Below are 72089 nucleotides of genomic sequence, written 5' to 3'. Positions count from 1 at the left end.
TGTCAATGTGGCCTTGCAGCTGTTGCAAAACTACAACTCCCATATATTAAATATTTTACCATTTTTTTGCTTCAAAATTTTTTTTCCCTATTTTCCTCCTCTAAAACCTGTGCGTCTTATAGTCCGAAAAATTCGGTAATAAGCCAATACATCCTATATGTACAAACAGCGCATTTCTAATAATGGAACATAGAGTCAAAGCAGAATAGAAGGATCATTTAACTCTACTCAAAATGTGGTATCCCAGAGGATGCAGGTGTTATAGTAGGACCTAATGGGAGCAGTAATCCCTTTGATAGCTGAGCTGTTGTAATTGTCACGGTAGCTGTAATGGTGGTCCAGACTGTGAGGCACCTCTCATAGGACACACAGCAAGTCAATTTTCAAAAGAAGGATAGCAAAAGACACAGTCCTTTGTTAACCAAAAGTTTCTTTACTGAGGACTCTGATATAGTGCAGCAGTACCTCACAGTGATACAGTCTCATGTACAATACAGCAGGTGCATGTGAGGAGGATTCCCTGGTAAGCTGACAGGTAATGGCTGATGCTGACACAACTTTCCTCAGATTTGGTAGTTTAGAGTATTGAGGAGACACAGTCCAGATTATAGCTACAGAAGAGGGATCTTCACCGGTTGGCTCCCAGCGGGTGACTAATTTGGGGAGTATGTAGTTACTCATGGTTCCTGGGCTGCGGTATCCGGACACACACCTAAAAGATACATGGCCTGGAAACCACGGAGCACTGGACATGACCGGAGGCCTTCTTTAGGTCCAGGAATGGAGAAAGGCTCCTTTATAGCTGCTCCTTTCTGTCAGGTTCTCTCCTTCTTGGAGGCAGTAGAAATATGGCTGTTATCCCCTGTGTATGGACTGGTGAATGGTCCTAGGAGACTCTGTATCTTACATGGGCTGTGAGAGTCACCATGTAGCTCCTAGGTTTGGCGGGAATAATCTGAAGGTTGGCCTAGCAGCAGGTGCTGTGACCTCACACACTACTCTCTTCAGAACATGGCTGCTCTGCTTTCCTTTCCTCTGCCAAGAGGAAGGCGGGGCTAAGGTCTCCACCCACAGCTTGCTAGAAGCTTCTCTGCAGAAAGCTTGTGCTGTGTATGGAGTGATTGGGATCCTACCATCACATGCACCAACATAGAGTGAACCATAGGTGGAAGCAGAGTAGTAAATGGCAACAAACACAATATACGCACACAGGAAATACAGATTATACAATAGATAGTGATACCCAGTATTGGCACATTGTGAGAAACATTACATACTATACAACAATTACTCCTATAATGGCAGGAAGTAGTGTACTGGGACACTACAAATGGTAAGTGTCTTATCAGAGAGTGACTAAAAAAACACATCCATTGTATATACAATGTATATAAGATGCAAGCTTGAATAATGAGCTAATATATCAATAAAAAACACATATGAGATGTATATAAGATGCAAGCCTAAAAAAGTCATCTAACGCATCGAAACCGCATCCTATCTATATAGACAACATATTGGAAATTGATGGAGATGTAGCCAATACAACAAATAAATAAGTGAAAAAAATCACCAATGTATAATGAAAAACAGGTTAAAGAGGACCTTTCACCACTTTTGGGCACATGCAGTGTTATATTTTGCCAGAAAGCCGACAGTGCGCTGAGTTCAGCGCACTGTCGGCTTTCCCGATCTGTGCCCGGTGTAAAGAGCTTATGGTGCCGGTACCGTAGTGCTTACACAGTGTTTACACAAGAAAATCCATTGGCCAACAACATGATTAGGGGTAATGTTAACTCTCAATTAAATGTCACCTGCTTAACCCAGGAAGAAGTGCAGCGCCGCCTGCAAAACACTAAAATAGAGAAATCGCCCGGTCCAGATGGCATACACCCCCGAGTTCTGAGGGAATTAAGCATGGTCCTAGATAGACCCTTGTATCTAATATTTAAGGATTCAGTAATGACTGGGTCTGTTCCACAGGATTGGCGAATAGCAAATGTGGTGCCAATTTTCAAAAAGGGGTGTAAAAGGGAACCTGGAAACTATAGGCCAGTAAGTTTAACTTCTGTGGTGGGAAAGATATTTGAGGGCTTTCTAAGAGATGCTATCCTGGAGTAGCTCAATGTAAATAATCTTATAACACCAAATCAGCATGGGTTTATGAGGAATCGGTCCTGTCAGACTAATCTGATTGGCTTCTATGAGGAGGTAAGTTCAAGACTGGACATGGGTAATGCAGTAGACGTGGTGTACCTGGACATGGGTAATGCAGTAGACGTGGTTATCTGGACATGGGTAATGCAGTAGACGTGGTGTATCTGGACATGGGTAATGCAGTAGACGTGGTGTACCTGGACTTTTCAAAGGCTTTTGATACTGTTCCACATAAACGGTTGGTATGCAAAATGAGAATGTTGGGGCTGGGGGAAAACATATGCATTTGGGTTAGCAACTGACTCACTGATAGGAAACAGAGGGTACTTGTTAATGGTAAATATTTAGACAGGGTCACAGTCACCAGTGGGGTGCCACAGGGGGTCAGTACTGGGTCCTCTCTTGTTTAATATCTTTATTAATGACCTGGTAGAGGGTTTACAAAGCAGGGTGTCTATATTTGCAGATGATACTAAACTTTGTAGGGTAATCAATAATGAGGAGGATAGTAGAATATTACAAGGGGATCTAAGGAAACTGGAAGCATGGGCAGAGACTTGGCAAATGAAGTTTAATGTTGACAAATGTAAGGTAATGCACTTTGGTCGACATAATAAAATGTATGACTATGTACTTAATAGTAAATTACTGGGTAAGACTGTCAATGAAAAAGACTTAGGGATTTTGGTGGACAGCAAGCTTACCTTTAGGGACCAGTGCCAGGCAACTGCTGCCAAGGCAAATAAAATTATGGGATGCATCAAAAGAGGTCTAGATTCTCATGACAAGGACATAGTTATGCCTCTATACAAATCACAACCAAAATGATTAGGGGAATGGGTGGACTGGAGTACAACGATAGATTAAGAAACTTGGGGTTATTCAGTTTAGAGAAAAGACGTCTACGGGGAGATCTAATAACAATGTACAAATACATGAAGGGACAATACAAAGAACTTTCTAAGGATATTTTTACTCCCAGGCCAGTGACAGTAACAAGAGGACACCCTCTACGTCTGGAGGAAAGAAGGTTTCACCAGAAACATAGAAGGGGATTCTTCACAGTAAGAACAATGAGGTTCTGGAACTCTCTGCCCCAGGAAGTGGTGATGGCGGATTCATTAAACAAGTTCAAAGAGGGCCTGGATTCCTTTCTTGAAGAGAAAAATATAACAGGTTATGGACTCTAGATTTTAAGGACACGTTGATCCAGGGTTTTTATACTCACTGACAGATTTGGAGTCGGGAAGGAATTTTTCCCCCTGAAATAGGGCAATTGGCATGAGCCTCATGGGTTTTTTTGCCTTCCCCTGGATCAACACTGTAGGGATTGTAGGGTTATAGGTTGGACTTGATGGACTAATGTCTTTATCCAACCTTATCAACTATGTAACTATGACTGTAGGAGGATTATACTTTGTGGGAGCACATGGAAAGATGATTGGGAATGGGTGGAGTCAACGTAGAAGTGGGTGGGGCTAAATTTGCCGTGGCGCGGCCCTCTAGCATAGTTTCAATTTCTTATGCGGCCCCATGGGAAAATTAATTGCCCACCCCTGATCTAACAGATCTGTCCCTGATATATCCATTGTAGTCTCAGGACTTACTATAACTCCTAGGCAGCAGGCCCGCTGCCTCGGGGTCATGTTTGACGCAGACCTTTCCTTCACCCCTCATGTTGAATCACTCGCACGTTCATGTCACCTCCACCTCAAAAATATCTCCAGAATACGCCCTTTCCTCACCAGAGATACACTAAAGACACTTATTATCTCTCTGATTCATTCTCGCCTTGACTACTATAACTCCTTACTAATCGGTCTTCCCCTCACTAAACTCTCCCCTCTACAATCTATTCTGAATGCAGCAGCCAGGCTCATCTATCAGTCTAGACGCTACAGCGATGCCTCTGGTCTGTGCCAGTCACTACATTGGCTGCCTATTCATTATTGAATAAAATATAAAGTTATCACCCTCATTCACAAGGCTCTCCATAATGCCGCACCTCCATACATTTCTTCCCTCATCTCTGTCTACCGCCCAACCCGTGTTCTCCGTTCACTCAATGACCTAACACTTACATCCTCTATTATCAGAACCTCCCACGCTCATATACAAGACTTCTCCCGAGCTGCACCATTCCTCTGGAATGCTCTACCCCGGACAATCAGATTAACTCCCAATTTCTACAGTATCAAACGCAAACTAAAGACACATCTTTTCAGACAAGCCTATCACAATTTCTAACGTAAACCCCTCCATACTATAATTATAATCCCCAAAATGTAACCCTCCTCTGTCCCCGCTCCCACATTTCCCCACATGATATGATGTCATCTCATGCTAACTTTATAGGTCCAAGCTCCATCCCCATGTTAAAGGACACCACTAGTGATGGCTCATAAAGTTTTATGTTTGTGTAATGACAGTAACCTCTATTACAAAAGTGTCTGACCTCTGCATAAGCAATACCGCCCCTGCTACCTCTTGTGTCACCCCCTCTACCTCATAGATTGTAAGCTCTTGCAAGCAGGGCCCTCAGTCCCATTGTGTGAAATGACTTTCTTTGTAATGTATCTTTCTGTCTGTATTTGAACCCTACAAATTGTACAGCGCTGCAGAATATGTTGGCGCTATAGAAATAAAATTTATTATTATAACCGTCATTTTTTCACCTCTGATGAAAATTTGAATAAGAAGTGATCAAAACAATAGACATTCCTCACAATAGTATAACTGAAACCTACACCTGGGCCCGAAAAAAAGACGCCCTATACCTCCCCGTAAATGGAAGTATAAAAGAGTTATGGGGGTCAAAATATGGCAACTTTTCTAAAAAAAATAAATAAATTTTGCACAGTCTTAGAATTTTGTTAGGGGTTAAAATCTAAATAAAACCATATACATTTGGTATCCCCAGAATCGTACAGAAACATAGAATATAGATGCCATTTCATTTTGGCTTCAGAGTGAACGCCATAAAAAAAGAAGCCCATAAGAAAGTCGCATAAATGCACTTTTTCTTCAAATCCCCCCCCCCATTCTGAATTTTTCCAGCTTCCCATTACATTGTATAGAATAATAAATGGTAGCATCATGAAGGATTTGTCCAACAAACATTTAGCCCTCATATACTGTAGCTCTGAGAAGGGAAAAATAAAAAAGTTATGGGGTTTGGAGGGGGGGGGGGGGGGAGTCAAAACCGTAGAGCTAAAATTGAAAAATTCCTCTGGCAGGAAGGGATTAACTCACCGTGACATGACAGCTTTCCTGAGACCCTGAAAGGCATTTCTTTAAGTATCTGTTATTGAATGATTATGGAGCTAGAAGATTATTTAGGTATTCAATGTCTCAATATACACCATTGTCTGGTATATTATCCAATTTTCCAGGCACTCTAAAATTTTAAGTAGGTAACAGGCCCTATTTACATATCGATCCCTGCTCATGCTCATGGCCGCCTGCGCTTCCCCTTCTGTGGAAACGGAGGCAGCTGTGATCAGGAGCGGGGCTCGGTAAGTGAGGCTGTGGGCCCACGAACCCCAGCACACACTGCTATCATTATGCTCTGTGGTCTTTTCAAAGCAGTGGTGAGGGAACATAAAAAACACTGTTTTTTACCTCTGTTGGGCTCCGGCGTCCTTATGCATTACGACGCAGGCCTGGCTCTCATAACGTCTGGTCCAACATTGAAGATGGCTGAAAGTAGCGGGGAGTGCGCTGGAGCCCAGGAGAGGTAAGTAACAGTGTTTTTTATGTTTGTATCATCCCCTGGGTTTTCGATCATTATACTCTGGGGTCTGAAAAGAGTGTATGCAGGGACCACTATGGAGAATAATAGTGTATGCAGAAGCCACTATGGGGCATAATAGTGTGTGCAGGAGTGCGGTTTGGGAAGTGGGGGGGGGGGAGGGGGAAACCCATGTCAAATGTTCACCTTCGGGCCCAGCCATTCCTAGTTACGTCACTGTGTGACATGTATGTCTATTGAAAAAAACGGATGGTAAGCAGAGGATACAATCTCTTAGTTCAACCATACACTGTGCTGACCCTTACTTTTATTCATTTTAAATGCTCCAAAAATTATCCTTTTTGGGGAAAGGTGCTTGCTCGTAACACACATGATAACTTGTAAGTGCTACAGATTTGTAAGGCCATGTTCACATGGGGCACGGGACCGTGGATTTTGGTTCTGATTTTGACACATCAGAATAGGACCAAAATGCGTCTGCTATGACTGTAGCGGCTTAAGACAGTCGTGGCCTCCCATACCGGAGTAGTCCTAAATGAATGGGCCCAGTCCGGAGAGTGCTGCCGCGAGGCGGACGTGGTGGCTGAATCACCCCTGGAATCCGCCTGAAGAAAGGGCAACTCGCTTCTTTTTTCCGCTAGCGGGAACAAACCGCTAGCGGGAAAAAGAACGCTAGCGGTCTGCATAGACCTCTATTGTGAGGTGGCGGATTTTCAGGAGGATTTACTCCCTCTTGCCCCGTGTGAATGAGCCCTTAGACAAAGTGACTGTGTGAGCCTAGTTGAAAAGTGATGAAGAAGTGGATTTTAAAAAACAAACAAACAACAAAATCAGCACTCTATGCGAGCAGAATGCTACACCAACATTGCATTGGTACTGGAAGAAGCAGGTATTTGTTTTATTTTCTTATTATTATTCAAACTATAGAATTTCATGACAAATTTATGGCATACTATCAGCGTGCATTGCACTTGAAAAGTAAAGTGGTTAAGAATTAACTTCATAAAAAAGCCACTAAAAATTGTCCCTTTAGGGCTAGTTTACACGGGCACAGAAGGGGCAGATTATGGTGCGGAATCCACGTCATAATCTGCCCCCTCACATTGGTGGTCTATGGAGACTGCTGGGCGTTCTTTTTTCAACATGCAACATGCCGCTAGCAGGAAAAAAAGTGAGATGCCCTTTCTTCAGACGGATTCGAGCCGCGGCGTCCACCTCACGGAGGCAACCTCCAGAGTTGACCCATTCATTTGAGCCTACTCCGGAGGGAGAAGCCGCGACAGTCGTGGCAGACGGATTTTGGCCCGAGAGTGACGCGGCTCCGGCATCACTCTCGGTGCCAAAATCTGCACTTCGGCTCCCCGTGTGAACTAAAGATTATAGAAGCAGATACAGCACAATTACAAGATTTGAAGCAAAGTGTGCTTAGGCGTAGATTTCTCTTTACTGGACACACATTCCTTTGGATGATGACTGACCTGGGTGTGGAGGAGAAGCAGAAGTAGCTGATAATGATGATGACCATATGCTGGGTGTGTATGTGACCTGTCTAAAACGACAATCATGGGGAGGAATAATAGTGGCAGTATCGGACTGTGATGTCTAAGGCCCATCAGTGGAATTGATTCTAAGGACCTACTGCCCACAGCTAGGACTCAGATGTACTGAGACAGCGCAACTACATGTAATAACTAGAGATGAGCAAGTAGTATTCGATCAAGTAGGTATTCGATCGAATACTACGGTATTCGAAATATTCATACTTGATCGAACACTACTAGCTATTCGCAGTAAATATTCGATTCAGAACCAGCGTTGATTGGCCGAATGCTATGCAGTGTATAGCATTCGGAAAATCAACGTTGGTTCTGAAGCAGGCTCGTCCTTGCTAGGAGCTGTCAGCTTGCTGTTACGAGGAAGCTGACTTTTTCTCATAGGAATGAATTGACCAGCGTTGATAGGCCAGTGTACAGCATTCGGCCAATCAACGCTGGTTCTGCCGGAGGCTCATCTGTGAGGAGGCGGAGTCTAAGATCGGACCACAAAGGAGACTGCTGCCTCCGGCAGAACCAGCGTTGATTGGCTGAATGCTGTACTCTGGTCAATCAATGCTGGTAAATTCATTCCTATGAGAAAAAGTCAGCTCCCTCGTAACAGCAGGCTGCCAGCTCTCTCGACTAACAGACGAACCTGCGGCAAATCAACGCTGGTTCTGCAGCAGGCTCGTCCTTGTTAGTTGGAAGAGAGCTGGCAGCTTGCTGTTACGAGGGAGCTTACTTTTTCTCATAGGAATGAATTGACCAGTGTTGATTGGCCAGTGTACAGCATTCGGCATATCAACCCTGGTTCTGGATCAGGCTTGTCCTTGCTAGTCAGGAGAGCTGGCAGCTTGCTGTTACGAGGAAGCTGACTTTTTCTCATAGGAATAAATTGGCCAGTGTACAGCATTCGGCCAATCAACGCTGGTTCTGCCGGAGGCTCGTCTGTGAGGAGGCGGAGTCTAAGATCGGACCACAACAGTCTCCATTGTGGTCCGATCATAGACTCTGCCTCCTCACAGACGAGCCTCCCGCAGAACCAGCGTTGATTGATTCAGGGCAGATCCAGGGAGTAAGAAGAGGCGTCTGGATCTGTCCTGATACGCGGAGTCCAGTGATACTATATCATGCTTATTCGTTTGTGTGGCTGTTAATAAGCCACACACCTGGAACGGCCTCTGTCCACGTCTTCTTCTGGCGCTGGCATCAAACCTCTACGCATGCGCAGTCGGCTCTACCGTCGGGCCTCAGGCAGAGCTGACTGCACATGCCCGTGGCCATTTTTTGCATAATTATCTTGTGATGATATTGTGTACTATAAATGGTGGGAAATTTTTAGTTTTTGCAATTTTGCAACGAGGAACATTTTTTCTGAAATTGTTCCACAATTTTTAGATGCAATTTTACACAGATTGTTGACCATCTTTGCTTTTGACTCTGCCTACCTAACATGTTTTTTTTCTTTTTTTTAGTCATGTGACTAGTTGCGAATTGACCCTCCAGCTATCTTTTTCCAGTGACACTTTTCCAGTTTTTTATAACCCTGACTCAACTGATTTTTTTTTTTTTTTTATCATTAAAGTTTATTGAAGGTTTTTCAAAAAAAATTTACAACAAAGGGAAGAGGGGCGATGGGGGGGGGGGGGGGGAGTCCAGGAACAACAATCCAGGCCAGTAGAGGGGAGACAGGAGGACAGAGTCAAAATGTACAAAAGTGTAGAACAGAAAAATATCAATTAACAATATCGATAAACACAAAGAGGTGGGTACACAAAGATGAAAACAGACAACATCCTCACAGGGGTACAGAGGGAAAGAGGGACCGAGTCCCAGAGCAGCCAAGTCTGATGGTGATGCCCCTCATCCGGGCGAAGTTGAGCCATCAAATTTTCCATGGTACGGAGATGGAGAAATTCCTTCAGCCAGGAGAGGAGTGTGGGAGGGGTCTGAAACTTCCAGAGTCTGGGGATAACCAACCTAGCAGCAACCAGCACGAACCTGTCTCAACTTTTTTGAGACGTGTTGCTGCCATCAATTTCTAAATTAATGTTTGCATATGAAATAAAAAAATGTCTAACTTTCCACTTCTGATATGTGTTTGATGTTTTATTGTGAGTAAAATAAGGTTATATGAGATTTCCAAATCATTGCATTTTTGTTTTCTTTACATTTTAAACAGCATACCAACTTTTATAGAACTGTGGTTGTTCTTTTGCTAAATCCATTCTTGTCTTTCTCAAAAACCTGCAAAAAATTAGCAACAAACAAAATTTTCCATAGAATGAGCACAGATAGACTATAACAGCAGACAACCACTACAAGTGCCAGTGTTACCCATGGGGAAAAAAATGTTCTGTGGGCAAATTAGCACCTAAAATTGGATAATTGAGCAATAAGGAGAACATTATCTAGTCAAATGGATCCAGATTTCTGATACTCCATGCAGATGGGAGGATCAGAATTTAGCGTAAGCAGTATGAGTATTGGTATGGAGAATGTATGCATGCAGGGTTCCTCTGTCCGCTTGAGAAGTCGGACATCTTCTCTTGCGGACAGGGAAGGACGGGCACGGAGTGCAAAAGAACGCACCCGATGCCCATTCAAGTGAATGACAGGTGTCACGGACACAGCTAGTGTCCACTCCTAGTGTCCGTGACAGATTTTGAGCGGACACTAGGAGCGGACACTACATGTCGGACACCGACGGTAGTGTGAACGCTCCCTTAGTCTTTCATGTCGGCAGCGCCGCACCTCCCATGAGGCGACCGCTTCAGGCGGCGCTATGCCGGGGCCCCGGGGGAGGGCGGCATTTTTGCTGACTTAAGCCAGTCCAGGACAAGCTGTCCTGGACTGGCTTAGCGTCACCATCTCGGCAGCCCGGCACAGGAAGCGAGCGATGGATTGGGGCGGCCCTGTGGACGCAGCGTTGCTCCAGTGGCCGTCCCTCACGCTTAGCAGAGAGCAGGTCCTCTCTCTGCCTACTAACGACGCTCGCTCCGCTTGGCACCGCCCCCCTCCGCTCGGAGGGGTGGGGTGGGGGGGGGCGGCTTTCTGACGTCTGCCTCAGGAGGCACAAACCCTGCCCCTGCATGTGGGTAGAGCAATCCTTATCTCCACAATGACTACAGGTAATAATATAATAATACATTTTATTTATATAGCGCCAACATATTCCGCAGCGCTGTACAATTTATAGGGTTCAGATACAGACATACATAACAAAGAACGTCATTTCACACAATGGGACTGAGGGCCCTGCTCAAAAGAGCTTACAATCTATGAGGTAGAGGGGGTGACACAAGAGGTAGCAGGGGCGGCATTGCTTATACAGTGTTCAGACAATTTTGTGCATTAGGAATTGTGATAGGCTTGTCTGAAAAGATGCGTCTTTAGTTTGCGTTTGAAACTGTAGAAGTTGGGAGTTAATCTTATTGTCCGGGGTAGAGCATTCCAGAGAAGTGGTGCAGCTCGGGAAAAGTCTTGTATACGAGCGTGGGAGGTTCTGATAATAGAGGATGTAAGTGTTAGGTCATTGAGTGAGCGGAGAGCACGGGTTGGGCGGTAGACAGAGATGAGGGAAGAAATGTAGGGAGGTGCGGCATTATGGAGAGCCTTGTGAATGAGGGTGATAACTTTATATTTTATTCAATAATGAATAGGCAGCCAATGTAGTGACTGGCACAGACCAGAGGCATCGCTGTAGCGTCTAGCCTGATAGATGAGCCTGGCTGCTGCATTCAGAATAGATTGTAGAGGAGAGAGTTTAGTGAGGGGAAGACCGATTAGTAAGGAATTACAGTAGTCAAGGCGAGAATGAATCAGAGAGACAATAAGTGTCTTTAGTGTATCTCTGGTAAGGAAAGGGCGTATTCTGGAGATGTTTTTGAGGTGGAGGTGACATGAACGTGCGAGTGATTCAATATGAGGGGTGAAGGAAAGGTCTGCGTCAAATATGACCCCAAGGCAGCGGGCATGCTGCCTAGGAGTTATAGTAAGGCCTGAGACTGCAATGGATATATCAGGGACAGATCTGTTAGATGGTGGAAACAGTAGTAGTTCAGTCTTAGAGAGATTTAGTTTCAGATAGAGCGAGGACATGATATTAGAGACAGCAGAGAGACAGTCACTGGTGTTCTGTATGAGTGCAGGGGTGATGTCACGGGAAGATGTGTATAATTGGGTGTCATCAGCATAAAGATGGTACCTGAAGCCAAATCTGGCGATGGTTTGTCCAATGGGGGCTGTGTAGAGAGAAAAGAGCAGGGGGCCGAGGACCGAGCCCTGAGGAACCTCAACAGCAAGGGAAAGAGGGGAGGAAACAGAGCCCGCAAATGATACACTGAAAGTGCGGTCTGAGAGATAAGAGGAGAACCAGGAGAGCGCAGTGTCATTGAGGCCGACTGAGCGGAGCATAGTGAGGAGAAGTTGATGGTCAACAGTGTCAAAAGCTGCAGAGAGGTCCAGAAGAATAAGAAGAGAGAAGTCACCATTGGATTTAGCCTTTAGTAGATCATTAGAGACTTTTGTGAGAGCTGTTTCAGTAGAGTGCAGAGCGCGGAAACCAGATTGTAAGGGGTCAAGCAGAGAGTTAGCAGAGAGATAACGGATTAACCGAGAATAAACCAGGCGTTCCAAAAGTTTAGAGATAAAGGGGAGGTTAGAGACGGGTCGATAGTTAGCAGCACAGGATGGGTCCAGGGAGGGTTTTTTCAGTAGCGGGATTATAACAGCATGCTTGAAGGAGGATGGGAAGATTCCAGAAGAGAGAGAGAGGTTAAATATTTTAGTAAGGTAAGTAGTGACAGCAGGGGACAGAGATTGGAGAAGGTGTGAGGGGAAGGGGTCACTACTGCAGGTTGTGGGGCGAGATGAAGAAAGTAGCTGGGAGACTTCCTCTTCTGTGACAGGTTCAAAAGATGAGAATGGACAGTCTAAAGTGCGGCTGGTGAGGGGATCAGTACTATCGTAGGTGTGGGAGTCAATGCCACCTGGGGCTTGGGCAGTAATTTCCTGACGGATCTTATCAATTTTATCATGGAAATACATGGCCAGGTCATCAGCACTAAGGTCTGTGAATGGCGTCTGCACCTTGGGTGTGAGTAAGGAGTGAAAGGTTTCAAAAAGCCTTTTAGGGTTGCTGGAGAGAGAAGAGATGAGGGCGGTGAAATAGTCTTGTTTGGCGAGGTAAAGGGCAGAGCTATATGTTTTAAGCATAAACTACAGGTACATTATCTTCATTTTTTTCTTTGAGGCTACTGCTTCACTATGTTCAGTCTATATACTATTGATTTGAAATCTACTTTTTTTGTATTTATTGTTGCTCCTGTTTATCCTGCCACCTAGGTTTAAACAGTATATGCATTCTATGCTATTTCAATATGGTAATGTTTACTGCGTGTCAGGATAGAAACAGGATACATTTCAATTATTATTATTAGGTGACCTATGACCAGCTAGTGTATTACATTTATGCTGACATGCATTGCTATATATCCTCATTTTATATTATGTGAAGTTTTTTTCTTGGGAGATTTACCTACTTTATGTCCTTAAGGTGTTATTAGTGGTTCAGTGTCATCTGCTCTGCTGCTCATGATTTTTTTTTTTTAATATTCATCAATAAATTAATATTTTATATAAATAATATAACTATTGTGGCATTTTTGGGGGGCTTTTCGATCTTTTTTTGTGCTGTTATATATATATTATGGCCCATGCCATAATTATCTCAGAGGTTATTTGTTGGTTTAAGGGGCTCATTACCCCCAAGACGTATAAGTGATTACTGTACTCATGCTTCACACATAGGCTTTTTTTTTTTTTTCTTTAAACATATCCTGAACAAAAGCTAAGTTTCATTATTGAAGCTGTTCTGACTTTCTGTGTACCGCATTTTTAGATGAGCTTCATCTCCAACCGGGAGATTCTTTCCGAGCATCAGAAGCCAGCATCCAAGACCTATGAGAGGACCATTACATGCAAGGGCGATATTTTTGTTTTTCTTTTTAAACATGGATTATCTGAGGTGGCTGCTCCACAGTTCCAGGTGAGGAGATGGTCACTCTATTGCTGAGCCCAGGGCCAAGTAACTTCAATTGGCCTGGATATGAGGTGGCAAGCAGCTGAAAGACAGGGGCCATCGGCAATGGTCTAGCAAGATTCCTGTGGCTTTGGTGCAAGCATTGGTCAATATATTGTTCCCCACCCCTGCTGCTAGTGCTTCATGCTGTAAATGTTCCAGGGCTCCTGCCAGGCAGCCAAGGTAATGAGGCAAGTGCACACTGCTGTCATGGACTAGTCTACCATCCACTTATGAATATACCTGTGTGTGCCAGTCCCAGCTTCTGATTGTGCTGCCTTTGCTTGCCTTGTAGTTTACAGGAACCGACCGCTGCACAGCTCTTAGTCCGCCCAATTCAAGCCAGGTGATCTCCTTCCGTTGCGCATCCTCTGACCCCCTACCATTATGAGTACTTACATAACACAGGCTGCGCTTCTCTCCTGCTCCCGTGTGGCTGCATCTGCCTGGGAAAGTCTGCAGGTGTTAGCCTCTGCTGGCCTGGGATGAGATTTTTTTTTTAATTTAGAATAAATCTAATGCCTGTGAGCCAGGCCCCCTCCCCCTGCAGGCCTGGGCACACCCTCTGCTGCCACAACCATTATGCTACTGGCCACCGGAGAAAGGGTCTAGCAAAGGAGGGGGGGGGGGTCAAGGGAGTGAAAAATACTCACCTCTTCACTAAACCTGCACTGAAAGTGGGATTACTGGCACTCCAGCTGAAGCTACAGACCAGTAAGGGGACTGGGTAACTGGCAGTGAGGAGAGATGCCCTTTGTAAGGATATCCTGGCTGCCTGGATCCTAGCAGCCACAGGGAATAGAACTAATGCGGAACACACACTCCCTCCCTCTAACCTGAAAGAGGAAAGAAAACACTAAAATAATAAAAAGCAGAAGACCTGCTAGCAGATCATGTCTGACTCCTATGGACACTAGGCTAAAATTGTCTTCTCTGTGGAGAGGGTATAGCCCACTTAGGCAAAGCCAACACTTTCTTATATTCCTAGTGTCAGCCTCCTAGTGGCAGGGCCTATACTAATGGTACCGAGTCCCCCAATGTTATTAATGATAAAGTTGTTTGTGGTTTGTTTTGTTTTTTTTAATATAAACAAAAAACAAAACACAACAACCCACAACTCTGCAAAGCTTTTGACACTTCCCAGAGTGTGGAGACAGTATCCCAATGACCCCACCAGAATTATCATAGGTCATTCCATGAATTAAGAAATAAGCAACGTGGGAAATAGCGTACATTTCTGTCTCGCAGGCACAGGGCCTGGTGAGGGAATACCCCTCATCATACATAAGGTGCACCCTGCGCTGTCTCTGGGGCTATAAAGACAGGTGCAAATAATGCCAGTCTTTAACAATCTGCCACAGTATATTTATCTGAAGATCCAGCTAGGTATGAAGAAATATGCAGAGATTCTGATTTCAGTAGTAGATTAACACCAGTTGAAATAAAAAAGTTGAATCTGCCAATCTCTTTCCAAGTGCCCAGAGTCGACCCCATGGATGTGAATTCTTGTCCTCTACTTCCTCTGGAATTGATGCAAGATCTTGTACTGGTAAAGTTTCCAAAGAGCTCAAAGTTCCAGAGCCAGAGGAGGACGTCTGGCTGGATGAGTGAGGAGCACTAGAAGAAGAGCTGGAGGTGCCTTGAGATGGCTGGGACTCGCCCATTGTCTCTCGGGACATGGAAAATCTCAGAACAGCCGCATAAACAGGAAGATACAACGCTCCTCTTTTGCCGCCATACAAAGTCCCAAAGTACATAATCTGCAGATAAATATCTCATGTGTATGGACAGGTTGTTTTGTTTTTTTGACTAGCTAATTTAATACCCAAATATAGTGATATATACTCACCAGCCACTTTATTAGGTACACCATGCTAGTAACAGGTTGGACCCCCTTTTGCCTTCAGAACTGCCTCAATTCTTCGTGGCATAGATTCAACAAGGTGCTGGAAGCATTCCTCAGAGATTTTGGTCCATATTGACATGATGGCATCACACAGTTGCCGCAGATTTGTCGGCTGCACATCCATGATGCGAATCTCCCGTTCCACCACATCCCAAAGATGCTATATTGGATTGAGATCTGGTGACTGTGGAGGCCATTGGAGTACAGTGAACTCATTGTCATGTTCAAGAAACCAGTCTGAGATGATTCCAGCTTTATGACATGGCGCATTATCCTGCTGAAAGTAGCCATCAGATGTTGGGTACATTGTGGTCATAAAGGGATGGACATGGTCAGCAACAATACTCAGGTAGGCTTTGGCGTTGCAACGATGCTCAATTGGTACCAAGGGGCCCATAGAGTGCCAAGAAAATATTCCCCACACCATGACACCACCACCACCAGCCTGAACCGTTGATACAAGGCAGGATGGATCCATGCTTTCATGTTGTTGACGCCAAATTCTGACCCTACCATCCGAATGTCGCAGCAGAAATCGAGACTCATCAGACCAGGCAACGTTTTTCCAATCTTCAATTGTCCAATTTCGATGAGCTTGTGCAAATTGTAGCCTCAGTTTCCTGTTCTTAGCTGAAAGGAGTGGCACCCGGTGTGGTCTTCTGCTGCTGTAGCCCATCTGCCTCAAAGTTCGACGTACTGTGCGTTCAGAGATGCTCTTCTGGCTACCTTGGTTGTAACGGGTGGCTATTTGAGTCACTGTTGCCTTTCTATCAGCTCGAACCAGTCTGGCCATTCTCCTCTGACCTCTGGCATCAACAACGCATTTCCGCCCACAGAACTGCCGCTCACTGGATGTTTTTTCTTTTTCGGACCATTCTCTGTAAACCCTAGAGATGGTTGTGCGTGAAAATCCCAGTAGATCAGCAGTTTCTGAAATACTCAGACCAGCCCTTCTGGCACCAACAACCATGCCACGTTCAAAGGCACTCAAATCACCTTTCTTCCTCATACTGATGCTCGGTTTGAACTGCAGGAGATTGTCTTGACCATGTCTACATGCCTAAATGCAGAGTTGCCACCATGTGATTGGCTGATTAGAAATTAAGTGTTAACGAGCAGTTGGACAGGTGTACCTAATAAAGTGGCCGGTGAGTGTACCGGTATATATTTTTTTGTAGCTATAAGAAGTCAATCTGCCCCAAAGATAGATGTGAATCCCAGAGGAGGGACCTGCAGATATCTATTATAGCCAGAAATACATTGGTATTGGAAATTAGACCTGCACAAGGCTGTGATGAGCTACAGGACAATAGGTAAGCAGCTTGGTCTTCGGTTTGAGGCTTCATGCAAGATCTCACCTCAAAGGGCAAGGATGATTCTGTGAAAGGTCAGGAATAATCCCAGAACTACAAGAGAGGACCTGGTCAATAACCTGAAGGGGACAGGCCGACTGCACTGTATTAAAGGGAGGATGGAAGAGGACATGTATCGCAAGATTTTGGTGACCAACCTCCTTCCCTGACTAAGAGCATTGAAGATGGATTGTGGCTGGATCTTCCAGTATGACAATGACCCGAAACACACAGCCAGGGCAAGTAAGGAGCGGCTCTGTAATAAGCATTTTGAGGGAGGAAGATAAAACTCAATGTAGCCCAGCGACAGCCTCAGATTTTTGTTATGACTGGTTGATTGGAATATGGAAATGGGAAACCATGAGATCCAGGGTCACTAGGAATGTATCCTTTTGAATAAGAGAAATCATGTATTTTATCGTTTCCATCTTGAAACGTTTGTAGACTAGAAACTTGTTCAGGAACAGGAGATATATAATTGTGGAATTGTCTGAATATATCTTGCAGGAAGTTGGAGGAAGCAAATTCTATTCTGTAACCTTCCCTTAAGGTTCTCAATAGCCAAAGGATTCTAGGTTACTGACAACCACCTTTGGACAAAAAGGGAGATAGTTTGTCTCTGTCTCTCTCTTACCCCTGAAGGACATCATTGATGTTTAGATGGTTGGTATTAAGGAGAAAATCTCATCCTCTCCCCCCCCCCCCCATGGCTGCTTTTTTGAATGATATTCTAGTTAACATTTTGCCTAGTTGTATTTTATTGATGATATTCAACAAGATCTAGAACATTTTTAACATTTTTTTTTTTTTTTTTTTATACCAACACATTTTGGTCACGTAACAGAATAACGAGACAAACACTGAACATCATGTGACTATTCTAGCTTTGAATGTACATGGAACCTTCGTATAAAAAGAATTAAAAAAAAAATATTATAAAAAGGTACAATGCACAAACTTAACACCAGGTTTTTAAGGTCATCATTGTGAACGGTTTCTAAAAAAAAAAAAAAAAAAAAAATGATATTTGGTCGCAGTTATTGCCGTTTTCCCCTGGAATGTTAAGAATAAAAAGTGACAGATTGTAAGACTTTCAGGAAGGAATCAAAATTGCACAACTGTCTTCACTTTGTATTATAAACTGTTGAGCTCTAGTAGTGTTTGGTCCAGAACTTGATGCATTCCCAGGTTTTCTTCTTTGGCATTCGCCAGTTTGTCTGAAAGAAAAACAAAAATGAAGTACCTCCGTATTTATAATAGTGAATGAGGCATGACATTTATGTCCTAGTAACCTGATAACCTGAATATGTGTGTGGTCCATTAACATGCACAACAGCAATGTGAGAAAATCTGTAGGATCATGATGAACGTTACAACCAAAAGCTTTGGCAGTGTCCTCTACTTCTATAATATTCCAATACAAGAGTAGATCTCATGTATGGAAAGGGTCAGTTCTTTCATACATGCATTATACACACTGAATACAAAGAAGGAAAAGAAAGAAATGAAAGGGTGCAGATAGATCTTTATTTCAAGAGACTGAGAAGTGCAGAAATTCACAGAAAAAAAAAAAAAAGGAAAAAAAAAAGAAAGAAGAACACACCACAGTAGCTAACAGAACTCAAGAGCCACATGACAGAACCGAGGGGCAGTCTACAACGACGTCATGTCATTCAGAGCATGGTCTAGCTCCTCACTGATAGCCTTGTACTTCAGCTTCTGTGCATACAATTCATCTATCACAGAGAATCAGCAGGAATCAGACGGACAAGAGAAGAGTCGAGAATAGATGCAGAATAGTGGGAGGAAGTGTGGAAGAGAAAGACATTTGTTACTACACAGAAGATGTATGCTACAATGTAGAATTGCAGTCTATTAAACATTTGCAAACAAGGCAAATTGAGATTCTAAAATTACAGAAAATTAGTATTGAAGTTCCTTTTCCAGAAACTACGAAATGGAACGTCACCACATTATCCGAAAGTGTGCCTGGCGACGACCACCATGACGACCTAGGTAATTATAATTTTTTATTTACTTATTTATTTAAACTAAATAAGTTAGAATGATGGTGGGGAAAATGGGGTTTAGTTTAGGGGTTAATTTTATATAGTCTATAGACTAGTACTGGGGGAGGCGTTCCTCCCCGCTCACACTGTACAGCGTTATAGGCACTGCTGTGAGGAAGGGCATTCCTGACTGTCAGAAACGCCCTTCTGATGGTGAAGAGCTACGGTACTGGCACCGATAGCTCTTCACCCGGGGCACAGAAGGGGAAAACCGACAGTGCGCTGATTTCAGCGCACTGTCGGCTTTGTAGCGGTATATAAAACCGCATGTGCTCCAGGAGGTGAAAGGTTTTTTTTTTTATGCTCTATACCTCATGCATTTTTATTTTATTTATGAAATAAGGATAATCAATTTAAAAAAAAATACTTCTAGCAAGCGGAGAGCAATATCTAGCACAACTCTTATCTTGGGAAAGGAAGGTTGCAAATGTAAACAGTTAATTAGAAAAGAGTTCTGTATGACCACAGCAAGATGTTCTCCAGTACAGATTGTATAAGAGGAATAATCCAACTATTCAGTTTGGCTTCTATATCACACTTTATATCCCTCTGTATCTGATCACCTGTCAGGGTAGTGGAGAAGCATTGCAATTTTTTTTTTTTTTTTTAAATATTTGTATTGTACTTTTGTCAAGGTTTCTTTTCGACATTGAAATTTATAAAACAACAAGAACTAAAAGGGTCATCATTGATAAGCACAGCTTACCTTCGAGGTCATCAATGGTTTTTTCTAGTTTGGCAACTGTTCTTTCTGCAAACTCAGCCCTAGTTTCGGCCTGTTAAAATGCGTAAAAAGAAAAAAAAAATGAAGATTGAATTGGAATGTAAACCAACTATATACCAGCTTAATACATTAATACTCCTTTATGTATACACACACACACACACACTCTGACAGTCTCAGTATAGTCCTATTCTGTAATGCAGGTTACCTCTTTTAATTTATCTGTTAAGATCTTGATTTCTTCTTCATATTTATCTTCTTTTTCAGAATACTAGAGACAAAAAAACCCAAGCCAAAATCAATATCACTCAAGTACACTCAAAACTCCATTGCTTAACATCAGCTACAAAAGTTTATACGCAATGCATGCCCCTTCACCACTGTCAAAAGTACGATGAACCTGTGGCTTCAGTTCCCAGTCTGGACAAAATCATCTTATTGTGACGAGATTTATTTAAGTCAACAGGGTTTTGTGCTGGCCACTAATATAACTACTAGCAAACAGCTGTGGAATCCTGTCATGTGAATGAGGCTTTATTAAATGCATTCTTTTCAATGGCTATTCACTTTTTTTTTTTTGACTGACCATTTTTCATTAAAAGTCCATTAAAAATTGATGCCAAATGGATGACACTTGGCTATTGAAAAGGGAGAATGCAAAACAAGCCTTACACAGATCACTCAAAAATGTCACTGTTGCGAGTATAAAACCTTACACTGTACAACAAGCCGCAAAATGCTGTAACAAAAAAAAATCCATAATATTGCTTTCCGGGCCTGTCTGTTTAGTGAAACATTGTAGCTGCAGAAGCCAGAGAAGGCTAAAAGTGTAAATTTGCACTTCCTAGTGGTAGGATTTAATATGATGTGCTGTGTACTAGGAAGGTGTAGTGAAGAAAAAAAAGAGAAAAAAAAAAAAGGGGGAGCAGAACTGCAGTTACTCTATTTTCTTATGGGTTTTATTTTTAAGGTGTTCATTGTGTTGTCAAAGTAATAGGTTATTCCAAGTTCACTTTAGCGTTGGCTCTCTGCTGCTCTGGTCAGTTGAATGTGGTTACATTTGGAGGCTGACAGACCATACTGACTGTAATGAGTGTCAGATGCCCATTTTAAAATGAAAAGTGGCCGGTGGAAAAGCTGTGTGAGCTTTCATGTAAATTTCAGAAAGACATTGCGATGGAGTCTGACACAAATGTGAGCTTGGTCTTACCTATATTATGGGGGGGGGGGGGTCAGTACAATCACAAAGTTACCACATTTTTACATTTCCATGTACAACAGAGATTTTCTTATTTGTGGACAAGCTACAGTTTGTATTAAAGGGGCTCTATCAGCAAAATCATACTGATGAGCCCCACATATGCGTGAATAGCCTTTAAAAAGGCTATTCAGGCACCGTAAATGTGAAGTTTAATATAACATTTACGGTGCCTGAATAGCCTTTTTAAAGGCTATCCACACATATGTGGGGCTCTATCAGCATGATTTTCGATAGTGTTCGATCGAGTAGGTGTTCGATCGAATACTACGGTATTCGAAATACTCGTACTCGATCGAACACTAATAGCTGTTCGAAGTTTAAGGTTCGATGCAGAACCAGCATTGATTGGCAGAATGCTATACATTCTGCCAATCAACGCTGGTTCTTCTCTTACCTTTAGAAGTCTTCTCCATGCAGCGTCCCCGTGGCGTGCCCTCGCATGCGCAGTCGGCTCTGCTCAGGCGTCGGGCCAGGCAGAGCCGACCTCGCAGGTTATGCTGCGCCGGGAGAAGACTTCAAGGAGAATCCAGCCCGACTGTCACTCGTCGACTTGATAAGTATCATTTTATCGAATTTTGCGTACCCCTGAAATGATCATTTCCCCCCCATAGACTATAATGGGGTTCGAAATCTGTTCGAATCGGATTTTGAACCTCGGACATTTTAGTGTTTGCTCATCTCTACTAATCACCTTTCATTTAATTTTTTGGGGGAAGATAAAAAAAAACCAAACAAAAACAAAACAACTTTAGTTGTAGTCCACTTACCTTTTCTGATTGAGCTTCCAAAGATTTCAAATTGTTAGTCACATTTTTCAATTCTTCTTCCAGATCACTGCATTTACTGCAATTTAAAAAAAATAAATAAATAGGATAAGAAAAATAGGTAAACCGCTAGGTGCCTTACCTACCATCTAAATGTATTTCATCACTGCCTACAAAACAGACATATGAAAGCGAATACACAAATACAACATAACTAAATTTTCAAACAAATTTTTATTTACTGGCAGCACATGGCAGAAGTACACTACCAAATTTTGGAATCTTTCTGTGAAATCCTGCATTTTAGTATTCTTTCCATTATTTTTCTATTGAGAGCTGTACACAGGTTCTCTCTGGGGTATGGATAACTTCCCTGCATTATTCAATACCCATACCCTACGTCTACCTCGAGTGCAGAACTCGATAGAAAAAACAGAGGGGAATTGAAAGGGTGGGGAGGCTTGCAGAAGGGAGATTGAAGTGCAGGGTTTCACAGAAAGGAGCCAAGTTTATCAGTGACAAATACTACCAGAGGCCAAAAGTGTTCCTTCCAAATCTTTTGCACATTCACTTAATTTTCATTAACAAAACAAACAAAAAAAAAAACCACACACTTAACACCAAAGTATTCCTACTTTGTAGTGTTTTTTTTTTTCCCCCACACCTGCTTAGTGTTTTAATATAGTACCTATGGAAAGCACCTGTTCAGATCACAGTTTAATTTTTTGAACGGCGTTCACATAGCTGTTCAAAATATTCTGAAAGTTTATCTGTGAATACATTGTGTAAATGGTCCATTAAAAAAAAAAAAAAAAAAAAAAAATTATCAGAGGGAAGGAAGACACAAAATTCCGCATCTGTCTTCTGAAATGAATAGAAGGCAAATGTCTAGCAGAATCCTCCTCAAATTCAGCTGTGTGAACATAAAGCATTTCTCAGATAATCTGTATGATAGCTATAATTTTTCTACAGATCATAAGATTTTAAATATTTTATTTACCTTCAAAAAATGGGATCTGGTCTACATTATGAAATATACACATCGTTCAAGTATGGGGAAGTAATATGGCCATGAATAGTGGTCAAGGCTGCAACCACAAAACCATATCAAGTGTTCTTGTTTGAGGACAATGGTTTGTTTTGTTTTTTTGCCAAAAGCAATATATCTCCACAGACAGGAAAATATATCAACTTCAAGACATGTTAATGCCGCCTTTTTCATCTATCCATCCATACCATGTCCTAATACAGTGATGGCGAACCTTTTAGAGACCACGTGCCCAAACTGCAACCCAAAACCCACTAAGTTATTGCATAGTGCCAATTTAACCCTAATACTGTGCGGCCCCACAGTTGCAGAAAATTATATAAAATTATATATCTCCAAGTTACGTTCGTGTGAATGGGGCTTTACTGAGCTTTCAATGATACAAAACAACTTTGTATTGAAAGGTAAAAAAGTTTGTATGTGGCATAATTTTGAACAATTAATGTTCACCATTTACACAGGATCTGTTTTATAGTGACCGAGCAATGTTATTACAGCCTGTACTAATAACATGTCTACTATAAAACAGATACTGTGTGATATAAATAGTGAGGGATCCCCACACAGTACAATCTGTTCCACAGATGGGTGCCCACATAGAGGGCTATGAGGGCCACATGTGACATAGGACTGTGGTGGTAAACCTAATATAAGCAATAAGGTATCAATTATCAAAACTTCCTTTAAGGCCGGGGTCCCACGGACCGGAAACACCGCAATTTGCCCGCAGCTGAGACGCTGCAGGAAAAATCGCGGTGTTGTGCAGTGCAGGAAAAGATCGCAGCGCGGACACACTGCGATTTGCAAAGCTGTTGCGGCTTTGCAAATCGTAGCATGTCAATTATATCTACGGAAACGCCGGCGGCTTTCCCGTAGATATAATAAGGGAAAGTCCGCAGAGGAAAACTCTGAACTTTCTCTTAAAAGCGCTGCAGAAAGAACCGCAATACGTTCACGCAGCAGTTCTTCCCGCAGCACTTTAGTGCTGCAGATATGGCCCGTGGGGCCTTAGCCTAAAAGTTGACTGTTTCTCAGCAAGATGCAAGGGAAAATGTGAATTCTTACAGTTCAGATACTTCTGCACGCTCCTCTGCTCTCTCCAGCTCCCCTTCAAGGATGACCAATTTACGGGCAACCTAAAGGAAAAAAAAAAAAAAATTAAAAAAATTGATAACCCTTATCCTTGGTTGCATATTTTGCATAGGAAAGCAGACTTACTAATGAAAATGCAATAGAACTCTAGTATATTATGTACCAATACATGCCATCATTACTGACTGATTTTGAATATTTTTTGCATTATGACAACAAAATTGTCAGGATCGGCTAACACTTATTTTTTCTGTTAACTGTGTGACATGAAATAGGCAAAGTTATTGCACTTTTTTTTTACATGAGGGTGAATGCAAACTGAAACTGGATTGAGGGGCATCACTTAATGTCCATTGCTCTTACCCTATGAAAGATTAGGGCAACAAACATTAGTGTAAACAGTAGTGTAAACAGCTTATGGCGGGTTTACATCTGCGCCCTAGTCTCCGTTTTGCAGGTTTCTGATTCCTGCCCGAAACTGGACAGGAGACGGAAACCTGCAGTCATTTTTAAAACCCATTCATTTGAATGGGTTTGGAAAGTGTCTGGCTGTGAGCGACTGAGTGTTTTGTGCTCTCCGCGGCGAAATTTATTATTTTTTTTAACAAGACACAAAGTTGGACATGCAGGACTGTGTTCGAGAAAAAAAAAAAAAAAGAGTTTCGCCGGCAGAAGACGTGAACCTGAAAACAGAGATCGGGTGCAGGTGTGAACCCGCCCTTAGTTAGCCAGTCCTGGCGGTTTCTGCATAAAGTATACTGGCATTTTTAGCTTTCACTTAGCCGACACTATTTAAAGCAGAAGGGACTGGTAGAACCAGCTACATGGAAATTTCTCAGTACTGAAGAGAACAAATTTTGTAATATACTTCAAAGAAAAGTGCCTGAGTATTTAACTACAAGCTCTGTCTTTACTTCATATCTTAGGGATTTTGTCCTATAAACAAGATCAGTTTACAGTGAAGTTTATAGAACGTGAGGGTGCAGGTTTAGAAGGAGACAGTTATGTGTGTGCACAGAATTAAACAGGCTGAATAGTAATTCTTGACAACCTAGCTGTGTTGTAAAAGTGAACTGTCTCTATATATATATTGCTGAGGTCTCGTTGCTTTGAGGGGCTCTTCTCTTACTTCCCCCTCCCCTCTTCATAGAATTGTATTGGTGGTAAGAAAATTTTCAGTTATAAAGTATATTACAAAGCTTGTATTCTTCACCTACAGTATGAATTCATGAAAAGTTTAGTTACGCTTTAACTGTGCGGCAGAGACTTTAATATTTATTACTCTTCCTTACCTCCTCATATTTACGATCAGCTTCTTCTGCAATGTGTTTGGCTTCCTTGAGCTGCATTTCTTGGATTTCCATTTTTTCTTCATCTTTCATAGCCCTATTTTCTATTACCTTCATTCCTCTAAACATAGAATACAAAACTCATTATATTCAAGTTACAAGGAAAAAGCCTCAGAATCAAGTTAAATTAATATTAAAACACTGTTTGCATTTTGTAAAGAGATAATAGAGCACCTGTTAGATCAAAGTGTACAGAGTCTTACACGGTACACATTTAAGCACATTACGGAATGCATTCTTGTCATGCATGCATTAAAATTTATGGACCATATCTGAAGGAATATGACAAAAAAAAAAATGGATTCAGAGAGGATTTGTACTACTATGTTATAGCTCGGGCATGTTCCATTGAGTCAGTGAAAAAAAAAATTGTATTTAAACAAAAAAACAAAACAAAAAAACACCACTACGATTTTACCTAAAAATAAGAAGTTACTTTTCTCCATTTTAATCTAGATTTTTCACATTTTTGTTTGAAAATAGTTTTAGTGATCTGCCACCAGGTAAATGGAGTTAAAAGTCAGGACCAAGTTTGGGAGGAGTCAGTTGGGTAAAAAAGTTACCAACCGAGCTTCAAAATAAAAATTGTATAATTTTAAAATGAAAAAAAATAAATAAAATTTTTATATATATATATATATATATATATATATATATATATATATATATTTTAATACTGTATAATTATAAGCATAGTTCGTGACATATTTACTTTCCTTGAAACTCAAACGACCAACTTTCTAATAAATTATAGGATCTTTACTACTTCTGTCTGACCATGGCTGTCATTTACGAATGAGTAAGGCTGTGGAAAAATAGAGTAGTCTGAATTGGTGGTTTGGCCTACCGACTGTACAGCCCTGGCTGGCACAATGAAAAGGAGTTAGATATTTGAAGCAAGCTTTCCAGTCATACCACCCAAACATTAACTACAGTAAAGAAATTGTTCATCATAACATGCATGGAATTCAGACTCTGGGGCCAGGCCAACATCAATTTCATGATTCTGATGAATATCAGAGTTGTGTTCCTTTGAAATAGCGATCTAGTTCAATTACCTAGCCCTAATTTTCATGTCATTAGCTATATTAAAAAATGAAATCCTGTAGTTCTGACTCTGGCCACCAAGCCAAAACGTGCCAACACTTCTGTATTCTATAGGTGATTTCTTTATAGCAGCAATTAGCATACAGATGATTACAAGATGCTGGTCGAGATACTTTGGATAGAAGAAAAGAAAAAAGTCAAAGTGGAGATTGGGCTTATTGTTGTGGTAGCCCCCTGAAGTGGGTCCTGGTGCGTACCACTCATTTTCTGAATATTGTGAATATTTAAATACATGCAGAATCCTCCCGTCACAGTAGAGGATTTCATCTTATCTACTCCCCTTTCTGCACAATGACCTCTGTACAGGTCACAGAGGATGCCTAGATAACTCTCCTCTAGAAGTCAATAGGGTTTGCTCCAGGCTCTGGCCCATGGTTTTAAATATAGATAACATGGTAGATTAAATACATCAACAAAAATACTTTAAAAAGGCAGTCAGTGAATCAATCTAAAATGTGATTTACCATATTTTTCGGACTATAAGACGGAAAGGGGTGATTTAGAAGTTTGATTTATTTTTTGGAATTTTTTTTTTTAAACTATTTCATTAGTCCCCTAGGGGGCTTGAACCTACAATCATTTGATTGCAAGTCATAGACCAGCCGCAATAGTAACATTGCTAGGAGAGGCCTGGGAGCCTTCATTAGGCTCCCAGCTGTCATAGGAACAGGTCGGCCTCTGCGACCACCATGGCGACCACTCTGAACTAGAGCGGCTGCCATTAGCTTTACAGACCGGGCATCCACTGTAATAGAACGGCAGATGCTGGGGAGGGTTTCAGCAGGAAACCAGCGGCGGCAGGAGAATGGAGATTCTGCAATTCCGCTCAACCGCCCTCCTTTATAGTCCACATTCGGACTATAAGACGAACCCCCATTTTCCTCCCAAATTTGGTGGGGAAAAAAAGAAAAAAAAAAAAAAAAAGTAAAAATATAGAAAAATAAAAATAAATACATTTTGCCTTTAAAGTGTAACTACCACTTTTTTGTCTCCTGGCATTGCTTAGTTAGAGCATTGCTAATGCTCTAACTTTACAGCCCATTTCTTTTATTAAAAGGAAGTTTGATAGATTAAACTATATTACATCCCACTCCAAACACGATACTCCAAAAAAAAAAAAAAAAACTACAAAGGAATCAAATTTGAGCTATTTCGTACAATAGGTAAAGTGAGAAAGTCCTTGAACTATCTTTAGACTTAAATGGTAAATCTGCCTAATCATGTTCTGAAGTAGCACCAAGGATGACATTGTTGGAAGATAATATCTTCTAGATATTAGACCTCAGGTAATAGCGTGTACAGCAAAGAGACAAATGGGGCTATAAATACCTAGGTAAGTCTTCTGAGAAGTATCTATTGTGTAGACCACCTATCTGTTAAATTATCAATGGACCCAGAGTCCTATGATCAACATGCCTTGGAAACCATGTAAATAAAGGATCTAGGCCTTATTTTCAAGTCTAGGGAGGTCAGGGATTTCTATGACCTGTCATACAACAGGAAGGGGTTAACATCTACATCATTGTCTGCACACTGTAAGGCCCGCTTCACATCTGGGTTCGGGCCATTCTGTTCCCCTATCCACATGAAGTATACGTAGAGAAAAGTCCTGCTAGCAGCACTTTTCTCTGCATTTTTCATGCAGAAACCACATGGACCCCATTATAGTCTACAGGGTGCGTGGTTTCTTTAGGTAACCACTTTTTTTTAATTTTTTTTTTTTTTTTTTTTATGCGGATACGTTTCTTTTCACAGACTTCCTGAACACAGATGTGAACCAGGCCTGAAAGTAGTTTTTTGGTTTGCTAAAACAGCATTTGGTGGAGTTTCAGCGACATAGGCAATGGATGGGCTCTGTCTATGGCTAATATACACTTACTGACAAGCGTGTACAAAAAGGAAAGAAAAAAAAAAAAGTGTCATATTGCTGCTTCACTCTAGTATGATGACTTTTATAGTAACTAAGCAAACCTTTGTAATAGTGATGATTGGAATGGTGCAATCTAATGCCGAGAAACACAACCCCGCAGGAAGTCTTACAAGCATTGCTGTAAATACCTTTCACTCTCATCAGCCGCCTTTTCTGCTTCTTCCAGTTTCTGTAAAGCGGTAGCTAGACGCTCTTGAGCCCGATCCAACTCCTCTTCCACAAGCTGGATACGACGGTTTAATGCGGCAACCTCACCTTCCGCCTGGAATACAATAACATACATATGAGACGCTCTAGATCCCGGACAAAAGGTTTTATCTGTAGGAGGAGGACAGAAGTATTGAAACTGAACAATTTGCTGATATAATACGGTTAATGGACAAGTTGGTCAAAGTTCTTTATGCAATTTATATCTAACTATGAATGGGCTCAAAGGGAGTTCTTCTATTCAACAGATATCTAATTCTAATCCAGAAAGCATAACAATGAAAACTGAAGAGAGCATAGTTATAGTGAAATGAAAATCAGTAGGCTGTTACAGCAAGATAAAAGGCAAACTATTCATCATGGAAACTCCACCTTTCCCTTACTAGAATGTGGGGATTCTCCTTATAAGGTAAAGGCAGTGTGGGAAGGTTGGCTGACAGGAAACCGCCCACAGAGTAATGCTGGAAGAGCTGCAGCATGCTATCTGTGGGAATAGCTGATCTCTGGAAAGATTACTAATACGTTACCAATAGCCTTCCATATAGTGGCAAGAGCCCTAACAGCTCCTAATGCAGTTTCATGGCTCTAAAAAGTAATCATATATATGAGCAACAAAACCATCACAATGTTAGGGACGCAGAGTATGTTAGGGGAGGCAGAGTAACGCTGGGTTCACACCAGCACCCGGACTCTGTTCTCAGGTTACCGTCTTCTGCATGCAGAAGACGGAAAACTGTCATGCAGAGTCCAGCCGTGAGCGCCGGTGAGCGATTTAAGCTCTGCACAGCGAAACCGTTTTTTTTAAACCGGACACAGAGTACTGCATGTCCAATTCGGTGTCTGGTTAAAAAAAAAAAAAAAAGTTTCGCCGCGGAGAGCATAAAATGCTCAACGGCACTCACGGCCGGACACTTTTCAAACCCATTAATTTGAATGGTTTTGGATAGAGTCCGGCAGGTTTCCTTCTCCTGCCCAGTTTTAAGCAGGAAACAGAAACCTGCCGAACGGAGTGCCGGGCGCAGATGTGAACAAGCCCTTAGCAATACATTCAATGAAAAGTGAATTCATATATATATATATATATATATATATATATATATATATATATATATATATATATATATATATATATATATATATATATTAAAAAAATCCACAAAGCAAACCATGAAGGTTTTGCAGGAGATATTTCCTTAGTCTGAGGAGGCCAAATACAACAAAGATGTATTTATGAGACCAATGAAAACCAAATAAGGCCCGCTTCACATCTGCATTTGGTATTCCATTCAAGGAGTCTACATGGGGACCCCCTAAACAGAATACCGAACGCACTGACAAGCAGTGAAAGCACACAGACCCCACAGACTATAATGTCACACCAAGCCAAGTCTAATAAGATATTAAATGCCCACCCAAACACACAAAACAGATAGGAAATATTAGAAGCAGATAATGCTGCTACCTAGTCCAGTACCCCAAGAACAGAATTCAATGACAATGGGGCCACACGGTGGCTCAGTGGTTAGCACTGCAGCGCTGGAGTCCAAGGGCAAGGGCCAAGGGCATAAAACCATCTGCAAGGAGTTTGTATGTTTTCCCCGTGTTTGCACGGATTTCCATCCCAGATTCCAAAGACATACTGACAGGGAAAAATGTACATTGTGAGCTCTATGTAGGGCTCACAATCTACATTAAAAAAATAAATTCAATAACAATGACATACGGGCACGCTGGGTTTTAAAGTGGCCAGAGAGGAATTTCAGCTGCTAAAGCTCTAGGTCTCCGAGTGCTAAAGGAACATTTGCACACACCTAACTGGAGTGGCCCGGTCTTGCACTACATATTCTGCTTACTGTAAGAAAAAAAAAGAACAATATGATGCACATCAATGGAAGGAAATTCTCCGCAGATGACCTATGATACAGTTACAGCACAAAAGGGGGTGTATGCAGGATACCCAGGCTACTAACAACGGTGCTCACCTTCAGGCACACTCACAAAGCTGAACGTATTAGACCATTTTCCAGACCGGCAGCTAAAATGTTGGTAAGTGCTAGCATGAATAAAGTTTACCAAAACCATAAGTAACGGAAAATATAATAAATATATATATATATATATATATATATATATATATATATATATATAGCCTTTAAAGGGGATCTCAACTTTACAAAACAGATGGCCAAACCTTAGGATAAGCCATCAGCGGTAGATTAGTTGGGTCTCCACCTCTGGCAAAAAAAAAAACCCGAGTGTGCCGTGGTAAGGAGATGCAGTGTATGAGTTCCAGGCTCCAGTGAATGGGCCTGAACTGTAATTCTGCTACACAACCGTGGCATGGCATCAGCACATGTAGCCACAGCATTCACATCTCCCATTTGTATTATTAGTGGTTGATACTTAAGGACAGCACTACATGATTACATGGTTAGGGAGGGCTAGTTTCTCCATCATTGCCCAGCCCCTCCAACAACCCCACCCTATGGTATGCATACATGCATAATATATGTGGGACACATTGGCTGGATTTCAGCCCCATGGCTGCTTTTTGAGATTCAAGTAACGGTTACATTTTATTATTTCTTATACTTCGGTGTTACTGGGTAATAGGAGCCCACCCCCATACACAGTTGTCCAGCCCAACAGAACAGCAAGCTTGGCACACTTATATAATGTGTATAGACAGCTTATAAGCAAGCATTGATGGACAGAATGCGCAGGAAATCTTCCATATGTATCCCGTACATAAAGTAGGTCACAGTTCACACTTACATACAAAATAGTGAACAATGTACTAAGTTTGGGTGTATGTGAATAGACCAGAGAATGGGTGGCAAAAGAAACCAAAGCACCAGTACAACAAAGTGTTGTATTGTCTGATAGGTGTAGTCTGTATGTTGGGCGTGGAGTCCACAGGCAAACTTTGTAGTAGGTGTTGTGAACATTAACCAGGATCAATGCACAGCATACAATGAATACTGAATAAGATAGCATAGCTGCCTAGAAACATTGCAAATCTTATAGTCAGTGGTGTCCTTTTACCTCCATTTGAGGTATGTTATAAATGTAGCATAACATACAATTGTGCCTTTCATACACCGCCTAAAACTGGTGTATATGATAAATCTGGTGGGTCGATTTTTACACTCACAATGCCTATCACTCACCATCAACCACATCTTGGTAACAGGCAAGGGTGGTGTAAAAATAACTTTAGTAAAAAAAAAAATATATATATTTCTTTGCTCAAATCAGTTTCACTTATTGGTTTTATTCACTTCTGTTTTTCCCGTATATGTGCAGTCAGTGTTTTCTAGCATATGGACTTTTTGGTCGCATTGTGACAGTAGTTTGTGGTTTTTCCATTTCAGTAAAAAAACATAGCATTGGCCAGCGCTGATTGGCCAGTGCATTCTATTAGCCCGATGAAGTAGAGCTGAATGTGTGTGCTAAGCACACACATTCAGCTCTACTTCATCGGGCTAATAGAATGCATTGGCCAATCAGCGCTGGCCAATGCATTCTATTAGCGTGAACTGAGTTTGCACAGGGGTTCTAGTGCACCCTCGGCTCTGCTACATCAGATTGCTACATCTGATGTAGCAGTGCCGAGTGTGCATCAGATGTGTAGTTGAGCAGAACTGGCTCAGCACTGCTAAGTCTCTGCATTCGCATAGGAATGCATTGGCCAGCCTTCGGCCAATCAGCGCTGGCTCTGCCGGAGGAGGCGGAGTCTAAGGTCGGACCTGAATGGAGACTGGTGTGGAGCGATCTTAGACTCCGCCTCCTCCAGCAGAGCCAGCGCTGATTGGTCGAGTTCCGTACTCTGTCCAATCAGCACTGGCCAATGCATTTCTATGGGGAAAAGTTAGCTTGCGAAAATCGTAAACTGACAGGGATTTCCATGAAATAAAGTGACTTTTATGCCCCCAGACATGCTTCCCCTGCTGTCCCAGTGTCATTCCAGGGTGTTGGTATCATTTCCTGGGGCGTCATAGTGGACTTGGTGACCCTCCAGACACGGATTTGGGTTTCCCCCTTAACGAGTATATGTTCCCCATAGACTATAATGGGGTTCGAAACCCATTCGAACACTCGAACAGTGAGCGGCTGTTCGAATCGAATTTCGAACCTCGAACATTTTAGTGTTCGCTCATCTCTACTGCCCACCCCTGGAGTTGAAGTATCATTTTATCCCAGACACCCCCTTTAAGATGTATTGCCATGCATAATTTTTTTTGCACTCATAAGATCCCATTTTTAAAGTGAGGTGAGGTGTGGTATAGAGTGTAGTATGGAGTATCCTAACATGTATAGAGTATCCTATAGAGTATCCTAACATGGCATTCCCTGAGTAAACAAGTCACTTTGTCTGGCTGAAATCACATGCTCCAAATTCTCACCTGGCCCAGGACGTTGAATCACATCTGTTGGGAAATCAGTAACACATCGGGATGAGCTCATGTACTGATTCATGGGTAGGAATGACTCACTAAACAGTTATTGTCTCCAGCTATCGGCACAGACAGGTAAATGCCACGATGTCCATGACTACACGTTATTTTTTTTAACTTATATAGTGCCATCATATTGCGCAGTGTTGTACAGATGTCGTCAACACTGTCACAATCTACAGGGCTCACAATCTACATTCCTTATCAGTCAGTTTTTGGATTGTGGGAGGAAACCCACGCAAACACAGGGAGAACAAACTCTTTGCAGACTTTGTCTTTGGTCGGATATGAACCTAGGACTCCAACACTGCAGTGCTAAACACTGAGTCACCATGCTGCCCACATGAGTTTATTTGGTTGGCATTTATGGCATTAAGTGAGAAAGGGTCACAGATAGAGGAATTCTTATAAAGAGAATGGCATTTATAAAATAATATTCACATATTTAAAAAAAAAAGTATTCTCTCTGTCCAGTAAAAACCAGAATTGGCTATAATGAGCTTTCAACCTTAGACATAATTGCTGGATATACCATAAATGTCTGATGGATGGGTTCTCTCTGTACATGGCCTCCCACATACTAGTGTGCACTTGTGGCATCAAGGATGTCAAAGAATTACTGATACTTGAAGCGTATTCCAATATGACAACATCATGGCATATCACTAGGCTATGCCGTCACATTATAGGGGTGATAGCATGGGGGTAAAAGCAGTACATCCCTTCATTTCAAGGACTAGGAATCAATGACAATCCTATAGACAGGAGTACAGTGGCAAAGCCAGATACAGCAGTTCCATGTTATAACATGTGAGTTTGTCAAGACCTGTAGTAGCAGTTCCTCTAGGAAATACTCTATGGGGCATTCACATGTCAGATATGGAAGAGGAAATTAAGGAAGACTTTTGCCTCATTGGTTCATTAATTGGCATTACTACTATTAAAAACTGCAAGCAGTTTTTCAGCAATGAGCAGACTTAAAACCAACCTCAGGGCAGAATTTGGTGTCGCTTTTGAATCCCAAATGTTGTAGTGGAATTCCAACAGCCAGAACAAACTTGTTAAATCCAAGGCTTTATTGAAGATCCATTTCAATGCAACAAAGTATGCACATCATGCATCAGAAACAATCCTATTTGGTGCACTGGGGGCAGGCCTTCAGTTCTCTGGAGCATTGTTCTAGGCATACTGACCTCCCATTATCTCCTGCCTGCACAACACCATGCATTGGGAGTTGATCCTCACCATCATCCATCCTACTTGAGCAGTAAGAATAATGCTCCAGAGATTTGATGGCCCATCCCTAATGCAAATATAACATTCAAGATATATGGCCATCTATATTATATGATAGAGAGAGGATTAAAGACATCAGTTCTTAGTAATCATCATAGAATGTGAAGTCACTATTACAGGATACAGTCACATTTTATATACCATTCACTGGCTGGTTTATTTCCAGCATTTTAGAACAGCTCAGAATAGAGATCTGGTCCTAATCCCCTTTGATCCCAGTTGGTCCCTACTTCTTGAGAAACAGGCAATGCCCGTTTAACCAATCACTGGCTGAGACAGATCACCAACCATGGGTACAGCGGTGATTGGCTATGCAAGGTTTTCTTATGTGTCAAGAAACACCAGAAAGCAGAGACTGGTGAGGGACCTAGGCAGCATTACAAGAGAAGTGTGGTAGGGATCAGTGCAGAAGAGAGAGGCTTCAATATGGCTCAGAATGGGGTCCAAATACACACACCTCTTATCCAGCCAAATTATTCAGGACCCTGGCTAATTTGAAAAGAGGTGACCCAGGCACAGGATAAGGACATCTCAACACATCCCGCACTCATCAGCTGTTTCACTCGCAGGAAGTCTTATACCAGGGTATACAGCCACAACCTTTAAGTGAATAGGAGCAGAGCTGCAGCTCCAGATGTTAGTGCTACATAGTAGCATACAGGAAACTATTCTGTGTATGGAACTCCCTATATTGTCACAGTAGTACAGCAAGCTGCAGCTCTGATCCCATTCACTTGAATAGGAGCAAAGCTGGCTCCTGCTATATACCTGGTATAAGGCTTCTGGAGGGCCACATAACTGATCAGCATGGGTTCTAAGTGTCAGTCCAATTGATCTGAGATTGACGATTTATCCTGTGTGACAGTATCCAACTTAGCTAGGTCCTGAAAAGCCACTTTAAAGAGGGCCTATTTTGGTTATTTTTTTTGTATGAGCAGGTCCTTGAATAATATTAAAGGGGGGGGGGGGGGGGAAGTATTATATAGCCATCTTTGAAGAGACTGTCATCTGTATAAAAAGTTAACATAGTAAGACCATCACTATCTGTAGGCCCTCTAACAAAAGGACCTTGTAAAAGGAAATGACGACACCCAAAAATACATCCCTACCCTCACAGGGAACAACTTCTGCATCTCTATGTTCCTACACATTTCCATAGGAGACCAAACAATTTACCATTACACACACAGATGTAAGCAGTCAAAAGTGAAGCTCTGAAAGTGACAGTGGGGCACATTTATTAAAACAGGATAAGAGTAAAAGTGTCTAAAGCTGGGTTCACACGAGGGGGGGGGGGGGGGTTTGGTCCGGATTTTGATGCGGAATCTGCGTCAAAAAACCGCCTCCTATTGACTTCAGTGGGATCCTTTTTCCGCGAGCGGTTTGCTCCCACTCGCAGAAAAAAACAGCGAGATGCCCATTCTTCAGGCAGATTCCACGGCTGAATCAGCCACGGCCGTCCGCCTTGTGACACTCCCTCCCGACTAGGCCCATTCATTTGGGCCTAATTCGGAGCAGAATGCCACTGCACTGTACGCACTGCACCAGCATCCAGTCATGGCTAGCCATTTTTTGGACCAGATTCAAGGCGGCCTCCATGTCAAAATCCGGTCCAAAACACTCCGTGAACCCAGCCTTAACTGTCTACGGCAGCCAATCACAGCACAGCTTTCATGTTGTATTGTACCTTCTGTAACGTATGCTGTGATGGGTCGCTATGGGCAGCTACAAAGACTTTTCTTTTACGTTAGGCTCACACTAGCGTTTGGGTTTCCGTTCTTTAGGTCCACTTGAGGACCCAAAAAATAGAAACCCAATGCACTTAACAAGTCGTTACCCACAGACCCCATAGACTACAATGGGGTCCGCTGGGTTTTACACCCAAAAAACACTTGTAGGACTTTTCTCTCTGAAGACAGAATCCCCAAAGTGGGTAAGAGCACTGGTGTGAATGCAGTTTTAGACATTGTCATAAACCTGCCCCAAAGTGCACCCACTATCATCATTAGTAACTACATATGTAATGCCTGCCTGGCACAGTCCTCAGGTGGCACTGGCCAAGTGGGTGGAGTTTACAGCTCTTGACATGATGGAAGAGAGACTTGTTACTGACAGAGAAGTGAAAAGTGTGGAGAAGGCAGAGAATGGCCGGCAGGAGGAGCAGCCCAGAGGAGAGGAGGAGGACAGGGAGCGGCAGCGCTCCTCAGGAGTGAGAGCAGAGAGGAGACAGGAAGCAGAGGCCGTAGAGCGTCGAGTAGCTGCGCCTCACTTTCTCACGCATCTCCCGTTCAGTGTCCACTTCTCTCTGGAGAGCCTGCGCTTTGTCTTCAGCTTCATCGGCCTGCAGCTGAAGAGCCTGGATCTTCCTCTTCACAGCTTCCAGGGAGTTGAGTCCGGCCATTCTGTCTAGTACTGTGTCACAGCAGGCTCCAGGCAGCCGCTTCAAAGTGCTTGGCTTGGTAGTAAGTTGGTGTGCTAGAGACTATGGCACTGGAGACTCCTGGTACAGACTTGGTGCTGTACTGGCAGCCGCTATATGGACACGAGTCTGCTTGAGGAGTTGGAGCAGACTAAGCGCTGCGAGTGCTGCCGGCGGAGTAAGTGTAGTCAATGAGTAGCAGCTTGGAATTCTTGGGTGAGGTCATGGCATGGGTGGGCGTGGTTACCTGTGGGCGTCACCGGCCTGACGTCAGCCACAAGGCGCCTCCCGCCTTAAAATATGCAGGCTTTTTTCGACTTATTTGGGAAAGAAAATGTGGATTTTTTTTTGGCCTTCCCGCCCCTCAGTCAGTGACTAAGGCCTCTCATGGAAAGTTCAGGCAGCTCCCGAGGCCGTCTTCCTGCTGGCACGGATCCTGTGGGAAGTGATAATGGCAGCGGCTCCTTTGTTCTAGTGTGGATGACACCTGCACGTTATGTCTGAGTGAGAGCTTCTATCTACCCCTGCCCGGCTGTATCCCCTCTATGTGCCACACTGCCTTGGCATTCATAAGGGGGGGCAGCCATGTAAGGCTGAGCAGGAGGTGCCAGAGTTTATCCAAAATAAGAACTTACACACCCCAGTGGAGCCCATGAGCTGTGTGCTGGGGGTGTTCAGTGGATAGCGCACAGCCTCATAGACAATAATGGATCTATTCACAACTGATTTGTTAAAGGAGTTGTCTGGGATAAATTGACCTTTATATAATCTAAGCTAAACCCCCTCATGACTACCTTCTAAATTGCTGTACCAAAAATCTATAGTTACCTATTAATAATGACCGTCCCATGTACAATTTCCTTTGGCGGTCATCAATACTATGTCATCAATACTAAGCCCTCACCCCCATCATATTCACCTGTCTTTTGGTTCGGCTCTTCTGGGAACCGGATGTCACTTCATCTGGGTACTTTGGCTCTACTGTGCAGGCATGGGCGGCCAGTAGGCATCAAGAAGAGGAGATGCTGGCCGCCCAAGTCTGTGCAATAGAGCCAGAGTGCCAATTATTGCAAATGTCAGCACTCCAGTTCTTATCCCCAAATGAAGTGACGCCCCTTGCCCAGAAGGTCCTGTCCGGAAGACAAGTAAGGGCTCGTTCACATCTGCGCCCGGTCTGAGCAGGAGACGGAAACCTGCAGGAGTCTTTCTCACTCATTCATTTGAATGGGTTTGAAAGATGTCCGGCCGTGAGCGCCGGTGAGCGTTTTATGCTCTCTGCCGTGAAACCATTTTTTTTAAAATCGGACACAGAATCGAACATGCAGTACTCTGTATCCGGTTTTAAAAAAACGGTTTTGCGGTGGAGAGCATAAAACGCTCACTGGCGTACACGGCCGGACCCGGTCCTTGCTTGCATGCAGAAGACGGAAAGCTCAGAACAGACTCCGGGCGCTAGTGTGAACCTAGCGCAAGTATAGTGGGTGGGGGGGAGTGGGGTTGTATTAGGAAATGCTAGTACTGGGAGGGCTAGCTAGGGAAACATGAAGGGGGAGTGAGTGAAAAAGGGAGGTGGTGAATCAGTGATGAGTGGTCTAAGGCATCATGGTAGTTTTAGGAGAACAGAACAGGAAGATGCCCATGTAAACAAATGCACAAGATGCCAGGAACTCACTCCCAGAAAACACTCAGAACACTGCTAAAGGTATTTGGGTGCACTTATTAACCTATTAATAGCACTAACAGATCTTTTTTGAAAAATTATTTGTTGCACGAAAACCCCTTTAAATGATAGAGCTTGTCACTTATTGAGCCAACTTCACAGATCTCTGAATAGACTCAAGCCTATGAGGGATTAGTGAAACCAGATAATGGTCTGCTGTGAAAAACCTACTATTTGACATCCACGTACACAGCCCCGTCTCTGTCATGATGTATGTTTTCACTGATTGGCCCTGAAAAAGATAGACCCATGAAATACATGACCAAGAATCGGTTGGTCGTGTGAACAGAGCATTAGGCTGACATGTACACAATAGTGTGCATGTTGGCAGGTGTGATTGAACAGCATGGGCGGCACTTGAATGTCATCTGCAAAATGGACAGGAATAAGACCTGTCCTGAGTTTTATGACCCCCATACACGGTACCGTGAAAAAAACAAAGTTGTGTGTATGAGGACATAGAAATAAATGGGTCAGCTAGCTAGCTCCAAGCGGACCCCAAGAACAGAAACCCAAACACTAGCGTGAACCCAGTGTCACTTTGGTTTTGAAAACCTCACAAAGAGAAAAACGTGGTGTGCCCATTGAAGTGAATGAGGTAAGAGATTGGTGTGGAGTATGCTCCAAGTCCTCATGGAGATATTGCCTGAAAAACCCAATTCAGTAGGACACTACCTACATTCGTAATGAGCACTGTCCTGATTTAAACGCAAAGCATGGTCAGTACTTGGATTGTGTCTGCTGTATGTGAATGAGGTATGAAAAACTAATTCATTTGCATGGTATTTGTAAACTGTGCCCAATTCCTCATCATTACCAGCACCACAGCCTTTACATACAGTAATGGTATATTCACATTTTGCATAAATATGTGACTGTCCCATTCATCTGAATAGAACTTGTTACTCCCCCCCCAAAAAAAATAAAAACAAAAAAAAACCAGACATTTTCTGGAGAAACAGCCAGAATAATATGCATATGACATGTAACAGATTCGTGTGTGAATATGTGCTAATACACAGGCATAGACCTTGGAGTAGATAACCTTGAATTACAGCACCATGTGTTGTTCTGGACAGTGACACACACAGTGAATACAGCTGGCTCGCACACAGTAAATAAAGTTTATCCGTGTCAAAACTTTCCATTGTGAAAATTAAAAAAAATATCACACAAGGCACTTTTCTGTGTACCATACATGTCTTAAACACTAAATATAAAACATTCAAACAACCTCTACACCTAATGAAGAACCCTCCAAACATGACTAATTAAATTCCAAAAATTGGACACGCCCAATAAGTACAGAAATATGTATATCTTATTAAATAGAAGAGATATTAAACATACAAATATATTTCGAGAGATGCAATATAGGTGAGATGACAAAAAACAAACAAAAAACATCCCAAATATTAGAACACCCTCCACATTTGAAACAAGAACTCATGCCCACATAACATATATGGGAAGGCCTATAAGCACATACGCAGTAGAGCAAAAAAAAAAATAACATACACTATTCTTCTATAATAAAAATAAACTCAATATAAAAATAACATACTGCATGAAAATCGTAAATGTGAAGCAAAGGCTAGATGTATTGAATGTGGAAAAAGGGGAATTAAAGGGGAATAGGTCCCCATATAATAATACACCTATGTTACTGAGTGTATTACTGTCTATAACAAAGTGTGTAGTAACACAAGTGTACAAAAACCATTAAACAAAACAAAAGCTGTACTGCAAAATAACACCACAAACTACATACCATCACCATACTGCGTTTGTGCCGCCCCTGAAGTGCCAGAGCAGTCAACCCCCCCCCCCCAATGACCCTATTCCGGAAATTAGGCCTCTCAAGGAACTTATTAAGGGGTATAATGAGCATTTTGACCCCAATGTTGTATCACAGAATTATTTTGAAAATGATAAATGACTTTTTTTCTAATGAAACATCAGTTTAGCCCTAAATTTTTCATCTTCACAAGGGGTTAAGGGAGAAATTGTATTCCCAGTTTGTTGCAGAGTATCCTCTGAACACAACAAAACTCCTTATGTATAGACTGATGGATGGGAACATGGCAGCGCTTGAAACAGATGTTCAGATTGTCTGAGACACAATGTGGCAGATTTTATAAAGACTTATGTTTCCTATGCCAGTCTTCTTATCCTCATTATCTTTGGTATGCTCCAGCACTGAAAGCTATGACACTGGCCCCTCCTCATGCCCCATTCCATTAGGGTAAGTTCACATAGGGATTTTTGGTCAGGATTTTGAAGCTGTATCCGCCTCAAAATCCTGACCAAAAGACGGCTTCCATTGAAATCAGTGGGAGCCGCTCAGGTCTTTTTTCCAGGAGTCCCGACTCCAGGAAAAAAGAAGCGATATGCTCATTCTTCGAACCCACCTGAAGACACTCCTTCCCGACTAGGCCCATTCATTTGGGCCTAATCCGGAGCGGAGTGTGCGGCTGGATGCGGGTGCAGTGCACCAGCTTTCAGTCGTGGCTAGCCAGTTTTTGGCCCAAAACCTGAGGCGGCCTCCGCCTCAGGTTCCGGAACCATAAACCCCGTATGAACTTACCCTTAAAGGGGTATTCCCATCACACTTGTTCACCAACCTGCAGGCTGTGTGCTCTCTTCACTTCCTGGTTTTCTCGGCACATTGGTGGGCGGAGTTTCACTTCCTCTGCTATGTTTGCAGTCAGTAATGAGGGATTGGTTGTAAATGAATTACCACAGTATGAAGCTGATGTAGAGGCTGATGTAGCAGAGCTGGATTTGAGTCAGTTTGTAATACATACAGAGGTACAGGACTCCCTATCTCAGCCCTTATCAGCCAAATTCAATTAAACCGACTGATAAGTGGAAGAGCAGGAGATAAAACAGCTCAGAAATCCCGGAGCTCTCACTTCCCCCCTCTCCTATTCGAGGACCTCCATTGCTTGTCTGTGGCAGAGACATACACAACTCAGAGCTGCTCCCAGCACTCAGCCCCTCGCTCCCTCCCCCCCTGAGAGCAGGCAGCTAGTCACTTGGGGACTGAGCAGATAAGCTCAGCACAGCCCTGTGGTCATGGAAACACAGTGTAAACAATGAAGTGAATAAATTAAGATAGCAGCCAAACAAAGCAGTTTTGATGAAGCAATGTATTTAGAAAAAGTCTTAAATCCACATAAACTAGCAGTATAGATAGGATCCTTGTGATGGGACAACCCCTTTAAAGTGGTGAGGGCGGTGCAAAAGTTTAAAAAAAAAAAAAAAAAAAAGCTGCATATTTTTGCACAAACATTTGTGACTTTCTCATGGCTTGGACTCCAGTTTTCTGACAAATCTCCCCCAGTGTCTTTGTAAGCTGGTCACTCTCACTACATACAGTATACATTCTATAGAATTCCTTTGTGGTCAGATTTAGAACTGTAGTCAAAACCGTTTGGATAATTGTTGGAATGAAGGAGTGTACCATAGTGTTTGTAATGAGTACATACATTGTGGAGATACCTATTGTCTGCTGGTTTTTAGATGTAGAACTACTTGTTTTGAGGTGAAATGCCTACAAGGCAGTTGTTACATGTTGCACAATTCACCTGCAACAAAAGGAAACAGCTAAAATGCATCTTCAGCTTACGTTCCTGTCATAGTGACCAGTTAGGACAAAACACAAGTCTTCCCATAGAAATACCAAGAAACATTTTGAAATGGTGGCGGGTATATCTCACAAGAAGTGGAACTGGCCATGAATTTCTGCAGGAAAGTCCAATATTCTGCACTTCCCTTGAAATGAATGGCGCAAGAGTGTGCTTTTCTGACTAAGGCCCGGTTCACTTCTGCGTTCGTATTTCCTTTCATGGAATCCGCTTGGGGACCCCCCAAATGTAAACCTATTTGCATAGAAAAGGGGTTACCTGGGAAACCAGTGGACCCCATAGACTATAATGGGGTCCATGTGGTTTCTGCTCAGTTTCTGTATGAAACACGGGGAGAGAAAAGTCCTGCAAGCAGGACGTTTTGTCTATTACAGTATAATCTATGGGGTCCACTGGTTTCCCAGGTAACCCCTTTTTTATGCGAATAGGTTTCCGTTTGGGGGGGTCCCCAAGCGTATTACCTGAATGCAGATGTGAACGGGGCCTAATACTCCATTTGCACCCCTACCCTGTTCTCATGATTGATGGGGGTCCCAGCAGACAAACACACACTCATCTGCATCTTGTCCTGTGGATAGGGGATGAATTGCTTTGGTGGGACAACTCCTGTTAGTTTTCATTCTAGGTCTTGTGAAGCTATACTCTGCATGATGTCTTCTCACACCATTCCATGTTGCAAGTTAAGCCACATTTATTGGTAACATCTTACCTGCACAGCTATAGGTCATCTGTATTGGTCACAACTCTGTTTGCTGATGGATGACACTCATTGACATCATAGAAAGCTCTCCCCCCTCCCCTATTATCCAGAGAAGGGAGGTACTGCATACAAATCAACGTGTCTAAGAGCATGGTCACTTATTCATATAAATTGATGCTAAATAATACTTCACTTCTCATGCAGCTTCCCGCAGTAATAACATCTGATAACTTCAGAGATTTCTTTGAATAAAGCTTTTATCCTTCAATAGTATTTATGAATGCATATGGCAGATGCCAGGACAAAATGTTACTTAAATTCTTCCTGTAGTTTGCTGACAGAATAATGGTGCTATAGGATCAGAGGATAATTTTTTGTGTTTTAGTGTTTTAAGCAACTTGCTAATTATTTTTAAGACACGTACAATTCCTTTACTGAACTGTGTACTTCCAATTTTGTGGAAACATTTGGGAAAGGGTATTTCCTGCTCTAGAAAGCACATATTCTACATGACTAAAGCAATGTCCGTAAGAGATGATCTACCTTAGATGTGCCATGAAACTGAAAAACAGCAGCATGACGAATGTTTTTTTAACAGCCTTCACATGGCCATTTTAAAAACCATGAGAGTTGCAATGACATGTTCTGTCTTTGTCTGTTTTGACAGACACATGGACCCAGTAGAAAACAATGAATTTTTTGTTTGTTGGATTAACTGCCTGAAACTCAAAGATCCATCTTGTCTCTATCTGTAATATTGTTCTGTCCCATTCCCCTCCCCAATTGGACTCAATGAACAACTATATTTTGATTTGATTACTTCATTTGAGATCCATTTGTGTCTCTCTGGGACGTATTCCACATGAGAAATACTCCCCAGATAAATATATTACAATGGTGTCACTAATAACAGGATAGTGCATAATATACATATTTTCTAAATATTTGGGTTTATGTTCCTTTGTGTATATAGATTATTTTAACAATTTTGGCAGAGACCAATACCATACCCCTAAATAATAATGAATAAGCATGTATTTCTCAAAAGGTCCAACAACATTAAAATAATAAGCAATAACAGTAGGAGTAGGTGGTGAATTTGATGTACGGCCAAAATTATTTGGATTGATAAAGTAGTCAAATATCTATCTCTTCTAGTGTAGCAATATGTTTGCCTCAATATATGTACTCCCCTCTACTGCTCCCCTATGATTAGGAACGTCTACACTCTCACGTTCCATTATTCCAATAACAAGTAAGGCCTGGTTCATATCTGCGATCGGTATTTTGTTTGGGGAGTCCGCTTGGGGACCCCCACACGGAATCCTATACGTATTAAAAAGTGGTTAGCTAAGAAATCACATGGACCCCATAGACTATAATGGGGTCCCTGTGGTTTCCACACGAATCATGCGGAGATGTGGACCTCCTCTTTGCAGATCATCTCTAAATCATTAAGATTTTAAGGCTGACACTTGGCAACTCGGAGCTTCAGCTCCCTCCATAAGTTTTCTATGGGATTAAGGTCTGGAGACTGGCTAGGCCACTCCATGACCTTAATGTGCTTCTTTTTGAGCCACTACTTTGTTGCCTTGGCTGTATGTTTTGGGTCAATGTCCTGCTGGAAGTCCCACCCATGACCTTTCTTAATGTTCTGGCAGAGGGAAGGAGGTTGTCACTCAGGATTTTACAGCACATGGCTCCATCCATTCTCCCATTGCTGCTGTGAAGTAGTCCTGTGCTCTTAGCAGAGAAACACCCCCAAAACATAATGTTTCCACCTCCATGCTAGACAGTGTTCTTTGGATCATAGGCAGCATTTCTCTTCCTACAAATGCAGCAAGTTGAGTTAATTCCAAAGAGCTCAATTTTTGTCTCATCTAACCAATCTGGATGATTCTAAGAGTGACTGGGAGAAGGTGCAGTGGTCAGAAGAGACAAAAATTGAGCTCTTTTGCATTAACTCAACTCATGACATGGCGTAAAAGGTGACACATCTTTGGTGGAATGGGACGTATCTAGTTTGGGTTAAAATTTTTCGACTTACTAGAAATGTGGGTTTGGATGCTCAGAAAAAAGTGCATGGCTTAAAATGTGCCAAAATTGTGTTGTAAAATTTTGCGGCAGCATAATCCAATTCAAAGATGCTTTAAACTCAGACAGTGTAAAGGTATGCCAGATTTATCATCCAAAGTAAGCCACTGTGATAAATCTGGTGAGTTTTCAGACTGTCTAACTATTAGCAAATCTAGGCCAATGTATTTGGTTCTGGTAAAGATAACTAGTCTTTTTTCTGTTGGAATTGCTCTGTAAGATTAAAACTTACATACAGTCCTATGAAAAAGTTTGGGCACCCCTATTAATCTTAATCATTTTTAGTTCTAAATATTTTGGTGTTTGCAACAGCCATTTCAGTTTGATATATCTAATAACTGATGGACACAGTAATATTTCAGGATTGAAATGAGGTTTATTGTACTAACAGAAAATGCGCAATATGCATTAAACCAAAATTTGACCGGTGCAAAAATATGGGCACCTCAACAGAAAAGTGACATTAATATTTAGTACATCCTCCTTTTGCAAAGATAACAGCCTCTAGTCGCTTTCTGTAGCTTTTAATCAGTTCCTGGATCCTGGATGAAGGTATTTTGGACCATTTCTTTCTACAAAACAATTCAAGTTCAGTTAAGTTTGATGGTCGCCGAACATGGACAGCCCGCTCTCAAATGATCTGAAAACAAAGATTGTTCAACATAGTTGTTCAGGGGAAGGATACAAAACGTTGTCTCAGAGATTTAACCTGTCAGTTTCCACTGTGAGGAACATAGTAAGGAAATGGAAGACCACAGGGACAGTTCTTGTTAAGCCCAGAAGTGGCAGGCCAAGAAAAATATCAGAAAGGCAGAGAAGAAGAATGGTGAGAACAGTCAAGGACAATCCACAGACCACCTCCAAAGAGCTGCAGCATCATCTTGCTGCAGATGGTGTCACTGTGCATCGGTCAACTATACAGCGCACTTTGCACAAATAGAAGCTGTATGGGAGAGTGATGAGAAAGAAGCCGTTTCTGCACGTACGCCACAAATAGAGTTGCCTGAGGTATGAAAAAGCACATTTGGACAAGGCAGCTTCATTTTGGAAACAAAAATTGAGTTGTTTGGTTATAAAAAAAAGGCGTTATGCATGGCGTCCAAAAAGAAACAGCATTCCAAGAAAAACACATGCTACCCACTGTAAAATTTGGTGGAGGTTCCATCATGCTTTGGGGCTGTGTGGTCAATGCCGGCATCGGGAATCTTGTTAAAGTTGAGAGTCGCATGGATTCCACTCAGTATCAGCAGATTCTTGAGAATAATGTTCAAGAATCAGTGACGAAGTTGAAGTTACGCCGGGGATGGATATTTCAGCAAGACAATGATCCAAAACACCGCTCCAAATCCTCAGGCATTCATGCAGAGGAACAATTACAATGTTCTGGAATGGCTATCCCAGTCCCCAGACCTGAATATCATTGAACATCTGTGGGATGATTTGAAGCGGCTGTCCATGCTCGGCGACCATCTAACTTAACTGAACTTGAATTGTTTGTCCAAAATACCTTTATCCAGGATCCAGGAACTGATTAAAAGCTACAGGAAGCGACTAGAGGCTGTTATCTTTGCAAAAGGAGGATCTACTAAATATTAATGTCACTTTTCTGTTGAGGTGCCCATACTTTTGCACCGGTCAAATTTTGGTTTAATGCATATTGCACATTTTCTGTTAGTACAATAAACCTCATTTCAATCCTGAAATATTACTGTGTCCATCAGTTATTATATATATCAAACTGAAATGGCTGTTGCAAATACCAAAATATTTAGAACTAAAAATGATTAAGATTAATAGGGGTGCCCAAACTTTTTCATAGGACTGTATATAATTTATTAAGTAAGTCATATAAACATAGCTAACAATAAAGTATATATCATGATTATATATGCCACAGGACCTCTCAATTAGCGGTAAGTAACATAATAAACATAGTGGCTGTTAAATTATTGCACAATCTGAATTATGAGTTCTCCAACTCTTGGCACACACCTTTTGGTGTATTTCATTTCTTGCCACAATTTGTGATGGAACGCTGTCTCATTTTGCTTAGTAAATCTCCCCCTTCAAGTCTATATTTAAATCAGAATTTTCTTGTTTTCTTACTCATTGTGCAATGCATTTGTAGCAGAAATACTAAAAGAATCAGTTGCTGACGCCAACAAAGCTCCTTTCAGGCTTGTTTAGGATGTTTAATACAGGTCACTTTTCTTGACTGACTAGTCTTATGAATATGTGCAATATCATGTGCCTGTCACTTCTAATAATCAATCATCAATTAATCCTTGATAATAAAAATATACAGTGACCTAAATTCTACACACGTTTCATGTGTTTGCATAGATAGAAAACAAGTACCTACATTTTCTAAAGGACAAATATGACAAGATGACTAGCCAACAATTTGCCTAAAATCTGACGGGGTAAAGGGCTCTTTGAGCTAGTTCACATGCGGATAGGCGCCGCGCATTTTGTTCCCGAATTTGACGCAGGAAGCCGCGTCAGAATAGGACCAAAATGCTCCTGCCGCGACAGTCGCGGCTTCCCCCTCCGGAGTAGGCTCAAATGAATGGGCCTAGTCCGGAGGGTGCTGCCGTGAGGTGGACGCCATGGCTGAATCAGCCGCGGAATCCGCCTGAAGAAAGGCCAGCTCGCTTCTTTTTTCCGTGAGCGGGAATATGCTGCTCACGGAAAAAAGTAAGCTAGCGGTCTTCATAGACCTCTGTTGTGAGGGGGCGGATTCTGACATGGATTCAGCTCCAAAATCCGCCCCCCCCCTTGCTCCGTGTGAACGAGCTCTTACTACAGAAGAATTCCATCTAAGGCTAAGGAAGCTCTTAGATGTATCCCTTCTGTTATATCCGCTCCTGACAGTGACTCAAAAAAACGCAGCAAAATCTGCAACAAAACCCGCTGTGTTTCTTCAACAGGGGGCTCAAGAGCTCGTTCACACAGGCACAGAGGGAGCGGATTATGGCGCGGCATCCACGTCATAATCCATGCCCTCACAATGGTGGTCAATGGAGACTGCTAGTGTTCTTTCTTCCGCTAGCGGCATGTTTCCACTAGCAGAAAAAAGAAGCGTGCTGCCCTTTCTTTAGGCGGCATCAGCCTCGTGGCAGCACCCTCTGGAGTCGGCTCATTCATTTGAGCCTACTCCGGAAGGGAGAAGCTGCGACTGTCGTGGCAGGCGGATTTTGGCCCGAAAGATGTAAGTGATCTGTGATCCCAACATCACAGAACATGCTTGGAATAAAGACGTAGTTTTATTGAATTCACTGTGGGTTCTGGATATACCATTTTTAAGTCTGCAAACAGCCAAAGCAGCCTTTGTTGTTTACACCAAGACCCAGGAGTGTGAAGTATTACAAAATGGTGAGCTGATAATGACTTTTATATTACTCTAGGCTCCATTTACATATATGCATCACTTGGCACACTTGTCCTGCGTATTTCTGAATATGTTGAACTACGTATGGGCTTGTGTACATAGCATTTTCTGTTACAAATCTGCTCACTGTGTATCAGTGTGCTTCCTCATTAAATGCACTGTATTCTTCCCTACAGCATCTAAATGTACTATGGCTTTCTGCATATGCCTTTAAAGATGTTTTCTGGGATAAGCTTATTGTTGGCCTATCCTTAGGCAATAAAAATATCAGTGGGGGTCCCAGCATAGGCGTGAGCCCCACGATCTTGTCAAACAGGTTGGCGGCAGTCAAACCCTCTGCCTATCTGATCGTGATGGCCGAAAGATAGGCTTTCAATATGCTGATCTAAGTAAACCCCATTAGGATTCCTTCACAGAGCCGTATGACATTAGACAGTGTATGTGTGCTCACGTATCAGTAGAAGAATCAGTAGTGTGCTGTTGCCCCTTCAAACAGTTCACTACTAGGGCTTTTGAAAGTTGTACTGCCACCAGTCAGATATTGATGGCCTGTCCTATAATGAAGATTTCTGGATTAAATATTTCAGTCAAACAATAGCAAACACCACACCACGTTCATCATCCTCTAGTATTGATTACTATAAACTTGTACAGTAGGCCTCGTGTAAGAAAAGTGCATGCAGAATGTGGAGATATTGCAAACAGCAACCTATCACATTCTAGTTTGTGTTTTGCTAGTTAGAAAATGATCAGGTAACTATGGCCATTTTCCACTTTCTTAAACTTGTGACCTATTGGAACCGATAGTAAGAGATGCAATATGGTTAGGACTCTGCGTCTTGCTATTATGTTGGTCGTCAGACAATTAGATCATGGATTGTGATCACTACATCCGGCTCCACAGAAGATTCTTGAACGGTGTGTCATTTTCACAGCCCTGTACTAGAAGAATATCTTGCTTCTGGCTGTTTTCATGAGAACTCCTGGTTCTAGCTACATGCTTTTGTAATTACTAACTCTCCTCCTCCATCTGTAGCAGAACACTAGTGAAGTGCCGTCTCACGCTCCGGCCAGCACTTCCTGTTTATACATTCTGTAATTTCATAAAATAAATGGAAGTCAAAGGGAGCTGCAGTAACTGTGCCTGGCCACTATACAGGGCACAGAGCCAACTACTTCCTGCCAGAGTTATGAATGTCAGAATTGGCTCCATACAGTTCATCTGTGCATGGACTGTTCATCGGACCCCCACTGATCATATATTTATAGTTTATCCAAAGCATAGATCTTAGAAAAAGTTCAATTGTGGACAACCCCTTTAAGTTTAATTTACCCTGGTTCAGCAAGCCAGGACATTTAACAGGAAACATTTAGTCAACATTGTTTGCATCAGCCACAGGGAATATGAAGACTAGCATTAAAATGACAGTCTACATAAACATGTCCCCAGTGAATGTAAACATTCATTTACATTTAGATACAGTAAAACCTCCCCAGAAGATCACTTCTTGGAGAAAACCACCTTCTTAAAGGCAATTTTCATCCAATACACTCTATGAAAGCTGACTATAAGCAGGCCACCTTCTTATCCAAAGACTATTTTTTCTTATTAGTGGGAACCCTTTTTGAAACTTGCTTTGGACTTACATACACTATGAGTCCAATTTGGACAAGCAAGAGACGTGCAAAGGACATCAGGGGAGAGAAGTCACTATCACACTAGAGCCTATAACATGGTCAAAGCAGTCTACCACTGAGGTGCTAAGCATACATACCAAAAGTCTCAATTTTCCCAGGATATGCTTGGGAACTAGATAGCAAACAATGTGTTTTATGTATACCACACACCAAAATGAGTATTCCCCAGTGGGCTTTAGAGTTCAGATTTCGGTCTATGAAGTTGCAGCAAGTATAATCAAGGTTATGCAAAGTTCACACCTGTGTTCAGGTTTCCGTATGGGGGGTCCGCTTGGGACACCCCGAATGGAAACCTAATCTGCTTAAAAAAGCGTTTACCCTGGAACCTCAAACTATAATGGGGTCCGCCGGGTTTCAGCTCCAAAAAAAGGTCAGAAAAATGCGGAGAGAAAAGTTCTGTTTGCTGGACTTTTCTCTCTGCATTTTAAAACAGAATGGGGAATGGAAACCCCAAACGGAGAGCAGGTGCAGCTGTGAACCTAGCCTTATCAGTACTGTAAAGGTGTAAAACTGATAAGAACAAGGAATGAGGGGTAGCCATGCTGAGGACCCATAGTTAAAGGGATACCATGCTGGGGACTAGGAATGAGAAAGATACCATTCTGAGGACCAAGATTTAGAAAGATGCCATTCTGGGGACTAAGAATGATTGGGGGGGGGGGGGGGCATCTCAAACTGGGAAATGTTTAAGTCACCAAGGTAGTAAGAAAAGAGTAGGGGCCCTATATGGGCTACAATAAGTTATCTACAGTACTTTGGCTGTTTTATTAGTTAAAGTCTAGGCCTGGTTTTGTGTAATATGATGGAGCTTAAAAAACACGCATGCGCAGTAGCCGTAGTAGAAGCAGCATGCTACTGCGTACCCAGGCCATTTTTTTTTAGCAATGTTAGTTCGCGAGCAGCGGACTAAGACGGGACCCGAGGACATCGCAGGAAGAGGAGGCGTGGATGAAGAAGACGGCGCACCCTGAATGCCCGCCCACCGTGCACGATGGGTAAGTAGGTCACATTCTTTTTTAGGGTATTATTTTAAAACTGGGGGGTAGTTTAATATAACTTTAGCAGTGCCTGAATAGCATTTTTAAAGGGGCTCTATCAGCAAAATCATGCTGGTAGAGCCCCACATATGCGTGAATAGCCTTTTATAATGTGAATAGCCTTTAAAAAGGCTATTCAGGCACCGTAAATGTTATATTAAACTACCCCCCAGTTTTAAAATAATACCCTAAAAAAGAATGTGCTCTACTTACCGAACGTGCACGCTGGGCGGGCATTCAGGGTGCGCCGTCTTCTTCAGCCACGCCTCTTTTTCCTCCGATGTCCTCCGGTCCCGTCCTCCTCCGGCGCTCGCGAACGGACTTTGATAAAAAAAAAATGGCCTGGACACATGCGCAGTAGCATGCAGCTTCTACTACGGCCACTGCGCATGCGCCCAGGCCATTTTTTTAAGCAATGTCAGTTCGCGAGTGCCGGAGGAAGACGGGACCCAAGGACATTGCAGGAAGAGGAGACGTGGATGAAGAAGACGGCGGACCCTGAATGCTCGCCCAGCGTGCACGATGGGTAAGTTGATCACATTCTTTTTTAGGGTATTATTTTAAAACTGGGGGGTAGTTTAATATAACTTTTACGGTGCCTGAATGGCCTTTTTAAAGGCTATTCACGCATATGTGGGGCTCTATCAGCATGATTTTGCTGATAGAGCCCCTTTAATGTTTTAGGTATTCCATTCAGGGGTCCCGAAGCAGACTCCCCAAACAGAATACTGAACTCAGATGTGAACCAAGCCTTACAGTGCAACTCCCATTTTATTGTTTTTTGCTAATGTGTTGGGGGATGTTTGGAGAATATTTTTGTAATATACTTTATTAACCTATCAAACATCCTTTTAATAGAAAAACAGGCTGTAGAGTTCCCATTAACAATGCGCCAACTAAGCATTATCAGGAAGACTCTCTACAACCATACTCAATGCAGCATGTAGAGTTGAAGCATTTACCAAAGGTGGAATAGTCACTTCAAATAGCTATATCTCCGGTTATATACCACCTAGAAAAACGGTTCTGAGATTCTCAGCTTTCATATGGTACCAAAATTTCACTACCACATGTTAAATTCAAGTTTCTGACATTTTTTTTTTAAACTAGTGATATCTCTAATTCTTTTATAGCTAGTACATCAATCTTGCATATGAAAGCTGAGAATCTCAGCTTCTTTTTGATACCATGTTTCTAGACCTCTCCCCTTTGGTAAATGCTTCAGCTCTGCATATTTACAATACAATTGTGTACAGACGTTGATATTGATAAGACGTTATAAGACGCCTTATTTCATTTCATGAGTCTGATGGGTTAGATGGTGATATATAATATCTTTCAACAATAAAGCATATTTCTTCAGAATTATTTACATAATGTTCCATTATAAAATGTTGGGAGTAAGAATTCATCTTTACACATTAAACATTTTCATAACTGGAGAAGAATGCCTTATGTGACATGGCTAAGAGAGAAGTTAATCTCAGCTCCAGTTTAAGTCATTAAGTGCTACTGAGAAAAGGTCTCCTCCTAATAGTTTCAAGACTGCTAGGCTTCTTATTTTGGACTGGAAGACAAAACCGCTTGTTTGCATAACTGGCATTCTTTACATTCTCCAACTTCTATGAGGATGTAGCACTTCATATACACCCTGCTGTGCATACTGCTGCTGATTTTTAAGCCGGGAAGGCATATGTTAGCAATCAGGCATAGAAGGCCAGGGCCTGCCTTTGGCTGTACAAAATGCTTGAGAAAACACAAGGACAGGAGTAGTACAGTACACACAACGTTCTCGAGTTATGAGCTTCATACTTTCCTTACAAAGGTTGCACAATTTGTATCTGGCCACAGATCAGATCAGATTTGGAGGAACAGATCAGGACTTTTTTAATATCCCTATTTTGCTAATATATTAATTATCACCTTTTCTATGAGTATATATATATATATATATATATATATATATATGATTTATTATGTATTAATTTATTATTTTATACAATTGAAGTGCTTGATTATTGAAGTGTTTATTTCTTTTAAATCCAGTGCGCTGGACATATCTTGCATGTCATAACATAAAGGATTTTTGTGATGTGCCATTGTAGTGTAAGCGGCCATTTTCTTGTGACCTGGGCATGCACAGTCGGCTCTGCCCGAGGCCTAGAAAATTGAAAACCCAGGACAGAAGAAGACGCGCAGGAGGCAGGTTCCTGAAGAAGATGAAGGTGTCGCTGGAGAGTTCTCTCACAGCATTGGGGATGCCCCCAGTGCTCTTTGAGTGCTGGGGCCCACCCCCAGTGCTGTGAAAGAACTCATTTGCTTACCGAGAAAAACTGGGATTACAGTTGATCGGCGGCGCGGAGAAGACAACAAAAGGTAGGAGAAGAATAGCCTTTCTTAAGGCTATTCCGATGTGGTACCTGGGAAAAAATTGCTTTTGAATTATAGGATACCTTTAAATATCCTGTAGGATTTGGCCTATATACTACAAATTCATACTGCACACACACATACAAGTATCTGCAAACCAATGGGTCAAGTTTAGCTGTATAATTTAGTGAAATCTGCAGTATGACTCATCCAAATGGCTATAATAAAACATTTAGCCATGTTATCTCAAGTAGCCAGTATGGTTCTAGATAAATAGAATTGTGCAGTATTTTCTATATTATTGTTGAAGCAGTTCCCCAGAACTTAAGCAGTATCTGTCAATATGAAAATGCAGACCAATGTGTAGGCAGCAGGCAACTTATTTATATCTTCCATCATTCTATATATAAAATCAGTCATCTAGCCAAGCGGGTGGTCCTAACAGTGATTGACAGCCATGTATGACAGTTGTGGGGAAGTTAGCTCGGTAGAAGCAGTGATGCGGACCCAAACAGTCAAGACAGGGACCCAAAACATCCAGCAAACTAGTTTATTTAGAAAAAAAAACAAAAAAAAAAAAAACAGGACAATAAATAAACCTTTACTTTAGGCACAAAATAAACAAAACAAAATACAGTCTTAACTTCAGGAAAAAACATAATAAAAACCTGCTCGTCGGAGCCACTAGCTAAACAGAACTGATAACCTAACTATATGTGTGGCTTACTACCAGCCACACAAACAAAACAGGAGCAATGTAGTCTGTCCGGACTCAGGGTTACAGGACAGAACCACACACCTCCTTTCACCTCATGGAACTGCTCACAATGCAGGAGCTGCAGCCTTTTCTGGCCCAGTAATGAGCCGTGGACCGATACTGGGCTGAGGCCTACTCCAGATCTGCTCTGGACCACACGTATGTCAGAAACCTGGGGCTGATATATCTGGACTCCAGCACTCTGCCTGTCACCTTCTCACACAGTGCATACAAAAATACTTGTCAATTGCTGACATTATATTGGATCTTTTCCCACAAAACTTTACTTTGATCTGCTCAACTCCTTCTGCTTTATAACATGCTGCCTACAATTACATGGTGACAGATTCTCTTTAACCCCTTTCCGCTCAATGGAATGCTCAACGGCATAATAGTATGGCACTGTAATACCACGGGCATTGTGCCCACGGCATTAAATCTGTTGCTGTATTGAACAGTCGAGGCCTGGGAATAGCTGCCAGAGTCAGAAGATACTCCACCAGATTAACCCACTGGATGCCACGCCTGCATCCTTAAAGGGTTAAATAATGAAGACCTATGCTTAGGATAGGGCATTGTTTCTTCTTTGATAAAAGGAACTGCCAATGATCTTCATTATGAGGGAACTATAGCTATACTATGAGCATCACTACCTTTTCATTGTTGACATACAGTACAGACCAAAAGTTTGGACACACCTCATTCAAAGAGTTTTCTGTATTTTCATGCCTAAGAAAATCGTAGATTCACACTGAAGGCATCAAAACTATGAAGTAACACTTGTGGAATTATATACTTAAAACAGTGTGAAACAACTGAAAATCTGTCTTATATTCTAGGTTCTTCAAAGTAGCCACCTTTTGCTTTGATTACTGCTTTGCACACTCTAGGCATTCTCTTGATGAGCTTCAAGAGGTAGTCACCGGAAATGGTTTTCACTTCACAGGTGTGCCCTGTCGTCAGGTTTAATAAGTGGGATTTCTTGCCTTATAAATGGGGTTGGGACCATCAGTTGTGTCGTACAGAAGTCAGGTGGATACACAGCTAATAGTCCTACTGAATAGACTGTTAGAATTTGTATTATGGCAAGAAAAGAGCAGCTAAGTAAAGAAAAACGAGTGGCCATCATTACTTTATGAAATTAAGGTCAGTCAGTCCGAAAAATTGGGAAAACTTTCAAAGTGTCCCCAAGTGCAGTTGCAAAAACCATCACGTGCTACAAAGAAACTTTCTCACATGAGGACCGCCCCAGGAAAGGAAGACCAAGAGTATCATCTGTTGCTGAGGATAAGTTCACCAGCCTCAGAAATTGCAGGTTTACGCTGGGTTCACACCAGCGTCTGGACTCCGTTCTCAGGTTTCCGTCTTCTGCATGCAGAAGACGGAAACCTGTCATGCCGAGTCCGGCCGTGAGCGCCGGTGAGCGTTTTATACTCTCTGCGGCAAAACCGGGTTTTTTTTGGTTTTTTTTTAAAAACGGACACAGAGTACTGCATGGGGAAATCGTGGGAACAGGGGGAGAGAAAAATGAACATCCACTCAAGATAGATGTACGTATAAATGGGATGAAAAACTCACGCTACCACAGAAGAAATGGTGCGCAGATGGAGGGTTTCCTCGGCTTGAAAACTTGTTAATCCATGATATCTAGTCTGCATTGATGCTGTTCACACCTTGAGGTTATGTTGGTGATGAAGTTATCTCCCATGTTTTAAACGTGTATACGTTCATTAACCCCTTCCCGCCGATGGCATTTTTTGCTTTTCGTTTTTCTTTTTGACTCCCCTCCTTTTAAACACCATAACTTTTTTATTTCTCCACTCCCAGAGCCATATGAGGTCTTAATCTTTGCGGGACAAATTTTTCTTCATGATGCCGCCATTAATTATTCTGTATAATGTACTGGGAAGCTAGAAAAAAAAATTCTGAATCGGGTGAATTTGAAGAAAAAGTGCATTTCTGCGACTTTCTTACAGGTTTCGGTTTTACGGCGTTCACTGTGCAGCCAAAATGACATGTCCCCTGTATTGTGTGTTTCTTTACGATTCCGGGGATACCAAACTTATATGGTTTTATTTACATTTTAACCCCTTAAAAAATCCAAAACTGTGTTAAAAAGTTTTTTTTTCTAAAAGTCGCCATATTCTGACAGCCGTAACTTTTTTATACGTCCGTGTACAGGGATGCATAGGGCGTCTTTTTTTTCAGGGCTGGGTGTACTTTTTAGTTCTACCATTTCCAGGAAATCCTATTGCTTTGATCACTTTTTATTCAAATTTTTTATCAGAATCAAAACAGTGAAAAAATGGCAGTTTTGCACTTTTGACTATTTTTCCCGCTACGGCGTTTACCATACAGGAAAAATATTTTTATAGATTAGTAGAGCGGGCGATTTCGGACACAGAGATATCCAACATGTATGTGTGTCATAGTATTTAACTACATTTATATGTGTTCTAGGGAAAGGGGGGTGATTTGAATTTTTAATACTCTTTAAAAAAAATTATTATTATTTTTTTTTTTTTACTTTTTTTCTTTTGCATTTATTAGACCCCCTAGGGGGTTTGAAAAGGTGCCGGCAGGTTTCCGTCTCCTGCCCTGTTTTGTGCAGGAAACTGAAACCTGCAGAACGGACTCCTGGGCGCAGATGTGAATGAGCCCTAACAGCAGCTCAGATTAGAGACCAGGTCAATGCCACACAGAGTTCTAGCAGCAGACACATCTCTACAGCAACTGTTAAGAGGAGACTTTGTGCAGCAGGCCTTCATGGTAAAATATCTGCTAGAAAACCACTGCTAAGGACAGGCAACAAGCAGAAGAGACTTGTTTGGGCTAAAGAACACAAGGAGTGGACATTAGACCAGTGGAAATCTGTGCTTTGGTCTGATGAGTCCAAATTTGAGATCTTTGGTTCCAACCACCGTGTCCTTGTGCGACGCAGAAAAGGTGAACGGATGGACTCTACATGCCTGATTCCCACTGTGAAGCATGGAGGAGGACGTGTGATGGTGTGGGGGTGCTTTGCTGGTGACACTGTTGGGGATTGATTCAAAATTGAAGGCATTCTGAACCAGCATGGCTACCACAGCATCTTGCAGTGGCATGCTATTCCATCCGGTTTGCGTTTAGTTGGACCATCATTTATTTTTCAACAGGACAATGACCCCAAACACACCTCCAGGCTGTGTAAGGGCTATTTGACCAAGAAGGAGAGTGGTGGGGTGTTACGCCAGATGACCTGGCCTCCACAGTCACCAGACCTGAACCCAATCGAGATAGTTTGGAGTGAGCTGGACTGCAGAGGGAAGGCAAAAGGGCCAACAAGTGCTAAGCATCTCTGGGAACTCCTTCAAGACTGTTGGAAGACCATTTCAGGTGACTACCTCTTGAAGCTCCTCAAGAGAATGCCAAGAGTGTGCAAAGCAGTAATCAAAGCAAAAGGTGGCTACTTTGAAAAACCTAGAATATAAGACATATTTTCAGTTGTTTCACACTTTTTTGTTAAGTATATATTTCCACATGTGTTAATTCATAGTTTTGATGCCTTCAGTGTGAATCTACAATTTTCATAGTCATGAAAATACAGAAAACTTTTTGAATGAGAAGGTATGTCCAAACTTTTGGTCTGTACTGTAGGCACAGTAGTTTATCTGTGCAGTTATAGTAGAACATTTTCATTTTCTAAAAGTGAGTTACAGCAGCAAGCATAGAAATGTCACTTTGAGGAAAGATGCAATTTTTGTCCCTAATACTGGAACTATTTCAACACTTGTAGTCATGTGTGGCTTCACCTGAAGTGCAGGGATAATTGTATAAATAGCCATAAGGGCACATTTTCTTAAAAAAAAAAAAAACAAAAAAAAAAACATACATGTAAGGTCATTTTGCTTTGATGGGGACACATTTCCAGTTGTCCCTTTCATGGACACATCAGCATAAGGGTGGGAAAAATCGACATAAGAAGTCATACCACCCAGGATAAGGAAAACAATTGCTGGATAGGCAGAGTGATAGATTTTTGATGTGGGACCCGCCTTCCTCTGTGTTAGTCCCTGATATTATAGTGAATAATTCCTTGTTACTTCCACATCAGACACTCTGAACTTTCGTTAAATTGCCCATTAAATAAATGATTTCCTGTGTTCTGATTTGTGTGCTTGGGTATTTCCTCTGAAAATTCTCCTTGCATGAAAGACTGTAAGGCTAAGTTCACACGTAGTTTTTTTGGTCAGGATTTTGAGGCCAAATTTGCCTCAAAATCCTGACAAAAAAAGACGGCTCCCATTGAAATCAAAGAACTGACCAGCAACATGCTCAGTCTTCAGGTGGATTCGCCTCGCCCATTCATTGGGCCTAATCCGGAGCGGAGTCTGCGACTGGATGCTGGTGCACTGCAACGGCATCTAGTCGCAGCTACCCGTTTTTTGGTCTGGAAACTGAGGCGGCCTCCGCCTCAGGGTGCATTCACACAGAGTTTTGTAGCGCTGATTTTGGCACAATAACTCGAGTATAGAATCAGCACTGAAAAAAAAGACATTATCCCGTCTAATATAAAGCTTTAACCCCCTTCCCGACATCTGCTATAACAGCACAGTGGATGCTGGGTCTTTAAAGATGGTATTCTACAGCAGAGACCGGCACTAATGTCCACCATCAGAGTTCACAGCCTGCGACCTGATTTACTGCTCCCCGCTCATGCTCATGGCCACCTCCACATCCCCTTCTTCCCTCCAGGAGGCCCTAGTAACAACATAAGAGATGTGTGGGCCCCTTGGAGGGCAAAAGGGGAAGCAGAGGTGGCTGTGAGCAGGAACAGGCATTAGTAAGTAAATAGGGCCTGTTACCTGCTGCTATGGCAGTACTTACGCCACTGTAAACTACAACTCTGACTCCACAGCCCTGGCTGATAGGCTGTAAAAGTGAAGTTAAAGAATAACAGAGTCATTTTTATCATATTGTGAATGTATAGGACTAGGATGTAGACAGTAAATTCTTAATGCAATAAAGTCTACCAGACTCTGTGAGATGTACAACGCCTCCATGATCGACTCTGCCTGTTCCAGTCATCCAGGAAGCAGCAACGAGTTTGCCTTAAGGAAATATGCTGCTGCAGACATCAAAGTGTGAGGAGTCTGATAAATGTCTGACAAAGAGGCCCTGAACTAAAGGTCTTATTTAAACATCTTGTCAGAAAGATAACGGATGTGTTTTCCTGCTACATTGCAACTATTAGAGCATCTCGGAAACAGATTTATAATAAGCTGAAATATTTTTACCAATTTAATTTTAGGAGCAATGTTCTCTGGCTCTGTAGCTTTGTAACTGGGCAGTATCTGCATGGATATATGAATAAGTTAAATCTCACAGGGTGAGCTGGTTTGTTCCCACACTACAAAAACAGAATATAAATAAGTAGATGATATAAACTGACTGTATTGTTCTATATAAGGCCGGGTTCACACGGGGTTCCGGACCAAAATACAGGTAGCTGCAACTGCATGCCGGTGACGTGCACCGGCTTCTAGTTGCGCACTCTGCTCCGGATTAGGCCCAAATGAATGCGTCTAGTAGGGAAGGAGTGTCTTCAAGCGGATTCAAAGAATGAGCATATCGCCTCTTTTTTCAGGAGCCGGAACAAACGGCTCCCGGAAAAAAGGACTGACCGGCTCCCATTGATTTCAATGGGAGCCATCTTTTTGGTCAGGATTTTGAGGTGGATACGGCCTCAAAATCCTGACGAAATACCCCATGTGAACTTAGCCTCAGGCTTCAACTTCAAATAGGTACTAATTTGATGTAAAAACTTAACGTTTATTATGAATAAATAAAATAAAGAAATATGTGAACAATCCCTCATGTGTGCACAATTAGTGCTAGATAAAATAATACTGTTACACCCATGTCATCATAAGCTAAATTATTCTCTTCCAAACTACAAGGCAATTTAGTGAATGGCATACACCCTTGTATTTGTATGGAAGTATGCCCAAAATAGCATTGGCACAATTTGTCACAACAAAGTAACATATAACTAGACACTAAAAATTGACAATGTGTCAAAAATACACACGTGGACAAAATAGTTGATACCGCTCAATTAATGAAAGAAAAACCCACAATGGTCACAGAAATAACTTGAATCTGACAAAAGTAATAATAACCAAACTACATGTTGACAAGCCAAAAAGTTTCTGGGAGAATGTATGGACAGATGAGACAAAAATCTAACATTTTGGCAAAGCACATCAGCTCTATGTTAACAGACAGAAACATGAAGCATATATTGAAAAGAACACTGTCCTTTGTATGGATACAAAAGGAATGGGAAATATATAGAAAACTCTCATACTTTTCCCTTCTGCTCAATCCACTCATGACTTTGGTTCAAACAAATGCAGCAAAATCTGCAACAAAAAAAGCTGTGTTTCCGCAATGTGAGGCCTTAGCCTTATAACCCATAGGGAAAATGTCAACGTTTCGGCAGGAATAATTGATTGTTAATTGTTGCCATTTTCAAAATCGCAGGTGTTTTTGAAAATGCATCTTTTCCGCTGCAGATTTTTCTGCAATGTGCAGATGGAATTGGCTAGAATCCCATCTACTTTGCAAGTAATGTAAAACGCAGTGTTTTTGCAATGTGGGGTTTCAGCTTAAGGCCCCACGAGCTGGAACGCAGCACGGTTCTTCCCGCAGCACTTTCAACAGAAAGTTCACTGAGTTTTCCAATTATATCTATGGGAAAGCCGCCGGTGTTTCCGTAGATATAATTGACATGCTGCGATTTTCAAAACCGCAACTTTTTTTCCGCAAAGTGTGCATGGCATTTGCATGAATCCCATCCACTTTGCAAGTACTGTAAAACACCGCGATTTCCAGCCAGTGGGGCCCCGGCCTAACACAGTGTTTTCATTGCGTGCTTTCTTCAGTTTTTCAGCAACTTTTTTTTTTCCTGCAATGTGTGGATGGGATTAACCAGAATCTCATTCACTTTGCAGCTACTGTAAAACACTGCAGTTTTTTTCGACTGCATTTCTCTAGCAGCCAAAGCCTTGCATTTCCACAATGTGGAGCTTTAGCCTTAGCCTACGTGGCATAAACCATAGTCACTGCAAAGTGGGCAAGCCGCCGGTGTTTCCGTAGATATAATTGACATGCTGCGATTTTCAAAACAGCGACGGTTTTGGAAATCACAGCATGCCCGCGCTGCGATTTTTTCTACAAAGTGAGCATGGGATTTGCATGAATCTCATCCACTTTGCAAGTACTGTACAACGCCGCAATTTTTCCCGCTGCGTTTCCAGCCCGTGGGGCCCCAGCCTAAAAAAGATTATCAAATGTTATACTTGCTATGCCTTTAATCCTTATAGTAATGGAATGTGGGCAAGCAATATAAAAAAAATAAATAAAACAGTTTTCTTTGTTTAAATTCAAAATAAAATTGGAAACTATGTTTGAGATAAGTATATATAGTGAACTGCAATATCTACACAGTATACAATATAGTGAGTAACAACAGAATACAGAAACCTATTAGTATTTGCCAAGAGCAGGGTTGGTATGATAAGGAGCTGGCAGGGAGTTAGCTGCTATGAGATTGTGATTTCACCTGGTGTGAAGACATTGCTTCTCCCTCCCCCTTCTTCTGAGCATTCCATTCCTCTGACATTACCTACATCATATGCAAGCAGTATTGTGGAGCTCCTTCACAGCCACAGTCTACAATGATGATGTATTTTATCTCAAGCTGCTCCTCAGGCATAGGGAAGAAATATCAGTGAAGCACAATGGAATGTAACAGCAGATATCTTTGCTTGCCCCACCCAGTCTCGCCTTTTCCTATAACTTAGTATACCAATCAGACATTGCCCTATGCTCCAGGATCTTGGGCTGTGTTTGCATTTCAGAAATGTTCTGCCATAGACTGCACCCGAGCTCAGAACTTTAAAGCTACATATGTATGCAGAATCAAAGGACTGCTGCAAAGTGCCTAAATACCGCTCTTACATATTATGCACAATGCTGTTTTCCTATAAGCGGCAGGTAAGCACATAATGCACCTGTCAATAAGGAAACTGACCTCTCTCCTGGATACAATTATAACTGCATTTAGTTCTGAGGCCACAGGTTAGTCCCCTTATAAGTAGGGGTGTAACTATGCGGCGCTAGCAGTCCCTACTGGGCCTTGGAACGTAAAGGTGCCCCAAAGGTTCCTGTACCACATATAATATAGCAATCTTCTACACGGCCTATGGTAAGTAGGGAACCTATTACAGATTTTGCATTGGAACCTAGGAGCTTCAAGTTACAAATCTGCTTATAAGTAAGAGACACATTGATTAATTCGGCCATAGACACATTGAAATCAATGAGCAGATTCATTATGCCTTGTATGCCACTTGTCTGTATAAGCAATTCCCTAATATACTTCTATTATTAAAATCACTGCTTTCATATGTAGGAGTGATCCAGAAATATCAAATTCCCCACTATTTCCTTGGGAGTTCATTAACACAATACAAGTTTGCAAGAGAGAGTAGTTGAATTATGTCACTATTCAGACAAGCAGAATACTTTGAATCTGGTCACTGAGACAGTGATTCTATATATAGATTTGGATTGTGGAGTAGCTGCAAACTAGTAATATAAGGTGTTAATACAGTCATAACCCCTTTCACAGTGCTTAGAAGTTTCCAGTACATCATAGTTTTGTACTAGTACATTCAACAGTATGTTCATCTCTGTTGTAGCTGCTCTTCTGCCGCCCTCTGGTGGACAGATGACGAACTTGTGAAAAGTGAAATCATGCTATCCACAAATACATTTTTGTTTAACAAAATATGAAGCTATTTTTTCATCCATCCTCCCACATTTATATGCAGCGCATCCATGATTCAAACCCTGTTATATGGTCAGGATTTATAGTGTTTATTATGCATCTGTCTTGTCTATGAATATGATATCTGATCTACAGTGAACACAGACCGCTACACAAGTAACATATACAGAGAAGGATAACATAGCAAACTGCTGCCAAAAAATGCTGTGGAAAAAAATGCAGCGAAAATGTATTACATATTTTAAGGCTAAGGTCCCACTGGGCAGAAACGCAGTGCTTTCAACAGAAAGTTCACGGTGTTTTCCTCCGCAGACTTTCTGTTACAATTATATCTATGAGAAAGCCGTCAGCGTTTCCATAGATGCTGCGATTTTCAAAACCGCAACGGGTATGGTTATAATTGAAGCAGAAATGCTTTCTATGAAAAGCGCTGCAGAAAAAAAACGTTATGTTTTTCCTTCAGGGTTTTTTCGCTGTGGCCCACTAGGTTGAGCCTTAACCTAAGGGAGCCTTCACACGGAGTTTACGCTCCACTCATTCAGACACGTAAACACGTGTCAAAGTGACCGCTATAAAACACAATGCCATAGACTTCAATGTGTGCCAGTCTTACGCGCGCTACACATAGAAATCAATGGGTTTAAAAGCCTCCCATTGATTTCAATGTGTAGCGCGTGTAAAACCGGCACACATTGAAGTCTACGGAATTGTGTTTCACAGCGATCACTTTGACACGTGTTTACGTGTCTGAATGAGTGGAGCGTAAACTCCGTGTGTAGGCTCCCTAAGGCTGGTTTTACACTATTGACTCTTGGACATGAGACTCGGTTCGTGTGTGCTGGATTTATTGGCCTGTGTATTATGCCAGGAAAACAGACTAGTTATCTATTATGCTAGAACACTCTGCCTCTCCGCTACATGCTGTACAGTATTGATTATAGTACGTGACAGTATGTAGCAGAGCGGCACTTATTCCTAGCATCATAGTTAACTATAATACTAGGAGTCTGTCTCCTGGAATAGGCCTCTAAATCCAGCACCCACACAGACCGAGCCTTACATTTGAGTTCGGTAGTGTGAAACCAGTTTTAGATTATGTCAATCCCCATTCACTTGCATTCCACATTTAGTGTGTTGCAGAATTTAGGGGCACACCTGACCTAATAACACTGGTCTAACAGTGCTATGCAATGTAAGGCTCAATATATACGCCTATAATATGGCATCTTTAGAATACATGTGGGATTTTCCTCACTAAAATGTGTGACAAAGCTGCCAGCAGATTTAGTAGCTGATTTCTCCCTGCTTATTGAAATAGGGGAATTCTGCATTGAAAATCCACACTAAGAACTGACTACTGATGTAAATCTTCTCCATATGCCAATTTCCACACAGAAAGAATCTGTATTGTGTACATGAGATTAAAGGGATTATCTGGTTTCCAATATTAGTGGCCTAACCTTAGGATACACCATCAGTATTAGATCTGCAGGGGTCTGATACCTTGGACTCCTGCAGATCACCCATACTGAGACAACAAGGCTCTTGGTAATACTTACATATCACGAGCTGCACTGCTAACTCGCCATGAAAACCTGTAATGTCAAGTGTAGGTACTGCAGTGCTGTCCCATTGAAATCTTAGGAATATTGCTGCAATGCCTGCACTCACCACTACAGTTAGTATGGTGAGTGAAGAATGCAACCCACAGTATATAAATAATATACTGAGTTGTGCTATGTCGGTGATCTGTGGGGGTCCCAGGTATCGGACCTCTGCAGGTCTAATATTGATAGCCTATCCTTAGGGCCGGCATTGGGGGTGGGGCAAACTGGACAATTGCCCAGGACGTTTAGCCTGATGCTCCAGATCCTGGGAGCTCCACAGCTGTATCGATGTGCTGTGCTGTGCATGCCAATACTATGTAATTCTATGGCAGAGTAGGGAGATGAAAGGTCCAGGATGCTTAGGAGACATGCTTCAGGGATCCATGCACCTCCATTGAGGCATATTATACACAGTCTACTACATTTTGGGATAAATATGTTAATATTTAGTAACAGTTGTTTTCAATATATTCTTTGGTTCACGTGAACATACATGTTATATGTAATTTATGATGCTAGTGGATGACCATACTTTGTACTGGAGTACTGCACTTTGCACACTTACATCAGTTGCCTTTTTCTCAGCTTGCTCCAGTTTCTCCTGAGCATCCTTGAGAGCTTCAGAGTACTTATCCAGTTCATCTTCTGTTCCTTTCAGCTTCTTCTGCAGTGCAACCAGTTCATCCTCCACCTAGTAACAATAAAAAGAAAAATCTTATGGGGTGTTTGCATATATTCTAAACCCAGAACCTCTGTTTTATTTATAAGGTAAGAGGCTCCCTTTAGGAATAAATTCATACAAAGCAGTTTTTTTCCTGAATCATTGGAATGGAGCTTCCAAAAACCTATATATTTGCCACCTAAACAACCCCATTCAGATATGAAATTACTATTCAGTTGCAGAATTCTGCAACAAATCTGCAACATGTATTTCTACCCATATTCTCCACTGTCTGAAGTGTAAAGATGACCATTTACCAGCAATAGCTGTCAGTCTGCATGCTTGGTTTGGCAGGGAACGTGTGAGTTCTTAATAGAGAGAGGGTAATAAACAGCTGCTAGGACCTCTGGTGCTGGCTTATCTCTCTTGAGAACATCTATCCTCCAACAGCTGACGAGGAGATCAGGTATACCGCTGTACTCACAGGTCAGTCAGTTACATCAAAATTGACAGGTTTTTACAACTGTGTCCTTATGTGTATGGGCACCTTAAGTGTAGCGATTAACTGCTGAAATATCAGGGGTCACTGTATTTCAGCCTTAGGCTACATTCAGACAACCAAGGTGCAAAACGGTCATGAAAAATGTCCATTCTTACGGCCGTCTGACACCCAAGCTGCACCTATCTTCACGGATCCGCCGTGCGTTAGGTCATAAATATTACATGACCTTCATTTTGAACGGTCCATTACAACAGACTGTCAAAATAACCGTCATATAAAAATAATTGGTGTGAATGTAGCTTGACTGCTTTTTTAACTTGAACTTAAATTTATTTATTTTTTAAGTAGTTATGTTTTTCTGCTCTCTCTTCAATTCTAGCTTTATTGTTACATACGAAATAACTCATCAAAGATTGTACTAAACGGACTGCGCAGATAATTATAACAGAAAATTTATAACGGGACATGCATATGAAACTTTGCTATGTCGCATTAGGCTCCGTTCCCACGGAGTAACGCGCAGCTCATTTAGACATGTAAACATGTGTCAGAGCGAGACGCTTCAAAACAGATCCCATTGACTGCAATGGGTGACGGCTTACGTGCGCTACACATTGAATTCAATGGGTTATAAAGCCTCCCGTTGATTTCAATGTGTAGCGCGCGTAAGCCGGCACCCATTGCAGTCAATGGGATCTGTTTTGAAGCGCCTCACTCTGACATGTGTTTACATGTCTAAATGAGCGGCGCGTTACTCCGTGAGAACGGAGCCTTATAAAAATACTATGTATTTTATTGCCATTATTTATTTTATTGCCATTTACACTGCATACTTTGTATGATATGGTTATGTATTGGAATTAGATTTACATTTTCCCATCAGAATATCTATATAAATTGCAGTTAGTGACATTGTTTAATATTATAGTGCTTTTTACTATTGTTTGGGTTTTTTTAAGCCTTTATTAAGAAAAAAAATAAATCACATTCATTCTATGTTTCTCTAAGCCTAAGTTGGGGACATATAAAGCTGCTTCTCCGATATACTCAATATACTTGATGGTTCTTGTCCTTTATTACCTTGGTTTTTCTGTTCATTGTTTTATATTTGTTGTCTTGTGGTTATTGTTACAGGTTAAATACATCAAGATATGTTTTTGACTGTGCATGACACTGCTGGTATGTGTGAAAAGTCAAAAGCATTGTACCCATGAGAGGAGTACCAGGTTTGTGTAATTCATATTTGTGGAGCTGACCGGGGTGGGGAAACTTTTAAAGAACCACCTACAACATTTATTTGACAAGTCCTTTCATGTTGGGTTTAAAATTAAACATGTGAAAAGTTTTCAATGTCTTCGGTAGCTACATATCTGCCCTCTAAAGCAAATACGTTAAAGGGGTTTTCCAGAATTCTGATATTTAAGGCCTTTTCTTAGAATAGGTCATCAATATCAGATTGGGAAGGGGAGAGGAGTAGATATCAGCTATTTGAGGAGGCCAGATTGTTAAGACAAGTGCTGTGGTCCCTCCACGGTTTACCCAGCACAGCACTGTACATTGTATAGAAGCTGTGCTTGGTATTGCAGCTCAGCCCTGTTTACTTGATTGAGACTGAGGTGCAAGCTGGCTACGTGATATTGATGACCTATATGATGAAACGCCTAATTGACATTCTGCAATTTGCAAAAACGCAATGGCTTTTGAAACCTTTAGCTGCAGATATTTTTCTGCTATGTGTGGAGGGAATCGTCCAATATTTTGCAGGTGCTGTAAAACACCTCAACCAAATCTCGGTATTTACCCTTGGTGAGGCCCCGGCCTCCATATATTGCATCCTAACTTTGTGCGGGGTCCCATTATATCCTGGAGAATTACAAGAACCTCGCAAGCAGGTGTCTAGTATATAGAAATATTACTTTTATGTGTGAATCAAATGAATATATCCCAGTGCGATTTATTGAGAAATATGATTCTGAATGTAACTGAGGATAAATTCCAGTTCTATCTCTGGTCCTGTGGAATATGTCAGTCATTTTGAATAGATAAATGCTACAGTATGCTGTTTTAGGTTTCATCCTCTGTTGTATACTTAATATATTGCAATTGTAAAAATAGAATTTCTTCTGTAGAAGAAGCAACTGCTTAATCTATTTCACTTCAACCCTAAACACTAAATCTAATCCAGTGGCTATATAAATGAGAAATGATCTCACTTTATATTGTTTCTAAATCTACCCCAGGCTGCCACATAATACCGTCCAAATTCTGCTTGGAGGTCAGTTAATTCCTCCTATTGTTTGGAGGGGCCATGTCAGAAATTATCTAGATGACAACTTGCTGGGGAATCTTGTCTAGTGATACCCGGTCCTTTAGCAGCTGGCATGATCCCTGGCTGGCATGAGTGGCATTCTTGTATAAGTGTCAGTATTTAGACTGAAAAAGTTCACGGGGAACATTCTGATAGCAAAACAATGTAAAACTAAATGTTATAGCATTCTCTGCTTCCTATCTGTTGTAACGTGTATATATGTTTAGTTATAAGTAATATTAGTAGCATGTCATTCTGTTAATCCATACTATATATTGCTTTCTTGGATTAGTAGGCATTTCAAATATTGCTATCATTGTCTATGTATAGCAATATGATAAAAGGAAAGCTGGATTGTGTAAAGCCGTTATAACAACACATTGCTCAGTTTTTAAGACAGGGCTTTCCTTCATTTAATAGGTGCTGCTCCACTGATTCTGGCACAGCTGGAATGTTTCTCTAGCTCTTACTGTTCAATGTAATCAATGCTGTTGTTTTTGGTGTCTGATATGCTATTTATACTCTGTATTGTCAGAAGGGTGGTGTCAGACTGGAGCAGACAAGGGGTGTGATTCTGAGTACTAACACTGGCTGTCTCCCATTGGAGCTCTGCATCGCACCTTCTGCCTGGCACTTTCCTTCTGACATTACAGAGCTTACATGGCACATCAAGCACCAAAACTACCTGTGCATGTTGCTTGGGAAGAGTGGAGGCTAGAGAATCATTCTAACTGTACCAGAATCAGTGTAGCGCACCTATTAACACATGCTAAGAAGCTGAATAGGTGGTAGTGGTGAAAGTCCTCTTTAACAAGTGTCTCAGTGTTTCCTGATACCTGACCAGGAATGCAATCTTTATCTAAGGGTACATTCAAAATAAGTGAAGTCTGATGCTTTTATCCATCATGGGATCAGAGTAACAGACTTAAACTCTGATAGAGTGACTTGAATGTAAAAAAAAAAAAAAAACATGACAGAAGCTTTCTTCCATTATATTTGTTTAATTTTCTAATAGAAAAGATAGTGCTGTATGCATTCTCTGCCTGCAATAGTCACTCTATTGGCATTGCTTGGATTCTATGATGGATTAAGCCAATAGACTTAACTGACAGTAGTGTGAATGTACCGAAAGACATTACTTACATTATGTTTTGTTTTCCCTGCAACACTTAAACTACAGTTACACATCAAAAGCAGGTTGGATATACTTTCATGCATTGGATATACTTGTATGCATTGGATATACTTTCACTCCTTTAAAACCAGGAATGGATGACTACACAACCTGTTAGATAATCCTTATAAAATATAGGGTAACGGCTCCACCAGCAAGTTATCCAGCTAATGTGTGAAAGCCATTACAGAATGCATTGTATACTTTCATATAAAGTATACTTACTAAGGCTTGATTTACAGGGATATTTAGAGGACTGTATTTTGCCAGGGACAATACATGATATTATCAAACTTCTAGAAGAGGAAAATAGCTATGTTGCCCCATTACATAATGATTTGGTTCCCTATCGGATACAATCCATGTATAGCAATGGTGTTTTTCCTGCAGCACTTTTCCTAGAAAGTCCACAGAGGTTTTCTCTGTGGACTTTCTGCTCCAACTAGGGAAACAGCCAGTATTTCTGTAGACATAATTGACATGCTGCGATTTCCAAAACTGCGACAGTTTTGGAAATCGCAGCACATTCTCTGCGCATATGTGTGGATGGGATTGTAAAATGCCATGGTTTTTTTCCTGCTTCGTCTATGCCCTGACCTAAAGCAGCTATCTTGTCAAGATTTATGAACAGCTACATTTATAAAAGCTTATTAAAATAACTCCTCCGTATTTTTTTTCATTGAATTCCTACAGTTGGCCAGATCACATTGCTGAGATCTAAACAGTTGGCGTAAAATCAACTTTCAGCTTAGTTGGGCTTCCTTACCAAATAAGGAAGGGAATTTGCTATTCCCCTGTCAAGTAGGTATACACTAAGTAATGTGGCATGTAACCAGACAATACTTGCAGAACAGGATTAACCCCGCTGCAGACTTAAAACACTGAGTTAAGTACTAGACTGTTTGGACTTTTAGAGGACCTATTCTTGCTATGCTTGGTTACTGAAAAGCCAAATTTTCACTTTATTTTATGAACTATCTGTAAGAAAAGAATGTGTTTAAATCTGTCCTTGCATATGATAATGCAAGTAAATCTCCTTTTAAATACATAATTAATAACTTAGAATTTTTATTTTAACCACAGTTTACTATGATGTCTGCAGCGAAACTTATTTTTGAGAGCTGATGCAAGGGATTGGCACAAACATATGTTGAAAAAAGTGTATGCAATTATATGCCAAAAGGGTAATATTTCTGTTGGATCCTTGAAAGGCATGCTGCAAAAAAAACGTATAGTTGGCATACAGCTGTAATGCGATCAGCATCAGTTTTTTGGGTCTGTTTTGTTTTTTTTTAAAGGAGAAATTAATGGCATGTTTTTTAGACTAAGGGTGAGTTCACACTTGTGCCAGTGTCCGCCTGCCGGGTCTCTATCCTAATCCCTGGAGAAACTGGACAGCAGACAACTTCCCAGTGGTCAGTTTTAAAACCCATTCATTTGAATGGGTTATTAAAGCAAACCACCAGTGTCCGTATGCGTATCATATCATATTTTTAGATCTCGCTTTTTCTGAATTTGTTTCATAGACTGCTTGGTTTACAGCTCATAAATCATGCAGGTGGTGGGGGTTGTAGGACTGAATCATATGGTATGGATACAGTAGTGCTATGGCTATGCTATGACAGACAAGAACAGTAAAGTAAATGTAATAATTACATTGCACACAATAGGTATCAGGCTGAGACTTTATAATTGTTCAGGGTTCTGACTTAAGCTGCACAATATGAACAAACCTGTCTACTGGAAAAAAAATGACATTGTTCAATAGACAGGTGGCCAAACCAGAGTGCTGGTAAAGTAGGAGCAGCATATCGGATATTTTATATACATATATTGATATTGACATAGCAGCATATCGGATATTGGTATATATACATATATTGATATAGCAGTATATCTGATATTGACCTCACAAAAGGTACAGTGTATAATTTCCAGTCCAAGTGTTATAAAATGTTAGAGTTCCTGTAAGATACACGTTAAAGAACTTGATATTCTTGAGCTTCCCAGTACTATTAACATTTGTTTCCAATCTCTAGTCTTCGTGACAGCAGACTCTTTATATACGTAGTCTGTTTTATAGACCAGATACATGGAGCTGACTTACAGTTGTATTACATCTAAGCAAACAATCCTGTCTAGCATCCCTGATCCGCAAAATCCGAGATCACATTTAAGATCAGTGTATGTAAGCTAATAAGATTGCAGAAACTGTTAAAGGCTGTAAACTTTTACTCACCAAAAGAAGTACAGAAAACTTCTTCCATGTTTCAGTTACATAGCATTTCAGTACATAGCATCTGTATATTACATATTAGTACTCATCTTTACTAAAGCAAATTGAGTCATTCCCTTACATATGACTCATGTGTTTACCTTCTTAAGTGTCTTAAGGAATTTGTGTTTGGACAGTTTGGGCTAGAATGAAACAGATGTAGTGTAATATCCAGGTTTCTACTAGAGCATATACCTGTTTACACTTGTCCTCTGCCGCTTTCTTATCTGCTTCTGCTTGCTCTGCCCTGTCTATGGCATTCTCCTTATCCAGCTTGAGCATCTGCATCTTCTTCTTAATAGCCTCCATGTTGGCTGGAGTGTGTAGCCTGGCTGCAGAGAGGAGAGGAGCAGGACCTGGTGCAGGAGATGACTGACTGACTGAACTGAGCAAAGCACAACTGGAGCAGGATTATCTACAAGCAGCTCTGAACTCACAGAGAACATCATTGGATGGTTTATTCCCCGGAGACACCACAAGACTTGTACTTACATCCTTTCCAAGGAGAAACTTGGACTCATTTCAGCTTTGAAATCCACAGCCCTAAACCAGTCACCTTATTTGGGATGGATTTTGCTCTAAAGGAGAAAAGAAAAGATTTGGTTTCCATTTTTAACCTTCTGACAAGAGCGCGCGCACTGACAAATGAACACATGCCACAGATAAGGCTTATTAGCATATCTGGGTATATTTGTCCAGTGTGATCAGCTGCCCTTTCAGATGGAAGTGGCGTATGTCATCGAGTCACAGGAATAAAGGCTCACAGTGGTGACACTGCCCTGCAATAGTTACATTGCACCCCT

At 41.7% G+C, this 72089-nt stretch overlaps 1 protein-coding gene across 4 annotated transcripts; it reads right to left on the bottom strand.

Annotated features, from left to right (window-relative positions):
• Nucleotides 1-17792: 17792 nt before the first annotated feature.
• Nucleotides 17793-71675, bottom strand: TPM4 (tropomyosin 4). 4 transcript variants are annotated; one of them, XM_075282296.1, is made up of 9 exons: nt 71482-71675; nt 64932-65057; nt 28256-28389; nt 25034-25151; nt 23715-23785; nt 21605-21680; nt 19785-19847; nt 19559-19628; nt 17793-18000 (listed from the first exon to the last, which is right to left on the bottom strand). In XM_075282296.1, the coding sequence occupies exons 1-9, from the start codon at nt 71593-71595 to the stop codon at nt 17918-17920; spliced, it is 855 nt and encodes a 284-aa protein (XP_075138397.1). In that variant the 5' UTR covers nt 71596-71675; the 3' UTR covers nt 17793-17917. The 4 variants fall into 4 exon arrangements, with proteins under 4 accessions (XP_075138397.1, XP_075138414.1, XP_075138405.1 ...); XM_075282304.1 differs by lacking the exon at nt 17793-18000 and adding an exon at nt 18281-18519; XM_075282313.1 differs by lacking the exons at nt 64932-65057; nt 71482-71675 and adding an exon at nt 36357-36710.
• Between the last annotated feature and the right edge of the window lie 414 nt (nt 71676-72089).

The sequence above is a fragment of the Leptodactylus fuscus genome, chromosome 1 (assembly GCF_031893055.1).
Source record: "Leptodactylus fuscus isolate aLepFus1 chromosome 1, aLepFus1.hap2, whole genome shotgun sequence".
Lineage (NCBI taxonomy): Eukaryota > Metazoa > Chordata > Amphibia > Anura > Leptodactylidae > Leptodactylus > Leptodactylus fuscus.
The sequence above is the reverse complement of the archived record's forward strand: the minus strand, read 5'-3'. Positions and strand labels throughout refer to the sequence as shown.

Coding starts and splice junctions, on each gene's coding strand:
- TPM4 (XM_075282296.1), bottom strand. CDS start 71,595: ATGGAGGCTATTAAGAAGAAGATGCAGATGCTCAAGCTGGATAAGGAG. Junction 65,058..71,481: donor CAGAGGACAAGTGTAAACAG/GTATATGCTCTA, acceptor TATTGTTACTAG/GTGGAGGATGAACTGGTTGC. Junction 18,001..19,558: donor AACCATTGATGACCTCGAAG/GTAAGCTGTGCT, acceptor TTTTTCTTTCAG/ACAAACTGGCGAATGCCAAA.